Source organism: Falco cherrug, unplaced genomic scaffold (genome assembly GCF_023634085.1).
Source record: "Falco cherrug isolate bFalChe1 unplaced genomic scaffold, bFalChe1.pri scaffold_49, whole genome shotgun sequence".
NCBI lineage: Eukaryota > Metazoa > Chordata > Aves > Falconiformes > Falconidae > Falco > Falco cherrug.
In genome coordinates, this window is record NW_026599488.1 from 40507 (window position 1) to 112595 (window position 72089).

The 72089-nt window shown below is 45.3% G+C and overlaps 1 protein-coding gene and 1 long non-coding RNA gene across 2 annotated transcripts; both read right to left on the minus strand.

Annotated features, from left to right (window-relative positions):
• Positions 1-16332: 16332 nt before the first annotated feature.
• LOC129735185 (uncharacterized) lies at positions 16333-18810 on the minus strand. Its single transcript, XM_055700544.1, has 3 exons — positions 18503-18810; positions 17236-17756; positions 16333-16436 (listed from the first exon to the last, which is right to left on the minus strand). The coding sequence occupies exons 1-3, from the start codon at positions 18808-18810 to the stop codon at positions 16333-16335; spliced, it is 933 nt and encodes a 310-aa protein (XP_055556519.1).
• A 9861-nt stretch (positions 18811-28671) lies between these two features.
• LOC129735189 (uncharacterized) lies at positions 28672-36599 on the minus strand. Its single transcript, XR_008730605.1, has 3 exons — positions 36258-36599; positions 29574-29800; positions 28672-28737 (listed from the first exon to the last, which is right to left on the minus strand). It is a non-coding gene; the product is annotated as an uncharacterized LOC129735189 (long non-coding RNA).
• Positions 36600-72089: the final 35490 nt, after the last annotated feature.

Consider the following 72089-nt stretch of genomic DNA (forward strand, 5'->3'; position numbering starts at 1 on the left):
GCTTCATCAGTTTGGTGGGTTTTGCCCCTGGAACTTCCATAGTTACCTCATTACTCAGTGTTTCCTTCACAGCACTGTCGCCCTCCAGCGAACACGTCTATGGACTTAATCTCAATATTGTGACATCCAGGTTTCTGGCACAACTCCCAGAACTTCAAGTTTTATTTACTTACATAATTTATACCCTTTCCCACATCAGAGTAATTAGCATACATGTCTCTATTGAAGTGTGTTGATAAGTACACTAAGAGGTTGTACAAGTTTAGTATTTTAACTGAAGGAACAATGAGGTATTTACACGGCAGACAACAATTCTTCTACTCTCCCCTTTCTGTAATAGTTAGTTTCAGAGTAGCTGTCACCGTAATCTCTGAGAAAACGTAGAATCTTTCTTACCGAGAGAGTTGCCTGTGTCTGAACTGCGTCTTTTCCAGGAGAAAGATTTTACAGATGAATCTGTCTGTTCTACAGATTCGTTCACAGGCTCAGCTCCTGAAGTGAATTGTCTCTCTTCTGTCTCCGATGTCCTGGATTCACTTTTAACACTAGTATTCTCCTTAAAAAAACACAACACAACACCAAAAGAAATAAAACCAAAGATCACTCAATGTTATCTTATAATAAAACTAATATAAAACCAATAAAACAAAATAAAAGCTATTCTTCTCCACTCCAAAAGGGCATCTAACAGGTGGTGAACACTGCCTAGACAGTTGACATAGTAAGTGTTTTTAACTCAGAATTAAGGTTGCTAAATTGAAACAACCTCTTACAAAACATCGTATTAAGCAAAATATGAGATCAGAAAACTAGAATACACAAAGTTAGGGTACATGTCCCCACAGTCTGAACTTTTCCCTCAGTTATTAAAATAGCTAGAAGAAATAAGCTAGAAGAAATATAGGTGCACTCATTCTTACCAGCACGTGTAATAATAACGACAGATCTAGCTCAACTTGACAGAGCTGTGTGATGCAGAACCACACGTGAACCACACATTTCTGGTTGGGAATCTCACCCCACCCCATCCAGTCGTTAAGACGTTAAGTTACAACGTGTTGCTTGCTTTTTAGAGCCCTCTGCTGCTGCTCTACATGTATTTTGCAGGCAACCATTTGGCAAACTGGTACATTTCCATGATCATGTGGCAAAAACCTGTAGCTTAAAAAAAAAAAAAAAAAAAAAAAAAGACCCGGACAACCAAGTTCTGTTTCATTTTCACTGAGGCAGTACAGGCCCAAAGTTAAGCACCTGGAATCTACCTTTAGACAGAAAAATTTTCACCGTATCACCTGTTCTAGAATAGTCATCTCTTCTGCAAATATCTTATACATCAATAACCTAAAGATGAATGACTGCTCAGAGCCTGCAATGTTTCCTTCTATTAAGGGGAAAAAAAGCTTTTGAAAACCATTATGTGTGAGTTTACAGAAGACAAGAGGTCACACCTGGTAATAAGATAGTCTTTCCAAAAATCATGCTCACCACCTTGAGTCTGTCATTACTCAATGTTGAGTATATAACAGGCTATGTGTATACGTATCAATAGAAACACACATACATTGCTTGACAAAGTTGTATAATAACATTCAAAAAGGCCTGTGCAAATACAGTAATGGAGTACTCCAGGGAGAACTAGTTCCCTCCCACACACCTCCTGCACTTGCTGGATACCCATTTGACTCGGTTTTTCCTCTTTGAAATGTGCTGTCTGGATGTACTGCTTCAGTACTGTTAACAAGGCCACGTGAAAAACACGTGGCTAGCAGTGCCTTTTGTCTGATGTCTGAACCACAACTCCTTCCCAGGCACAAAAACAAAGAAGGCAGGCAGGCTGTAGGTCACTACCTTCACCAGCTAGAATCCAAGTCTCACGAGTGATGATGACTTCTCTATTCCTGGTGACATTTCCATAATAGCAAGTTCTAGAAAAATCAGTGAGCAGCCTTCATCAAGTAGTGAGAGAAGGGAAGATTTCTCAGGTAAGCATTCTAAACCGGATATTCCACCGGACAACTGCTCTAGAAACAATTCTGCAAACTGCATTATTTAAAAAGAAGAGACTAATGAAAAGCAATACCAGGCAGGGGATGTAGATACCAAATTGCAGTGTTTGATAAAGAAAAAACAAGTAACATGCATATTGGGATAACCATTATCAAGAAACTGTTACTAGCATACGTGGTGAAAGTAGTCTAGACACTCTAACTAGCAGTTCTGCAAAGGACCTGGGGATGCTGCAGTGCCCAGTAAGGCTAACGACACCTTGGGCTACACCGGGACGAGCGTGGCCAGCAAACTGAGGAAATTTCATTCCCCCTCACTGGTGAACCTGTACTTCCAATGCTGTGTCCAATTTTAACCCTTACAGCTGCGTGTGTGGAAACTGAAGAGCAGTCATACTGCACAGCACCCCTTTCAGATTTCTTTTTATCACTGTGTTTATAGAATCTTACACACCAACTCTTCAGTAATCTAATGTAATAGGTAATAATACCATTTTCATCCTAACAGCATCAGCCTAGCCCACACAAGTCTGGTTCCCAAGCTATCCCTTTTTTTTATTGTTCGGTCTTTTAAGCGAACATGTTTCTGACCATGGATTCACCGCACCTGTGGACAGACCCTCCACTCAGGTCTAATACTTCTGCAACTTCAGAGTCCAAAACATTGTTTGGCAGAGAATCAAGCAAAGCTACCAAAGCTGACAGACGTGAAAGTTTTGCCTTTTCACTTCAGTTACTGAAAAACGCCAAAACTGCTGCATCTCACTACTTACACGACTTACGAGACACTGACTGGACTATACCTATACCCAGCTGGAACCATGATGGGAAGCTGAGGTACTAAAATTAGCAACTCGCATGAACGGGGTTTGCTGGATTCACCTTCCCCAAAGAAAGCAAGCGTTTCAGCCTTCACATAGGTATGCTGCCAAGGAGACTGAACGAAATCAGAGGCAAATTCCTCTTGATCAAGCATTACAGAAATGTTCTATTTCCACTTTAAGAAGAAAATAAAACATTTCTTAGGAGTAGGAGTGGAATAAGAGGTGCCCATTGAAGGCCAAAGCCTCTAAAAGTCTAGGACAGAAATTCACTGAGGCTGAGAGGACAACGCTGGATCTGAACTGTTGAATGTACTAACTCTTTTCATGTAAAGAGCTGCTCTTTAATTTGCTGTCTTTTAGGAAATCGGGAAAACAGAATAAAGCAGGTTTCTACTAAACTGTTACTTCTACAAGGAAGACAGTTCAAGGCTCAGTGCTGGTCACAAGAGTAATTAAATGCTGGGAAATACTGTGAACGAAACAGAAAACAAAACAGTACCAGCTTGGTCAAAAGGTCCCGTATGCTAAAACCGACAGTTTCAAGGGCTGACTTCAGTCCACAGAGCAGAAACCCAAGATGAAGTACACAGTATCATCGCAAGTCCTCGGGCTGAAAGTAGCTGGAATGTGTAAGCAGGAATGCCCTGCTCTGTTTGCGCTCCTTGTTCTTGCTCTTCCCTACACATCAGGTTACAGTTGTTGTTTTGAGACTTGACGCTGGGCAAGACAAACCTTTGATCTGACCCAGCAGAGCTGTTCTGATGCTCTTGTATGAACAGTGGAGGAATTTGCTCCCCCTCTGCTTGTGTAGAGAGGAATAGAGCGGTCTTCTGTGCACGCCCACTATTCTGTCATAAGCTTGCTCTAAAACACATGGTACCAACAGCCACTGAAAGCCTGAGTGCTTCCAGATTCAGGGATGAGGAAGAAAACTGTGCTGGAGCCTGATGTGAGGAGTACAGGCACAGAAGCCTCCTCTGGAGAGTTCTGCACCTGCCATGACCCCAGGCTCTGGACAAGTAGGGTGTTAAAGTTAACCTTCCCTCTCCCGACTTTGGGAGGAGGAGACTAGTTGAAGAGTAGTTCTAACAGAAAGAGGGAATCTGTCAAACAAAACGCTGAACAGTCCCTGAATTGCTTTTCAATTGCTCAAAAAATGAGGCCAGTTATTTAACCCGTTACAGTCCAGGACCAACATCAGGATTCTCACAAATATACAAAACCTCCCTCCCAAACAACTACGTGGTTCGTGTGCTTAATTCCCCCAGTTCTTGACAAGGAAGTTCGGGTCACGGACTCCAAAGGCCTTCAACAAGGGACAACCTATCATTCTAAAAATGCAGTTCCAAAATTCTAAAACTGACAACATTTAAAGTGCGGTCAACACTTAATATAATGAGTGGGCACCAATTAAGGAGTGCTGCCAACTCTATGCACTAGCACAGGGATGTGCTCTTCCCTACACGGTACTGAGCAGAACGGTCTAGTCTAGGCTTGAGCTATGCAGAGGCTTGATCAGGATACACACCCCTTTCTAGAAAGATACCCAAGAGGAAGATACTAATCTTTATAATGCTGAAAGCAACAACGGGAGGTTTGCGCCAGCTGATGATTTCCGATCTAGAAACTTCAGTGAAGGCGTCAAGCTACCGACAGAACAATAAGACAGTAGCTTCAATGCACACACAAAAATGAGATTGAGTGCCTACATGCAAGGTAGGTCTCATGCAGCAGAAACAGATGCAGTCAATCTCCTGAGCTTACCTTGTTTTCAAAACAAAACAAAACAAAAAGCAGAGCACGCATTTGCTGCCTTAACAGAGTAACATCTAGAATGCCCCTCACCCCTCATGAGACTTACAATTTTACATACCGGGAAGACCAGGTACAGGTAGACCGAAGTACAATTACAACTTGTTGTACACCACAAAGTATAAACCAATGAAGATGCTTTATACCAGTCAAATGTCAATAAACTATACTTTCCACAGAAAACAGAACTTACAACTATTTATCAGAAACAATCTAACCGTTTATCTAAATTTAAGCAAAAATCTGCCTCCAGCAGCAATTCTCAAAATACTCTTCTTTGTTGGAGATTAAAGATGGTATGTTACAACCTAAAAAAGCATCCACTTCATCACCACGAATACACCTGCACTACGCATGTTTCCCATGCAAATGAGCACCCTAACTTGGCCAACAGGCTGACACATGTCATGCTCATTAACATGGGAAACATGGGATACTTTTTCATTCCGTCTTCTTTTTTATATCTTGTTTTACCAAGCAAACCCTTCACTGTACATTAAAAGCTTAATTAAAGAAGCCTTCAGTTCTTAAGCAGGCAAGAATATTGAAAAGCTACCGGTCCAGACCCTAGCATTACTATCAAATATAGTTAGCTCAAGAAAGATGTTGGTTTACCTCCCCTTACCTGCTCTGGACTGAACAATTCTTCCTGAAAAAACATGAGGGAGAACTCAGCTGGGCGGTGATCTGGTTCTTTGCTCCGTTTTTCATCTGCTTCCTGTGTGGTCAGAAGTTCTTGTAGTATTTTAGCAGCAGCAGCAGTTTCTATAGACAGAGTGGGATCGGCAGCACAAAGAATGTCAGAAGGCTGTAATGGAGACAAATTCAGTGCTCCATCTGCTTCCACCAGAAATGATGTGTCTGAAGTTACAGAGTGAGACATTCCAGCTGGCCTTCCTCAGTTGAAGGTGGTGCGTAACTATTAACAGGCGGTGCCTGATTTCCATTAAACTCCAGGATCGAATACTGGCTCTCTACAGGTGCCACTCCCACCTTTTCAGCTTTGCATGATGAATGCACCTCAGCGGCAACCTGAAACGTGGCTTCAAGACTGACTTCTGCCTTCTTGTTTTCTTCAGATATATTACATAGCCAGTCAGACGGCATCAGTTCAGCTTCGTAAGATGACTGCATTGGAGGATTCTGGAAAAAACAAAATACAGTGAACTTGTGTATCAAAAAATTACCATGACAGGATGTGTATTGATTCTGTTTATCCATTTATCCAAAAGCTTGAAAGATTGTCCGTTATTCTCAGTTTAATAGCAAGTTTAACCAGAAGAAAAAAGAAAAAAGCTACTGCTTTGTCTTGGTTTTCATTAACCACCTTACTCTTGGCACGCTTCCTTTCTTCTATTCATGGTCTATCCTGGAGAGAAGGTTACTTACTAGGAGCTGGTGTATGCCTGCAGATGCATTGTCTGCACACCCTTTGCACCGCAGGTGTTAAATATACCCAAGCATTCAAATCAGAGACTTCTGGTCTTAGTAGGACCTGTGGGGGTACACTAGAACCACCCTCTTCACGTGCCACATACGTAATAGAAAATGAGAGAGAAAATCCACCCGCCTTCAGTTCCTTCTAAAACTCAAGCATTCCTGTTGTTGTAGTATAAAAAAATCAGTATAAACCACATCATTTTTAAGCAAAAGAAAAAGGTCCACATGCTGTAAATGTGCATATGGACAACACAACTTGAGGAACTCACCGCTTCTTAACCAATAATACCATTTTCCTCCTCAAGTGATTGTCCATAGGCACATCTACACAAGGGGTGCCCCCCAGGAACGCCCCAGTCCCAGGATGAGTGGGAGTTCAAATACCGGTGAAAGCAAATACTGCAAAACTGCCCTGCCTGTCACAGCCTCACATCTGGACTCTCCGGTCATGACAATGTCCCACAGAGGCACAACCCAAAGTCTGCATCGATCTGCATAAAAACCCGACAGAATTTCAGGTCAGAAACACTTCTTGTAGAACCTACAGAGACTGCCTTTGCCATCACAGATCACGTCTGAACACTACTAAAATTTTTCACTGTAATGACATCACAGGACGACAGGACACAATCAGCAATCCAGTGATGATTTTTTTAGTAGCATTCCTATATATCGAATAACCTTTAAAACAGAATGAAGACAATGAAAGAGTTTTTCCAAAGCAGCAAGTCCTACCCAAGTGAAATGATAGATGACATTTTAACAGCCAGTGTCTGTACTGCTACTTCTTCTGGAGGTGACTCAGTCAAAGGACACTAGAACGGTCATTTCTTCTGACAAATACAAGTCATACAATGATGTTGAACAGAAACTCAGGTCTATTTAAAATACAGCCTTCTTTTGGAAGAGATCCAGTATGAAGGAGTAGTCCTTAGTGCCTGACTATCCTTAGACCTTTTAGCTGAGGTCATGGTTAATGAAAAGCTACTTCCAGAGACGAGTAAATTAGAGAACAGGAAGCTACAGGATCACCTACTAGGAAAGCCGTATCAGATCAAATGCCAGTGAAGGACTTGGTCTCTCCCTGATGGAGATACCACAAAGAGATGAGATCCTGTCTCCTGGGTGTGTGAAGGCAAGTCCTAGTGTGGATTCGTGTAGATGTGCCAGTTTGCAGATAGCCACAAACTGTGGAGGGTGGGGGGAAACGGAGGGGGAAATAAAACCTGGAATTTGAGAAATTTAGGTTTAGTTAAGCAAAATCTTTTCATTAAAGGCTAAGCCACCTTTATGTTTTTATGAGATAGGTTCAAACATTATTCCTCTCATTTGATTTTTTTTTCAGTTCTATTTTTTTAAAATGTTAATAAGGTGTTTCATTTCTGTTGCATTGCTTGTTTAGTGTCATAAGTAGTCAGGATTCTAAGTAAGATCTGGATTACCAAACCATCCAGGAATAAGATCATCCCTGCCAAAAACCAACCAACCAACCCACCCATACTGAAGCTTTTTCTGCCTCTTCTTAGGGGACCTCAGCTTGAAGCTGTTATAGCACATATTGTCCTCTTGGATGCACTACAGGATCTCGTGTGTATTTCCAACAGGAGAAAGGGGCCACACAAAGCTACAATTTAAATCCTTTTAGTTCACCTGGAGAAGGATGGGGGGAGGCAGCAATGAAACAAGGAAAACCGATAAAAGATTGAGAAGTCAGGGCCTGAAAGACTAATAGCTTGCTGGTCATTCAAGCTCAAGAGGAAAAATGGTCTAACTTAGCAGAAGTGGTGAAAGAGAAGACGGGCATTTCACTTACAAGATTAGTGTAGCGTGTGCAGGAATTAAAGCACAACCACACCTTTTCAGGGACCGCTAGGACTACACAAATCTGGCTTGAGTGCTTGGGCAATCGGAATTAGTTCAGACTTGATTTCTTTTTGAAATAACATGGCTGATTATCATTCCTTATTACAAATAAAAGCAAACTACTTAGGACTGCTTTTAAGGTCAGAAAGTTGTTCTTTTTTCTTGCACGTTTATTTCTTCCATTTCCCGTTACCTCTTGCTTCAGTTCCACAAGGAAATACCGACAGCTTAATAACCATGGTAATAGCAATAATCAAACGGCAGGGCTGCTATTAAAAAAAAAACAAAACGAGGTGGGGGCAGGGGGAAAAAAAAAAAAAAAAAAATCGCTGAAATCCCGTATGTAGCCTCAGTTCACATCTATGATAAAGCAGCGGGGAAGTATTGAGCTAATGGTTGTGAGCTGCCAGCACTGCTGTTGCAGAAGATAGCAGGAGGTCTCTCAAAAGACTCATTCCTACCCAAGGATACTGATTCATCACACTAATCCAAACCCCACTTAAGAGAACCCAAATGAAAAAATGGGTAAGAAGTTGTACCCGAGCTCCCTGTTTTGTAACCAACCGTGATGAGAGTGTAATACAAACCTCTGAAACCCCGATTTCAGAAACCTGGTGAGATACACCATCATCAGCCACCATGTCTGGGTATAACCACCTATGTCCCCTTGCCATTTCATGCAGTAATTCTCTGTAGCTTTTCCTGGAGAGCAAACTGCAGCCAACCAACCAGTTAGTTACCGGCCTGGTCTGCCCATGTTCCAGTCAGGGTCACCTAACACTTTCAGCAGCTCAGGTGCGTACTGTACAAGCCCAGCAGCTGGCCCCCAAGACCCAGAAACTCCACCTGTCTTAAATCTCTCCTAAACTTAAAAGTGATGCTCTCTGCAAGACCCAGTAAGAACAGCACAAGGTTAGGCTTCCTTGTCCAAGAGTGCCCGCTTTTCCTTCTGAGACCACAAAGCACCGTCTGGATCCAACAGAAACGGGGCTGGTAACCAGCTTGCTGACTACTAGTGTGCCGATACGGTTCGCTGTCTTCGGGACTGGTCCAGCAGTTTCGTATAGGCTTTGCCACTCCTACCTAGCAGCACACAGCGTGACCAAACAGCCTAAAACGCCCCGCAAACCACACTTCAACAGCATCGCACTGAATTCCTGCAACTGGTAGAAGGTATCGAGTGGAACGATAGGAAATATACCATGCAATAGTTCTATTTTTTGTGAAGAACAATAAAAATGCTTAGTCAGCCAGGGCTGATAAATTTTACCGCTTTTGAGGATTTGTGCAAGTGGTTACTGATGGATGATCAGTACACCAGCCGGGCAGGATGCTCAGTACTGCAGCTTGCCACATCCCCCAGCAGACGTTTGGGGAAGTATATGCCCCAGAACACACAAAAGGCAAACTGATTATTCCCCACAGCTCAGCAAGAACCGCAGGCAAACTGCTGTCTTCTGTACCACCTGCACAGCCTGTCACCACGTTCCAGGAGAAATGACCTAGGCTATGCTAAGACTCGGAAATCTCAAGAAGTCCCGTTGATCCACGCGGTACGATAGCTGTGTTACCCTGCTCAGAGACAGCCGGTTACTGACCTGGTGGAACTGATACAGGGCACTGCTTGCCTTTGGCCTTCTGTCTGCCCAGATGCTCGGCAGCTTTTTGCTGGGGGTTTCCAGGAAACAAAGCAACCACTAGCAAGTGGCCGAAAGCTCTTCTGACTCCACATGCCGCCCATGGACTTGCTTCTCCAAACAACTGATTTTTACTAGACCCTTTGGACACTGTATATTATCCTTCAATCTAGCCACAACACCACCTCTGACAACTCCTTTGGAATGATTTACTATCCCATGGATCTCGGCCTTCCGAGATAAGCTATTTAATTGTGACTGCCCATCGCTCAGATGGATCCTCATGTCCTGGATGAAAAAAGCAGCTCACAATGAAAGTGAGAGGACAAAGATGCACTGTGCGAAAAATAAATACTACAATATCGACGGCATGACTGGCTGTTGGCTATTTATAGCCTTACACTAACGTGTTACCCTGGCCATAACCTGCCCATCTTGGATAAGCTTATTTTTTAAAAGAAGTCACGAATAAAAGAGAAAGGTTGATATTTGCAAGACAGGAAACTGGATGATCAAGCTTGGGTAGGTCAACCCTTTTTCAACACGCATAAGCATAACTTGCTTCGCTTGTCCTCTGTGAGGGGGAAAAAAGTATATGCGTTATGCTGTAATAGAAAAGGAAGCTCTTGCATTTTTACTTCAGATCTTCTGATATCTGATAAGCCAGGCCCTCCAAATAAGGCGCAGTTTCCACTAAAATTACATAAAGCATTTACAAGAAGTACTGGAGTTATCTTTAATAAGAGATCTCCGAGGTGGGGCCCATTCCACAAAGTCACCTTAGTTTTCCTCGTTCATCAAATCAAACTCAGGACTGCAGGAAGCTGTCCGGGACAAAGAAGTGGAGCTGCTTCTCAGTATTTTCATAATATTAAAGAATCTCTTTTTGTCCAGGCAAGAACATTCTTCAAATACAAATGCAGGCTCATTAACTAAAAGCGATTCTGGTGAAGTCAAGCAAAAACACTCCACTGATGAGGACACCCACTATGCTGCTACCCTGAAACCTAACCTGAATTACAAAACTACCCGTTTAACATTCAGTGGTTCTTTGAAATAGGTATTTGTAAACCACATCACTTTCACTTCATCAAGCAGATCAGTTTTCAAATTTATATCCTTAATTTCACAAGTGTATAAACCTGCAGTTCATTCATACAGTCTCCTTCTCTTTCACCTCCTTTCAGTAGGCTACGCTCACCTGGAGAAAGCTGTCGTGGGTGCACGCTGAAGCAGTAGGACCAGCACAGCCAGCCAGAGGATCTGTGTGGGCTGCTGCTGAACAACTCTGCGGTGTGGCTGCAAGAATTCAAACACAGCTATCAGACTGCCGGAACTTGTGTCTGGTGTGCAGTTCTATTGCTTACTTTGATTAAACATTTCAATAATCACACAGTAAACGACATTCCAGAAATTTATTGTTACCTCCCAAGTCATTTTAAGACCAATTTCTTAACCTTAAAAATATTTAAGATATGTATAGATGTATTAAAAATATATATTGTAAAATTGGTAACACACACACATACATGCAGAAACCTCATAATCAGAGTCTTTTGTGTCTTAGTATCACCTCTCTGATTTGGCTGCTTGAGTTTCTTGTCACAATACACCACAGAAAGCGTATTCACATAGCTGAGCCTAGGTGTTCATACACACTTGTGACCATGTGAATTTTAAGACTTACAAAGAAAATGAATTATCTTAACCAAGAGTGTATCACTCCGAAGAATATCATGACTACTCCTAAACTACCACTCACCAGAAAGGTCTTCATAGGTAAATGAACCCTACAGCCACAGATGCATTCAAAAGGCGCGACTGGACTTGCACTGTCAGGTGGCACCAATAACTAATATTTCTCACATGGTCTCCATGACTGATTTTTCATTATTAGACACTCTCGGATAATAAAGCTTCAACGCATTTCTTTGACGCGATTCTACTACTGTCAAAGGTTTTGCAGATAGTTGAAAGTAAACAGAACTAAATCCTTAAACTAATTATGGTCTAAGGCTAGTGGGGAAAAAAAGACTTAGATGAGCGTATTTTATGTTACTGACTTTTCAATAAGAATCATAATGAAAAACCAGGGAAATCTTTTTGTCACGGAAGTTAACAAACAAGTTTGAATACACACAAAAAGAAATCTTTTGACAAAGTTCTACTTTGATTTCATTTAATGGGACTTCAAAAGTGAAATGAAGAGAGTCAAGAATAAGATTGAACATACATTCTTTAGTTCTCTCACTTACTAAATACATATCTTAAGGTTAACTATCACTTTCCAAACAAACTAATCTTGCTGCTGTGCTTTCATGATGAAGGAAACCAGACTTTTTCATGTGGACATTTGAAGAAACACGCTTTCAGCATTCTGTATGTTATAATATATAGAAGAAAGGATAGCGGAGAGATTAAGAGATACACAGGCACAGAAGTAAAACCGCTGAGACAGTCCTAGAGTGACAGTGAAAATTAAAAGATTTATCATACTCCAGTGAAATGTCACTTACACTCTCAGAAACGCTAATTAATTCACTGGAGGTTTCAAACGCCTCAGATTCCCTAAGTTTCTGTATTTTAGTTTTGATTACACCTTGCAAAATTTGGTATGTTTTCACTGCGTTCTCACACCCACCTCCCACCCCAGAAGGTTCTACCTGAGCAACATAGCCAAGTTATCCTTTAAACTTAAAGCAACGAGCGTCATCCAGTGAGAGAGATCTCCATATTCATGTCTAAATCTACGCTGGTCTCCCTCAGCTCCCCTACAGGCAGTACTTCAAAACAGGCACTTCCAGGACACCAGGAATCTTACCCCAAGACAAACTCTAAACCGAGCTACGTGAAATCGCACCCGAGACGCCCCTTTCCTTCCCTTGACTACGGGAGAGGGCTGGGGCCTTAGCTGAGACAGAGACAACTACAATTCATCATGATGAGTTTCAGCCTATGCTCTGTAACCAATAGAAACGCAAAGCGGGGACCACCTCCCACCTCCCACCTTAATTAAGCAAGTATTCTGGATGAGGCTTGGAGCTACCTGGTCTAATAGAAGGTGTCCCTGCCCATGGCAGGGGGGTGGGAACTTGCTGATCTTTAAGGTCCCTTCCAACCCAAACCATTCTATGACTCTCAGGACACCTGCTCCTGGGAGAAGACTTGATAGTTAGCAGCTGGTAAGGCAGGCTCCACACTCTGGCCACCACAGAAATCTTTGCATAAGGAGCACAAGGCAAGGAGCACGTGGCAGAAGTTGCCTGTCTCTTAAACATTTAAGTGTGTCTACAAGAAATGCCCAGCTCCTCAGAACCCTTCCTTGACAAAAATGACGTTACAGAAACTGTTGATTATTGTCCGAAATGTTCTCAGCAGAGGTCTCAGAAGACATGCACAAAAGATGTAATGATTTCACTGTGTAGGATTTCTAAACAGGGATAGATAGCTGTCTTTGTGAAGGTGCGGCTGCCAAAGGAGGAGCAGGCAGAAGGAAAGAATAACAACTGAGCTTTAGTTTGTTCAAGGAAAGAGTCACTGTTCTGAATTTCAGAAGTTTTAGGGAAACTAAAAAAAACCACCACAAACCCACAACAAATACACCACCACTCCCCAGAAAATACCCTATCATGTGATTTTTCCCATTCAAGGTAAGGGCAAGGAAAAGAACAGTAATTTGCTTCAACTCCTCTTCTGAAGAATAAAAACACTTCAGTGAGACTGATTTACTTTGCAATTGAGTGATTAAGTGAGACTGACAATTGTGGCAGAAATAATTTAGAAAAAAGAAAGGAGCCAAGACTTTTGTACTTTCTAGTTTTCAGTGCATAAAAAAATACAACATAAAGAAGCTAAGCAAGAAAAAAAATGTAGATACAAAAATAGTATGAGCAGAATGAAATATTCTACACCAGGAGTCCTCAAACTACGGCCCACGGGCCGGATATGGCCCCCCAGGGTCCTCAATCCAGCCCCCCCTATTTACAGAACACCCACACCACCCCCACCCGCGCCGGGGGTTGGAGGGGGAAACCAAGCAGACGCAGATGACTTCCTGCCATCTAATCCGCGCGCCGGCCCCCTGTTTATAAAGTTTGAGGACCCCTGTTCTGCACAATACTTTTGACTGATCTTTGAGTTTAAAACCTTAACCTGGAAAAACATGAGACCAAGGCCTAGGATACTACTTCTTAACAAGGTCTCAGTGCTTTAATATCATTGTCCAAGTTTTGCTTAATTAAAAAAACAAAAATGAAAGTTAGCCTCACACCGACTAGTATTGGACAAATATTCTTCTCCTCGCCCTTTCACCTCAACAGAAAGGCTATCCAGAAAATCACCAGGGGACACACAAAATCTGGAGGAAGGGCACGAATACCAAACAGAAACTCCTTTTGCTTTAGGTCCATCTTCCTTTTAGACTTGACACTTTCTAATTCTCACTTGAGATATACACATGGCGGAGTATTGTAGAAAAATATTGGAAAGTCTCACTTTAAAATCTATTTTTTGAAAAGCAAATGCAGAAATTTTTTTTCATACCTGTTGGATAGCAGGCTTGTGAGTACGGCACTGAAGATGCAGAGCTGCTGCAATTTGCAATGGATGCGGCAACGCTTTGAGTCCCTTGCTGAAGTGGCGGAAGAGAAGCCACAGGCTGGAGGGTGTACGTGGCTCCTGTTGGAAGTGTCTGGAGTACAGGAAAGGCAGCCCCTTTATCTGGAAAAGCTGGGGAAGCCCCTTGCCCTGGCAGCAACCCAAGTGGTCCCTGCTGGATCCAAGTGGAAGGGACTGGAGTCGGATCTAATCTTTGTGCTGGTAAAGTGCTGGGGGCTTGGCACGAGGTTGCCATGTAGGAGTAAGGAGGGAAAACACTTTGACCGTAAAGTTGATGAAACTGTCCTACAGTCAGCAGTCCTGCAGTGGGTACAAAATAAAGCGAAACAAGTGTTAAGGAAAGGAGTTTTCACAGGCAAAGAAAGGCAATATGAGGAGCCAAGGCTCTACAACATGATTTGGGAAGACTACCTTTGCTCCAGCGTACTTAATCCAGAAAGGAGACTGTACTCTTAGACCCAAGCATGCACTAACTGCTGTGTGGCACACGAGTGAAGCGCCAACCCAGAGGTGTCTGCGTAGCATTCAATCTCCTTAAACTGGCAGTAACGAGTTACCCATATTTAGAAATGTGCTATAAATCAAAATGTGTAGTAACTTACTAAACCAAACAAAAGCAATTTTGAAAGTACGGTGTGTTAAATCAGACAATACATTCTAAAAAAGGGACATCATAAAGCAAGATTTGACCAAACTCCACTACTGACAGCTCACAAACGGCTAAGGGAAGGGCAACGTCAAAATCCTCCAATGGACTTTGCAAGTACTTTATGACAAGTCATTTATTTGGTCAAGAAAAAAATTTCAAAGCCAATTTTTTCTCAGCTCAACTAGTTCAGTGCAGACTAAAATATCCCAGTCTTTGCCATTTTGTTATTTCTTAGACAGTCCTTTTATTCTTCTCTATTATTTTATAGTTTCCTCTCTCAGACAGTTACTGTTTCATGAAATGGTATTTGCTTTTATACCATGACAGCTCAATTTCTGTTTTGGTGACTTTGTGGAAACACTGACAGTAACACCGCAAACGCCTGTGCTCATTGATTTCTGCAAGAACTACTGCATTTGTGACTCCCCTGCAGGATTGCATTTAGCCATGAGAATTACAAGTTTCAGGATGGTTCACGTCAATAGGGTTTATCTAGAAGCCAGGCTTTCTCAGACCTGTAGTTTCCAATTCTCACCCAAAAGGACTTTTTTTAAAAATAGCCTCACATTTACCTCTTGCACTCCTCTGATGAAATCAGTAACATACAGTCATTATTCTGCAAGTTCATATTTAACCATTAAGAATCACTAAATAAATACCAGCTGACCCTGAAGATTTGCTAAGACTTAATGTATAGGACCGTTTATTTCCTGTTCAGTACTTTCACCATTTATAAACAGAGAAGGAACAGGGGTATGAAAATTCTTTTGTTTATATTTTACCTTTGGATAGGGACATGAAGATTATCTAGTTCTAACACGTAAACAAGACACCACGGGATGCCAAGTTACCAACCTCCAGTTGCTGTCCAGGAATTGTTCCTGAATGTTTAACAGAGCGTTACACCCTGCAAGACACTGGGAACAGACGTGCCCCTAAACAGTCAGTACAGAGCGCACAGTGCATTGTCAGCCTGTCAGAACTTGACTGCATAGAAACCCCAATGTTTTCCTTGTTCTGTCTTTCTAGAAAATGAGACTCCTAGAGCAAAAACTCTGAAACTGCAGCCATCAAAACAGAGGACAAAAAATGAAAGTCATCTCTTTCTCATAATTTCCTTTACCAATGGTCTGCATTACATCAGACAAACCACGTCACTGAAGTCTGCAATGACTCATCTTAGCCTTAACAAGGTTAACATCAAATCATTAGTTTAAATGTTTCCTAGCCTCCCTACTGAAATAAGTTCCATCCCTTCTCAGATGCTTCATTTTGTCTTCTTGGTATTGCACGTGCAGTTCCACACACATCACGGAAAACACCACTTGAATTAGATGACAGTTCCTGCCCTGACACAGTAACCAAGAGTATGGGGATACCCTACTCTGCTCTAAAGGCCAGCCGGTGCTGCAGACAGCAGTACCGTCAACTGCTTCTCCCCTTCTCCTGGTCGCACAGTCCTGCCGCTCCTCCTACACCGCGCCTTACAGCTCTGCACCCATGGGGTGCATCACTCGGGTCCAAGAGCCAGCCAGGCTATTAAAGTCTTCTCCGATCACTGCGCTGAACCAACACGTTGCTGTATCAGCTGCAAGGAAGATGACAGTTAACACGCCACCAAGGGAATGGGAAGCCGGAGTGCTCTTCTGGCAGCAGCCCAAGAGCACTGCAAAGCAAGATATTCACATCTTCCTTACACAGCACCAACTACAAAGCTTTAGGGCCGATACAAAATTTGTGGAATAATCCTGAGGGCTCACACTTGTCTTGGGAAAACTCAGATCCTCTCAAAGAGGGTTAGAAAGAAAGAAAACACGTTCTAGGGCTTTTCAGCAGTATTATTTTCTAATTAGCTCTCACCTACTCATTCAATCAGTTTTAAAAACTACGTAGCTTGTGAATTCTTTTTCAGGAGACAACTGACAAAAATCTTACTACCAGGTCTCGTCTCCTTTGCACAAAACTAACAGGATGCTCTAGTTATCACTTCACACGACTCACTGCTTCACACACATGTAATGACAGCATATTAAGCATCCCTACTGATGGGCATCCTTACTGACGGGCAAGAAGCAGTAACGTTCATCTGGTAGAGCTGTGCCAGCTCCACAGAGATCGAGCAAGGGTGTTCTTAGTGTAGCACGCAATGGAGACTGTACTGTAGTCTACAGGCAGCCTGAAATACATGTGAACCATGCTACTCATGCTTACTGGCAGCAGATCTACCTGCATAAACAACAACAGCTTCCCTACACCAGCTGAACTGAGATGCCACCGGCAAGGACAGGTAACCCTTCTCCCTCAGGAGAGCGTTGATTTTCAAATCCCATGCCACCCAGCGCTTCTCAAAAACCCACCAAGGCCCCACATGGCCCACTCTGACTCACCAGGCCTGCTGAGCGTCGAGGGCGGAGACAGCGGCTGCCCGTTCAGTGGCGTGCCAGGCAAGCGCTGGAAGCGGTTGGGTGGGCGGCTGGTCACATCCAGGCCCGCTGCCATCTTCGCCTTGTTGCCCTTCGTCAGGCGCTTCAGGTGGACGAGGAGGTCGGGGCGGTCGCGGCGAAAGTGGGGGCTGCGGAAGCGATGCAGGGGCCCGGTGCAGTTGCCACCGTTGCCTTGTCCACCCTCTGGGCCCGGCCCAGGCCCGGGCCCCACCACACTGCTCCCCGGCAACATCCCCACCTTGCGGAAGCCATAGAGACTGAGCTGCCGGATGAAGCTGCTGAAGTTCTTGGTCTTGAAGAAACCGGCGGCTGCCGCTGCCCCACGGCCACCCGGCTGCGCGGCGACGGCCGGCCCGGCGCCCAGCAGCTCGCACTCACAGCGCGGCTGGTTGATGACCAGCCCCCGGCCGGAGGCACCCCAGCGAACGGAGCGGCAGCGCGGGCTGTTGACCAGCCGCCACAGCCTGGCGGGGAAGGTGTCGGCACTGACGGGGACGGGCTGCTGCGACGCGTCCGTGTCGGTAGGTGGCACCAACCGCCGCGCGCTCAACCGCCGCCCGCGCGGCCTCCGCTTCCGTGCCCCGCCTGCGAGGCGCTGCCCGCCGCGCGCGGCCCCCGGCCCTCAGCCCCGCCGCGGCGCTGGTCCGCGCAGCGCCCCGGTCCCTCGGCACGGCACGGCCGCAGCCCGGCCCCCCCTCAGCCCGGCCCCCCCCTCAGCCACCCCTCAGCCCCGCCATCCCCCTCAGCTCCCCCTCAGCCCCGCCATCCCCCTCAGCTCCCCCTCAGCCCCGCCATCCCCCTCAGCTCCCCCTCAGCCCCGCCATCCCCTCAGCTCCCCCTCAGCCCCGCCATCCCCCTCAGCTCCCCCTCAGCCCCGCCATCCCCCTCAGCTCCCCCTCAGCCCCGCCATCCCCCCCAGCTCCCCCTCAGCCCCGCCATCCCCCTCAGCCCCCCCTCAGCCCCGCCCCCCCCAGCTCCCCCTCAGCCCCGCCATCCCCCTCAGCTCCCCCTCAGCCCCGCCCCCCCCCCAGCTCCCCCTCAGCCCCGCCATCCCCCTCAAGCTCCCCCTCAGCCCCGCCATCCCCCTCAGCTCCCCCCGTCCATTCAGCTCCCCATGTCCCCTCAGCCGGGCCATGTCCCTCAGCCCCGCCATCCCCCTCCGCCCCGCCGGTCCCCTCGGCCACCCCCTCCGCCCCGCCGGTCCCCTCACCCCGCCGGCCCCTCAGCTCCGCTGCCACCAGCATCTGCCGTAGCTTCCGTGAGCGACCGGGCGGCTGAGGCCCGGGGCCGAAAGCTGCCGCTCGGGGCGGCCCCGCTGCCAGCCCACAGCCGTCCCGGGGGCAGCCTGGACGTCCTTGAACCACGGCGCGGGTGGGCGCCGGGCCGTGGAAAGCGGCTGCAGGCGGGGCAGAGCGGGGAACACGCGCTCCGCGACCCCGCACCCCGCCATGGCTGCCCGGCGCCCCGGGACCGCGCGCGGGAAAGGGGGCGGCGCCGCAGGACCACGTGACACAACATCGAATCCCAGGGAGGGGAGGGGCGGGGCGGGGGCGGGTTCTGCTGAGCAGCCGGACCTGCCCGGGCGCCGCGGCTGCCGCGGGGTGCGGGCGGCGGGGACGGAGAGGGGCGCGGGCGGCGGGGGCTCGGGAGCTGCTCCATGTGCCGGGGGCACCCCGGGCTGGTGCGTACCCCTCCGGGAGGAATGCAGCCGGCAGAGCAAAAGTGTCGGCTTAAAAACCACTGGCAGTTCACAAAAGGAAAAGCGAATTTATAAGGAGTGCAGAGGAACACGGAACAAATCGGGAATTGTGTCACATTTGCCCCAAAACCCCCCAGACCTGTGCAGTTCTGATCCCCACGCCAGAACAGATCAAGTGGAGTTAAAATGGGGCAGAGAAAATCAGCAGCGAGGGTAAGAACTAGCTTCAGCGGAAGGAAATACTGAAGAAGGAATCTTCAGAGGGGCAGTTATATAAAAATATAGGTGGTAAAGTTGTAGTTAGTGTAAAGGAGGCAAGCACGACTCATGGAGGATTTCAAACAGGAGAAATCAAATCAGGTACTTAATCACAGGGAAACCGGGGAACTAATTGCCACAGGATGTTTTGGGTACCACAATGTTACTTGGCTAAGGGAGGGTGTGGGGGGGTGCGTGTGTGTGAAGAAAAGAGAGAGGAAAAAAGAACAAGATTAGCTACATTCACAAAGACTAGAACTCTTAAAGCGGCACCTTTGTCACTGCGAGTGCTTGCACTGTGCGCTGGCACAGCTCTGAGGCGGTGCCTGAGCTGCACTGGTGCAGATCTGCCCTCTTCTCAGCCTTGTGCTGTCAGCTGTGACTGCAGGCAGACTGCAGGAACCAGCAGAACCATCCTTACCGCTGCAGAACAGGAATCTGCTATGAACCAACAGGCAAAGAAGAGCAGGGAGCCAGGGAAGGAAGAGTGCGGTGATCTCTCTCTCTGCTTGCATCTTGCCCACAGGTCACCAGCAGTGGCAGAAGAAAACGACATTCCTCTGTCTTGGCTGCCCTCAAAGCAAGACAGTAGTGAGAAGACTGAGCACCTGTGTGTTTTGTGACCTCAAAATACATTATCTTGGAGTTGTCGTAAGATTTCTTAGCAAGAAGGTACAAAACCAAACCTCTTCTTTAACTAAAGTCGTCCTTATTGCTTTGGTTTACAGCACAGCCCCTAACCACCAAGGCAAGTAAAAGCGCAGTAAGTTCCAGAAAGGGAACAAAATTGAATAAACTGATGGGAAACTGTTCCTATTTTTAAACTGAAAGCAAAATCCCTCTGCTCTTCTGCATAGCTGAAGTGAGGAAAATGATGTTTGGGTGGGGTTGCTTAACAGAGTTTCACACTTCAAATTAAACCAGAAGCAGAAATTTTGTCAATGTTGTCATCAAAGCTGAAATCCAGCACCACAGAAGGATGCTGCTTTACCCAAGGAATTAATGGCCTACGATTCTAGTAAGCTCATGCTGTCATCTTCCCAAGACGCTTTGCAATTTTTTTCCCCTCGGTAATAACTTATTAAGAATTATGTTGCTCAGTGTAAACAGCTAAAACTTAAGTAAAGCAAATCTGAAAAATCCAGAAAAATGTCCATTTCACAATAAATTCTTCTTGGCATTCCTGAGGTTGTCTTTTGCATTACTTCAGTGAAATGAATTTGGGTTTCTCTCTCCTTGTGCAGCAAGAGTGCCAGAAGACCATGACTACCTGATGGTGGGACAGGTGAGGTTTTTAGTGTATCATCCGTAACTCAGGGCAGAGCCAGCAATACGTAGTCCATAACTGAAATGCAGAGCATGATTCCCTAAAACTAACACAAAGAAACAGCGGTCCCTTTCGTACCACTGGCCATTCTTGACTTCAGCCACAAGAGTGGATTCATTTGCCACTTCTTGGTCAGTGGGTTAAATTTGGTCCTGAGGACTTTAAATTGTTACTTAAATCGTCAAAGATTGTTATTAGCCAAAGGTGATGGGAGCTGCAAGAACAAATAGCTTATTACTAATTTGTATCATTGACATATGAACTCAGTGCTTTCCTTCTTTTTCACCCATGTGAACTCAAATTGCTGTTAGCCCGCACGCCCCTATTTGCCATGTACCATGGCAGTTACTCTCTGGTGTCTGCCTCTCTCACAGCTGTGCCTTTCTCTGCAGCTAGCTTTCTTTCTCCTTCCCTGCTGCGGGACACCAGAGATCTGTCCATTGTACAGACGAGAAGGTGGGCCTTTGCCAGAAATTCATAATCCTCTTCTGCCAGTACTTAACCTCCATTCCAACCTTTTGTAATAACCTCCTAGTTTTCTACATTTCTCTTGCTTATACATATATATAGTACAAAAAAACCCTACCAACTTAACGATGTAAATTATACATTTTGCAAACTGATTCGGCAGAGCTGAACAAAAATGTTATTGTTAGCTTGTCTGCTGTATGTCAGGGCAAGGACTCTATGTCAGTGGGAAGAAAAATCCTTTGTGACCAAAATGTAAACCAAAGACCTATCTTCCACAAAGTTCAGAACTCTGTGGCTATCCAACTGCACAGCAGTTCTGTCATCAGAGCAGCTTACCTAAACTCACCACCTGTTAAAGGGGGATGATGAACTTCTTGCTTCCTTTAATTGCACCCTCTATAAAACCGGTTTCATTTCACTCCCTGCTGTTCCCTGGTGTGGGGTCAGCAGGATGCAGACAGCACCCTTCTGTGCTGTGAATTGGGGTCTGATGGGTGAGCAGTCTGCGGGGGTGGGGGTGGGGGCAGGAAGGGTACTGAGGTGACACCCCCCAAGCCCAGGGCACACTCGCTCCAAGGACAGGCAGCCCCCCTAATTCAGCATTTGAGAACCAGAAGATGCTGGTGAGGGCTCCCAGCATAGGGCTCTACTCCATTGTCTGTGGAGGAAAGAGGGTTGATGACTTTGATGTTTATCAAGACGAGTGCTCTATAAATTCATGCTCCCAAAAATTCATGCACTACTACCATGATTTTGGGGTGCAGAGCGCAGGAATTTAGTTGGTGGTCCTAATCCACCAAGCTAATGCAGCTTCATAAAGAGACTATCTGTCAGCTGAGCTACGGTAGCAACGGGTGTGCTCTGGTCAGCCTGAGTTGCAAAGCAGTTTGGCTAGATAAGCATCTTCTGATACAAAAAGTTTTAAGGGTAGGACAAGCCTTACATGGCTGTCTCTTGTAATTATCCATTCACACAGATCATCTTTTTTGAAATAATTTGGAAAAATTTTGAAGTGTTCCCAAGATGTAGGACAAGTGGCTGGATCGTAAGAGCATAGATATTTCAGATCCAGGTGGGTAAGTATCTGAACTACCTCAGGCAAGATAAACCCAAAGTTTTGTTCCTCACAAATCAATCACAGAAATGAAAAATTACCGTTATTGTAATATGACTATATGTAAAATGGCAAACAAAATATGACAATAGGGAAGTCAGTGGCTTTGTTACATGCTCATATAATCTGGTCCTTAAAAGCTATCTCCTGGCTACATCATTGTTGCAGTGAAATTCATTGCTCTCTTTACACGTCTTTGAAACTCTCATGTATCAATGGCTATGAGATCAGAGTATGATCATCTTCAAGGAAGAGTTGGTAGCTCACTCTTCGCCAAGGTTGTAGAATGACCAAATCAGGACTTCTACATACATATTGTCAGGAATTTTGTCTGATTTTGTATTTCGGGGGCTGGGGGGTCGTGGTTGGTTTGGTGGTTGGTTTTTTTAAAGAGGTCATCCCTAGAGGATTCTTAGCTCTTCCTAAAGTTAATTTCCTCTGAAATCAATCCAAGTTAAGGCATTCACCATCACGCAGAATGTGTTCTTAATTTCCTGTATTCAGTTAATGCTGTGATCATGCTCAGGAAGGTCCTCCACTGAAGTCAGGGCAGGTACAACAAAATGAGAATTCTGGATTTGGCTTCATTGTCCAAATTCACAGTGTCTGGGAGATGAATAAGCCAGGCTGATACTTACAATGATGCATAGCCATTCTCAGACAGTTTAGCATGATACGTTATTCCAAAAATCTTTTAAACATGCCAGCATTTGGACATTCATAAGGTTTTTAACGAAGAACTCTCCCAATGCATTTAAAACCATTTTAAGCCTTGTATCACTAACAAGACCGGAAGAATTAAGTTGCTGTGACTTTGCATTAGTGGCCATGACAGCATACATTCAGTTCTGACATTTACTGTTATTCCCATGACACCCATAAATATTGCAGACAGCTAGCTGGCTGATCACACATTGCTTGGCTTAGCTGCTTCTATAATTTAGGGGGGATTAAGTTAGCATTTGAAAAATAGAAATTTTTTTACATTTCATATTTATTACTTTGCAATTTTCAAAAGGAAAATCACCCCACACACACCATGTTCTGATCCATCCAGTGAAAAGTTCCTCAAGGACCAATAATTCCTATTGTTGTTAGTCAGTTCTCTAATATTACAGATTAATGTGGAATATCTTTTTCTGACTCCTGTTTGTGGCCTTGCCCATGTGATTTCCTTCACAATATTTTGGGATGTGTCATTTAATCATTCAAGGTCATCACAGATATTTTGCCTCCTGCAGCGGTGAATCCCACAGTTTACTTACACATGTTAAATATATTTCCCAATAACTGTAAAACACGCTGCATCTTTCCTTTTCTTTCTCTCCATTGACACTGCTAAATATTACAGTAAAAGGACCTCTAAAGCTTATTTTTCCTGCTACCATTTCAGCTAGTCCCTTTGTCTTAAAATCTTTGCTTTAGCAAATAATTTCAAATACAACAGTAGCATTGAAGAATATAAAGATGTCATATGTTTGATTTTCCTCTGCTCATTTAAAAAATACGTTATCTGTATTGTTAACTTCTGGTGGAGGCTGGGCAGAAATCGATATTGCTATTTATGTTTGCTCCTATGGAGAGGTTCTGCCTACTTAGAGCACAGTAATTGTGCTCAGTAATTGAAGTATGGGATTATTTTAGGCTAATGTGTGTTTACTTACTCCAAGTTAAATTTCATCACTGCTACTTCTATTTCCCTCTGAAATATTTCTTAATCCTCCGTAATTTTTCACCATCTCTGCTGAAGCACTCTTCTCCAACAGTATTACTGACTGCCCTGTTTCTGTCTTCTTCCTTCCGCACATCAAATGTCTGGGACTTTTTGGTTTTGTATTAGAAATTTAATTTGTATCTAATGCAGATTTGGACCATTATATAGATACTGAGCCAGACTCGTGTGGCTTTTGTGATGAGCAGTCTTGTTTCGCCAACCTGCAGGTTCTAGGAGTTGACAAGCATATTAATAGGGGCTTGACTGCTGGTTTTCCAGAAGGCTTTTGGCAAGGTCCTTCACCAAAGGCTCTTAAGGAAATTCAGACATTATAAGGAGGAAGGCAGTTGCATGGTTAAATAACTGGGTAAAAGACAGGGAACAGAAGATAAGGGTAAACGTTCAGTAAATGGTCAGAAGGCTGTTTTTCGCCTTCACGAGCAACTTAGGAGTAGGTATCAATGACAGATGAGGTATCGATCTTTACAAATAATATGAAGTTATTCAGGATGGAGCAACTGTCAAGGACTGCAGAAGCTGCTAACAAAACTGAGAAACTGTTTAGATGTATTTTGCACCCAGTTATTAAATGTGTTGCTTTATTTGCCTCATCTCATAAAGACAGAGTGGGAAAAAGCTCATAGGAGAACAGCAAAGATCAGGGGTATGGAGTATCTTCCATGTGAAGGAAGACTGTGCAGACCAGGACTCTTCAGCCCAGAAAAGCTCCAATATGTGACAGAGGCATATAAAAGCATAAATAGCCAGAGAAGTTTATTGTTTATTTTCTTTCCCTGTGGGACAATTAGGGTTCAGCCAATGAAGCTCGCAGGAGGCAAGTTCACACTGAACAAAACCGGGTGAATCTTTATACAATATGTAGTTAAACTGGTGGAAAGCCTTGCTGTAGGATGCTATGAATGATGGCCATTTACACGATCTCAAGAGGACACTGTGTAAAAGCCTGGACAGGAAATTCTGTTGAGCTAATAAATGCAAAGATTTTCCTGAATCCCTCTGGAGAGGTCCATAAGCTGCACATTCTTGGCAAGAGTGCATACCAGGAGGTGTCACTGGAGGCTTTGCATCCCCAGGCACCTGCTGGTGGCCACGACTGGCAACAGGACACAGGGTTAGACACCGTGCAGCCATTTCTTATGGTCTGCTCCCCTCAGGACACTTGGAACAGCTTCTCTTCTTAAGCGACAGCAGATGTTGTGCCTAACTGATGATATCCCAGTCAGCAAAGTTACAAAAAGACCCGTCAGCTGTATATTGAGGCCAAGAAAGTTCAGGCTGAGACACAGGTTTTAAACACGTAAGGTCATTTCTGTTTGGAAGCCTTAGTCCAGCCGCAGCACGCTCCTGCTCACTGAAAGCTTTGGAAGCAACTAAGATTTCCCTGTGGCTGCTGAGCTCAGCAGAACGGGAATGGTTTGCTCCTGCGGACTGTCCTTTCTTTTGCTAGCTGCATGCTTCCCAAATCCCTCCCTGCTAATGAGGGCCACAGAGAGGCCACCAGGACCCTTCTAGTTGTGAAGGAGAAGTTGAGTAATTGCTAGCTGCATGTGCCCCTCTCTCCGTACCCTTCCCAGCAGGTGCGCTGGCTCTTCCCTTGCTACGCAGCCCCTCCTCGCTTCCCCAGTTGCTGCATTGCTGCCCCTACCAGATCTTGGGAGCTCTCCTGATGTTGTAAACTGAAGGAGGGTGGCTATCCTCATTTCCCACTCTTACTATTAATCCTACTCCTCTGTCCTTGTCGAGATACTATTTCCACCTTCGCCCTGCTGATCTCCCACCTTCCAGGGCCGATGTCGCCCATGCAGCCGCCCCTGCCAGGCACCACTGCCTGCACCTGCCTGTGGCTCCTGCTGCTCTCCGCAGACCTCACCTTGCCCCCTGCGGAACAGTGGGGCTTGCTGGGCTTCTTTGCCTCTGCTCTGTTTTCTTCTGCCTGAGCTCTAACCGTGGAATTGTTCCTTGCTTTGTGCTTAAGGTTAAGAAGCTGAACTAGTTCCCCAGGTGTTCCTTATTGAAAATGTCCCAAACCCAAAAGTAGTTAAGTATTTATATGCCCCTTGTTACTCCTGAAAGCGAAAGGAAAACACACTTTCCCTACCGTTGTCCCTGTTTGACATTTGCCATAGCAAAATTTACAGAGGAGTTTGGTGTATGGCCCATTTGTGCATCATATTTTTAATTTGGAAACACAAGAAACCCAAAGCCTCATTGCCATGAAAAAGTAATGCTCAAATCTGTAAGAATATAAACTATACTTTATAAAACAAGCTCTGCTTTTCTCTCACAGCTCCCATCTCAGGTTGCTTTCACTTGGTCCTTAGTGATAAAATGGCACCATAAACTTGTTTTATGTCCTGCTCTGTAGTAAAGCACAGTGTAGTAGGTGGCAGACACAAGAAATTTATATTCTTAGTCACTTCACTGTGAAAGGTATTGATCACAAATGAGCGGTAGCCTCAACATGTCAAATTTATAAACAGCAGAGAAAATGGAGACGGACCAAAGTAAAGGTATGAAGAAAAGTTCAGTCTTTACCAGCCCCTGATGACTGATGGTGTGATTTGCCTCTGAGTGGTGGAAGGGAGTCAGAGAGGGTCTTAGACTTTCTCTTGTGCTATCCTCCTGCAGATGGCTGGGCTCAGGGCTGGTGGGTGTGCACGTGTTCTTCGCAGAACTCTGCAAGGGAATGCTGAGATGTGGTGCTAGAAGACATGAAGCTCGGTGCACGGCAAATGCTGTGTCTGCAGCTCACTGCTTGCAAGTCCCGATGCAGACGGAAGTGGAAGGGTGAATGATGCACCTGATACTGCAACTGTGACTAGCTGTGGCTTTGGAAAGAGCAGAAAACTAGTCATGCAGTAAGTGTGCCTGAAGCTTTGATCTCCCTATAAAATTATCACTTTTCTCCACTATTGAAATAGACGTACCACATATGCATTAAGCCAAATGGAAGAGAGCATTAGTTTTTGGACTGTCACTGTCTTTAAGCACCAGCAAGAAAAGAGGAGTTTGTTTTCCTGCTTCAGATACTACAGATTCTGTGGGACGTTGACATTTTCTTACAAGCCGTCTGTGAACTTACTCAAGAGAAGGGCAAGCTAATGAGGCAAACATTGTTTGCCTTAAGTGTCTGTTTCTCCTGTGTGTCCGGGGGCTGTGACACAGTCCTGCAGACTAAAATGCAACCCCCAACAAACACTAACGATAAAAAAGGAAAGCAAACAGAAAAATACCTTACCGTCTCAGAGATTTGCTTTTCCTTGCTCTTTCTTCTTACTTCCTTGGTGTTTTCCACATGAAATCCCGTGGCTTGACTGTCACATCACGGGCAAACAAGCAGGGCCGGTCTTTCACGTTCCTGCACTCAGCATGGTCCCCAAAGCTATTTTGATGGGTGGGCGGGAGGGGTGGGCTGAGCCTGGGTGGCCGCTCTGGCTTCCAGATGAAGCTGGATCTCCCTGGTACAAGAGGCAGTCGGTGGCTGCAGAGCCTGGACAACTGACAGACCACCCTAAGCCCCTAACCAGAGAGCTCCAGCCATGGGAGGGATAATAACAGACTGGGTGTTGCCTCCCTCTGGAAAACTAAAGGAAGAGGAAAGGCTAGCGCAAAGTTTCTGGAGGTCATAATCTGGGGCATCCTGCGGTCAGTGGGAAGAATTAGTGGCTGCAGAAAAAAAGGATCAATGCAGAGGTCAAGAGTAATGTGGAGAGCTACACACACGGAGGGGAGAGGAGGGAGGGCAGACAGCCTGGAACGTGCCTGGGTCATAGATGAGCATGAACCAGGTTTTGGTTCGGCCTTGTGGACATCAAGAAAATGATGTGTCCCTGTTGTATCCTGCACAGCGTGTTGTCGGTTTTGTGCGTTGCCTGTGCTGCACCTCTCTGGCCCTGGCTGAGTTAGTGCACAGGCAGAGACCCCCTCTCCTGTCTGGCACACCACATCCAGCACAGCCCGGACACAGCCTGCCTGCTTCTGGTTCTGCAGAAGCTCGTCTCTTGCCTGTGTTGAGACCCTCTTCGGAAAGCTGGCCACCAGAAAAGGCAGTTCTTCAGTACTGAGAATCCTTCCCCTACAGGTCAAAGAACTGTAATTTTGGATTCTCTGCTGTCCTGGGTCTAGCTGGGATGCAGTTTATTTTCTTCACAGCAGCCCACACAGCACTGTGTATTAGATTTCTGACCAAAACAGTGTTGATAACACACCAGATTTTTACCTAGGGCTGAACAGCGTCAACAACTTCTCTTTCTCACTTTGCCACAACCCACACAAGTAAGTTCAGGGTGGGCAAGAAGTCAGGAGGGTACACAGCTGCAAGAGAAAAGGTGGAGCGAGAAGCAGGGCAAAAAATCCTGAGATACCTGCAGTGCAAAAACCTGAGATACCTCACCCTTTTTAAACACATGAAATACTTCTATGCCTGTGCACACACTCATGTAATTAATCAGAATTTGTGCACGTGACCTTATCGTTAACTTGGCCAGCATGCTCAAGGCACTCTAAACAAAAAAGAAGTGTTTGTCAACACAAAGCGCATCAGGTAGTGTGGTCACACGAAAGAACAAGAATCTTCATATGCATCAGATTTGCCAAAAAACCCAAAATACAACAAAAATCCAAACTTGCTTCCAGCTCTCAGGGCAATTTTTATCAGTAAGTTGTATTTGTAACATTCCTTATATGCATACCTTCCTTCATCCTCAGATGTTTCACTGGAAGTGCTATCATCCGGTACTTGACCATGATTGCCACTGGATGAGCTCATCTGCTGATGAGCCCTCTGCTTTGAAGGCTGTCTTTTACTTTTGTTTGCAACTTTGGCATTCAGGGCAATTTTACTGCATTAAACAGAAAGAAAGAAAAAAATCACCAAGTGAGTAGGTTTGCAAAAAATATTTCTGTGAAACAGACATACTTAAGATGATGTCCAGAAACAACTGAGACGACAAATATCTATGATAAAATCACAGACCTGACTGCAATGATCATGAAAGATACCCAAGTATTTAAAATCCTTGCCCTAGGAGTCAGGGGGACACATGGAATCTGAGCTAGATCCAGGTTAAGCTGGACTATACCCAAATAGCCACAGTACAGAAAGCATCTAGAGCAGAGAGGTTCTTCATCTTTGAAGAACAGACAGGAAAAAACTCCTGCTTAGGTTTACATTAAAATATGTGTGCCTTCTTTAGACTTTTGAGATTGGTTTGATACTATCATCTTTTCCTGACAAAGGGCATATTAACTTAATGAAAACACCAACTGCACAGAGATCACTAAAATCACCTAAAAAAGGGAGTAGTAGCAAAGCGCAAGTTCCTACTTTTCTTTTCTAGGTGGCCATTTCCTACAAAAATAACTGCTTTTTCTAGTCTTCAGTTCTGGTTTTGAAGATGCATTTTGCCTCAGTATTGACAAGGAAATCACAGGAATTTGGGTGGGGGTTTACTTTTTTTTTCCCCTTTTCTTTTTTTAGAGCAGGCAATAAATTTGAACCTCCATCATGCACTTCGTGTTTTCTAAAAAGAAATTTTCTTCATTTTTTGAGAAGCAGTGGACTACTCACTATGGCTTTCACCACTGAGGAAACTACTTCAACTACTACAGTATTAGAAAACCTAAGACACTTACATAGTACTACAAATAAGAATTAGAGATTATTTCCTTAGCTTACCATTTCATTGGCATTTTAATCAATTTTGAGCTCTCCCCAGATGAAAAACTCTTTTTGTCTTTTTCTTCTATCGTGTTTTCATTCTCCATTTTCAAACAGTCATTCTTCCTTACAGTAATCTTTTGTTTCATTTGCCGATTAGTGATGTTATTTAATTTATCCACACATTCCTGTTTTGCCACGGCCTGCACTTTTGAACATCTTTGTTTGCTTTTTTCGTTCTCAACCTATAAAAACAAAGTTAAGCTTCATGTATTTCTAGAAGACAGAAACTCCACATCCAAGATTGATTAATTCAGGGTTTACCCCTGAAATAATCTAAAATGAATTATTTTTTTTAATTCATAGAGAAGCATTTTCACAAAATTACACTACAAAATGTATTACGCCATTGAAAGTACTTTGAATTCACTCATGATGCAAGACATAACAAAAATACAGCCCTTAGAAAGAAAACAGTATCTTAAAACATGAACAACAAAAAAAGTGAAAGCATTACTGATGGACAAAGAGTTAGGAGGACTGCACAATGTTCGTTGTAACACCACCAGAAAAAAATCAAGTGGAACTGTGCTGGGCTACTGCTCCCTGAACAAGGGGAGGAAAGAAAAAAAGATCCCAAACCCACAAACACAACTGGTTTCACAGGAAAGAGGAATTTTAGTGAAAGGCAATGAAGACACACCATGCAGATATCACAGCACATGAATTATTAGTCAAGACCCTGTTCAGAAGCTATTTTCATTCTTTGATTCAGAATCAGAACCGATAGAATTGTATGGATTTCTTTTTAAGGGAATGAAGTGATAACTACTTGCACTGGAACCAAGTGCCACCTGCTGTTAAACTGGAACAATAATGCATTCCGTTTTCCAAAAATGGGGAAAAAGACAACTCTCCACTGCCCTCTTTATTCACCAGTCACCTATTTCCATTAGAACAAAACCCAGTTTGTAGGAAGCATCTTCCCTTCATGAGGAATAGCTCAAGTGAAGAGGAAATATTCTGCCTGGCTCCAGAAGGCTGCGGGTCTCCCTAGGCTCTTTTACACACGCTCCATCATTGCTATTGCTTCAGCAGCGGTTTTACCTCCCAACAGAGACCTCCTTAAAAACATGTTCTGACTTTCCTGAACAGTGGATTGTATCTCACAGTTTCATTGATTTGGACAGCAGAATCCTGCAGTTTCCGTTGAAGCTAACGAAGACTGTGTGCTTTCAAAACCAAGCACATTCAGCACCTCCATCATAACTCTGAATTAGAGCTATTGCCTAAACAACTACATGTTGCACACGCTGCCCGTGCCAACCCTGGCTAGCCCAGCCCTGTTTTACCGATTCATCCAGGCACTTGCATCAGTGCGTCTGACTTGGTGAATTTACACATGAGAAACCAGGCATTTCTGACCAACACCCATGCTCTTTAACTGCACTGGTTATTTTTAAATTAATGACACATTACTAATAGTCAAAATCACATACACCGCAGATTTTCCCTGAATTTCTTCATAGAATCACCTGTGAGTGCTGTTGTCAAATAACATGACTGCTTCTTTCTTTACCTGCAGAAAGCTTGGCACAACACGTACAATACTGCACAACATACAGCTCCATCTGACAGTCAGACCAGAATGACCTTCCTGCAGTGCAGGCGGGCTGCATATCTCCAGTAGCACCCACAGCCCCAGCCTGCACTGCTTTAGAGACAGCAAAGATCCGTGCTGATGAGAAACACTCTCATGCACATGGCATTTCACCTTGTCCACGGATTTGAAACACGGGTTGCTTTGCGAAATTTAATTTTATAGCTTCGTTCCAAGGCAAAACAGACTGTCCAACAACTTGTGACTTACACTAAAAACCATAAATATCCACCTTCCATATGAACGGATACATGCCAGGATATGTACTGCTGATGAATTTTTTTGCATGTTGCTGGGGAGCAATACCTGCACGTGTTCATCTTTTTGTCCATCTCTACTGGGATTCCTTCTAGCTGGGTACGTTGCATCTCAGGGTTGTATGGAGGGGATTACCTCCAAGCAGCGGGACAGATCACCAGCCACCCCTGTCGCTCCTAAACTGCCTCTGCTGAGCATCTCAGTGCGTCCCAGAGTGGTGGCTTGCTCAAGAAGAGGTGGCCTGTGATGGCTCCTCTCCAGTACACATGCCCACAGGACCACTGAGCAAAGGACTATCCCACACCATCCTCCCCCTCTCTGAGAAAGAAAGCACGTACGCATCTATGGCTAATCTCCCTTCTGAAGCAGTACAGCTCAGCTGAGACCTCAGACTGCTTTTCTGCAGCATCTGGGATTCTTACCAACACTGTCTCCATGGACTCTACCCGGACTCAGTTTTGTGCAGAGGAGGTGTTTACTGCCGCATGCGCAACAGCAACGGCAAGGGCAGGCAGCGCAGCGATCTCCTGTTACTGAACGTGCTGCTCTGGGACTCCCAAACAGGCGGTCAGTTAGATCCCTGGCAAAGTTCTCCAGCAAAGCCACCCGTGATTTGTATCCACCTCAGCTGTACAAACACGGTGTAAACAGAAGCAGAGCGGCTCTTTACCTCCAGCACTGTATGTCCCTTTCCTTCCCATGTCACCACCACCTGTAAAAGCGCTCACGGAAACGAGCAAACCCCACCCGCCAGAAAGAGGCAGGGCTTTCAAAGGAAAGGAGGGTATTCAATGGGAAGCTGCAGATGTGCCCTGCCTGAAGAAGGCACCACTGGCAACCCCTCCTCTGTGAGAGCTGGGGAGATGCAGAGGGGGCAGGAAGGCAGGCGTCCGGGAGTAACTAGAAGCCCTGGTTTGCTATTGCTGCAGTATCCCTGGCTGGGGGGACAATAGAGCTCTCCATGAAATGACAATCAACCAAAAAATTTCAGAGGCGCACAGCAGGGAGCACAAGCTGCTGGGCATCAGCAAAGGGCTGTGCTCAGCTTTTCTGCGGCACGTTGTCATAGGCAAGGTGAACATGAAGCACAGGGAGGATCTGCAGTTCTACCTGCCTTGCAGGGGCTTGGCCTGAGCTCCCCCTTTGCAAACCAAGTCACCCTCCCACCACACCGCACAATCTCTGCTTCATGTACGTCCCAGCAACTGGGGTACCCCATGCAGAGAAATCTGAGAGGTCCCCCCTGGTCACAGCTCTAGTCATCAGTGGTTCCAACAACTTCTGATGCTCAGGGTGTCCCCTGTGCCAGTGGTCCTCCCTCCAGGCGCCCCTCCTCCTCTCCATTTGCCCAGGAGTAAGACGAACTCAACATCACACCCATTCTGGGGAGATTTAAGCCCCAAAGAGCTCAGAACTGGCTGAAGCCAGCACAAAAGCCTATCTTCTCTCTGAGAGTTGCAATGTCCTTACACCCTCCCTGTCCTTCCCGTCTAGATCAGAAACCAAACAGGGGAAGCGGTGCATGCAGATACACAGAGAATACTGAATGGGACACACTGGCTCCTCTTCTAACTCCTTTATTGTCTCAAAGGTGTTTTCATTCTGTTTGAGGAAAAAGAGAGAAATATGTATAGTCCCCAGGTTTATCCCTAGTAAGCACTTTCACATGTTCATTTAGTAAAGCAGATTAGATTGATTCCTCAGATATTTTTTTTTTGGGGGGGGGGGGATTATAATGAACTCATTCAGTTTTTAAATCAGGCTTAGGAGCCATGACTCACTGGCTGCGAATACATGTACACACATGCGTGTACAGGACAGCACAGAATACTCTATTTACTCATATGGGTCTGAAAAGACATTTTTTTTTCTATCATTTTTTGTTCTGTGCATCATTTATGGCTGGACTGCATGGACAAGATGGTTTTCTTAATTCTGTGAAAACACTTGCATCTATTGACGCCTGCACCTCTAAACATAGTGATATGGTCATACAGCCAAATTTGCAAAGCCGATAACTGTTCTTACACCATTCTGGGCATAGCAGACACACCCATAGAAACACCCCTAATGGTCATGCCTATTTACACATTTATTTCTGCTATTTCATCATCTGTAAAGAACAAGTGCTCCTTTCCTCGACCTGTCTCAGAAGAAATCTGAATATTTAAGGAATTAAAAACAGATGAGTCGGCCAAAGGAAAATTTAAACATACTTACTTTAACAATGCCAAGGTGTTATTACTAAAATGCAAGCACTTTGACAGCAGGTATCTTATGAGTGCTGTGCAAAGTGACAGAGAAAAGCCTCAAGAAAAATCTACTAGAGTTTGGGTTAATACACTAAATCCCAGCACAATGGTTCAAGGGTAAGGGCACTTTAAAACAGAATGTGTCCTGAATCATGTTAGGAAGAAGACAAAGAACATATCCTGCTGGGAAGATCATTAATGATTAGGAAAACTTGACCAGGCTACTATAAATTTGTCCCAGGTTAGAAAAAGCCAAGAATCTTTTAAAGGACACTACAAAAAAATAACATTTAAGACAAAAGGCAGCGTAGTAACAAATGGAATTAAAAGGAGTCCTAGAAAGTAAATCTTTCAGTAATAAGCAAACAAAGCTAATAACAATCTAGGGCATAGAAAAGATTAGTTCAGCAGCAGGATGCACAGCAGATAGGAGAGAAAATTAGTTCTGTTTTACCAAAACGTAAATGGAGGGGGGGGGGGGGGAAATTCAGAACTTAAGTGTTTCTCTTTATTTTTCCTGCATCTAATTTTTAACTGTTAAGAGAAATAACACAAAAGCTTTATTTTTGCTAATGCCAGGCAACGGGAATCTGGAATTTAAATTAATCCTTCACACACTGCCATTTGGGGATCATTTCTACCAGATCCAACAAGGATACAAGGGATAGGACAAGAGGAAATGGCCCCAAGTTGCCCCAGGGGGGTTTTAGATTGGACATTAGGAAAAAATTCTTCACTGAAAGGGTTGTCAAGGACTGGAACCAGCTGCCCAGGCAAGTTTCAGGGTGGCCTCACCATCCCTGGAGGCATTTCAAAGATATGTAGATGTGGTGCTCAGGGACACAGTTTAGTGGTGGACTTGGCAGTGTTAGGTTAATGCTTGGACTCAATGATCTTAAAGGACTTTTCCAACCTAAATGATTCTATGATTCTACACTGTTCAAAATTACCTACGGTCTTCCGTCAAAAAAAAGGGTTTATACTGCTGTTTCAATTGTACTGGTTATCAGGTAATCCAGCCTCGTAGCACTCTTTAATTTAAAGTTTACAAGCACCAAGATATCCCCCAGTGACTGCACTTTAGCTAGTTTGATATTAAGCTATACATTTTTCTTAACGTGATTAGCAGCATACCTCAAGCTATGTTTGAACATATTCTTAGGTGAATGGGAGATACTATCAGCTTTTCATTAGACAGAACATATGAGTATTTTAAAAAGCCAAACTCCAACAGAATACACAGCACAAGCATGTGTTTCTGCCAAGGTATTTTCTATTAAGCAAATCAAATGCACATGTTCATTCTCTCCCTCTTCTGTCCATACTTAAAATCCAGGCAAATCTGCAGAAGAACAGCGCAAAGAGCAAGGTGTTCGAACTTAGAAGTCCCACAACTTCTCTCGCACATGCTCTTCTGCTACCTGTAGCTACGTGCTTACCTTTGCACACACATTTGTTACACAACACACTTTGGTGCCCGGGAATTTGATTGATTTAGATTCGCCCTGACAGAAGCAAACCTTTTTTTTTAACCGTTTGACCTTGTTTCACTTCTAACTGGAAGATCAGTCCTGCCAGGAAGGAGAGGTGAAACCTCACGACAGCTAGAGGGTGAATAATCTCTCTTCAAACTTTAAAACTCTGTGTATGAAGTTTCCTTTACAATTTGTACTCCACCTGGCTATTAAAAATGTATGAAAAGCACAGCAAGAAATCAAGCCGACCGTTAGTACAGAAGGTGCCAGCAGTTCCTCCTCGTTTCGCGAAAATCCAGCCCTCACACTGAGGCTGCGGGACCAAATCCTGCGCAGCTGGAAGCGGCAGCGAGCCCTGGCCCCGGGGAAGGGCAGCTCAGCACCCTGCAAAGACGAGGCGCATCGCTCCGCTCCCCGCCACCCCGGGATGCCACACAGCCCCGACGCCGGGCAGCGGCGGCAGCACGGGCTCGCTGACGGTAACGGCGACCCTCCTGCCTCCCCCGAACGCGTAACGAGAGGCGAAAGCACCGTCCGGGCCGGCGGCCAAAGCACCTGGAGCCGCATCTCCCACCCCGGCAGGCCCGTCACCCGCCGGGCCGCCACCCCCCGAGCACCCAGACGGGGGGTGAGCCCCGGGAAGGGCCGCTGTCGCACCGGGACGTCGTGCAGCCCCTCCGAGCACCGAGGCCGGCCGGGGCTGGCAGCGACCGTCTCCTCGGGACCTGATGCTGCCGTCGAACGGCCGGATCCCATCGCCCGCCGTGCAACGGATCGAGCACCCGCACGGCCGAGGGACCAGCTACGCGTGTCTGCGGGGATGGGAGCTGGGGGGCAAACCCACAAAGCTAGCACAGCTCTTTGCAACAGGAAAATACTTTATACACCTGGAAAAACCGTTTACGATGACCTTTAGTCACACTTAATCCTCACTGGGTCTTACGAGCCTCGTCCCCATTTAAAGGCACAGCGGTCTTTAGTTTCACTGAAGTGTTCATGCACAGTTCAAGTAATTTCTGTTTGGTCTCATTAACCAATTGGTTCTCCCTGAGCTTACCTTATGCCCCAGCTTGACCCATGGCGTCTGTTCCCTCTCCCGAGGCCGTGTGCTGCCAAGCGCCTGCAACACGCTCTGTCCTCCGGACCCTCTGCTGTGCTTCGCTGCAGGCCCTCACATCTTTTCTCTACGTCGCCACTTAAGGCGCAGAGCTGCCTTCTGCTGACCACCTACGTGCAAGCCGTCGGTCCGCAACGCTTCCCGGGGCGCCGGGGGCTGCCTGCGGCGCGGCGCGGTGCGGGGCCGGGGGCGGCTCTGCGGGGGCTGCCTGCGGCTGAGGCGGAGCCGCGAGTGCGGAGCCGCAGCGCAGCCCCCGGGTTCGCCCCCTGCGGAGGGCTGCCCGCTCCCCGGTGCTCGCCGCCTCGCTCCGGCCTCTCCCGGAAAAGGGGTCCGCTCTCCGGCTGGCCAACGCCTGCCCCGAGCCGGGCACGGCCAGCGCCGCCGTCGCAGGAGCGTGTCGGGCCGAGGGGCGGCGGCGAAACGTCTCGAACCTCGGCAGCGACAGCCCCGACCGCGCGGAGACCCGGCAGCGAGCCCGGGCCCCCCGCGGGAGGCGGCTCCGGCTGACCGGCACCTTCACGCCGCACTCGCGGCCTCTGCCGCGGTCGTGCCCGTCCTCCGCAACCGCTCGGGGGGCGCCCGTCACCCGCAGCTCCCCCGGCTCGCCCGCGCCGCTCCCGCAGCCGCCCCCGGGCAGGGCGGGGGGGGACGGCGGAGCCCTCCCCGGCTGCCGTGCGGGGTCTGCGGCCCGGGCACAGCGGCCCCGCCGGCGCACCCCGCAGCGAGCGCTCCTCGGCGCAGGGGCGGGGGGCGGCGGCCGGGCTCCAGCGCCGGCTGTCCCCGACGGAGGGGCGGGCGGGGTCGCTCCAGCCCGCGGCACCGGTGCCGGACCGCCCGCCGGCCGGGAGGGGTGTCCCCCCGCCCCGGGTGTCCCCCCGCCCCCCGAGCCGCCCCCCTCTCGCAGCCCGGGCTGCTGCCGAGCTCCGCTGCTGAGAGCCCGGGTGAGATCGCTGCCCCCCGGGCCCCGGTGCCCACCCGGCGCTGGAAAAGCGCAGCCCCCTGCGGCGTGCTTACAGGCACCAGGGGCTGGGGGCTGCCTCTGCCTGCCTGTGCGGGTGTGTACACCGCATAACCTAGCGCTGACCCTAACTGCATGCACACGTGTGTGTGGTGGGCATGCCCGCTCGGCACGCGTGTGCCCACTGGAACACACTTCCTTGGCCGGAGCCGGGGGGGGGCTGCAGCAGCCTCCCCTCTCTCCTGGGCTGATACCTCTGGGAGGACAGATTTGCCTCCAACAACGAACATTAAAGGTAATGCTGCGGAGAGGCAAAACAGTTCACTGACTTACACCCAAGCTGGTATTTCTACTGCAAATGCCTACTCTGTTTAAATCATTTCATTACATCATACTGACGTGCGGAATTAGACTCTATAACTCGAAAGTTATAAAGTAGGTATGTTTATTGCGCACAGATGCACGGGGGATCGCTCCTCCACAAGCGTGCATGCCTGAAGTGACGAACCATCTCACAGTTCGTTACCTAAACCCGCTTACTCTCGCTTAGTATGTTAATTAGCTTATCAGTCCGTTGCCTGGAATGGGGTGGTCTTGCAGGTTTGTAGGTGATTCAGTGAACCTTTTTTACCTTCTTGTTTCTGCGCAGACTCTCTTCCTAGATAGACTAATGAGCATGATTCAAATTCCTTGTTTAGGTAGCGTTATATACACAACAGAAACTTAGGACCAGATGGCCCTTATAACAAATCCAAGGACCTTGTGTCTAGTACATCCGTGGTGCTGACACTTAAGGGTCTTGGTGTATTCATCATGTTGACAATAAGGGTCCTTGAACACCTCCCAGCTTTGAATAATTATATATAAGCACATCATTTTCTAAAAAAGTAGTATACCATTCATCACTCATTGTACGTAGCTCATTATTCAATCCCCCCTGTTCTAAAAACTATCATTATGCTCTCTGATCATTATGCTTTCTGATCATTCTTCGGCAGCACCAAACAGAACATTGAAGTAATAAGGAGTATGTAATTGCCAATCTATTCCCAATACTGTACTCACTTGTTGTACTATTTTGGCACAAAAGTGTGAGTCTCTATTGGAAGAGATTGTTGCCGGAACCCCAAAGCGGGGGATAATTTCATTTAACAATCCCTTCGTTACCTCTCTTGCTTTATTTGTTCGACAAGGAAAGGTTTTTGGCCAGCCTGAAAACATATCAGACATAACTAATAAATATTGGTACCCCCCTTTTCTTGGGAGTTCGGAAAATCATCTTGCCACTGTTGTCCTGGATAATTTCCTCTACTAATGTTCCCTAGTTTTATTTTATATGCTGTATTGGGATTATTGTGTAAACACATTTCACATTGTTGAGTCACCTGTTTTATTACAGTATACAAGTTTCCCCCAATCAATTTCTGATTTAGACTTTCATATAAAGTATCAGCTCCCCAATGCGTCTTATTAATAATAGGGCTGTGGTCAATATTGAATTGGATGGTACCACTATACGACCATCCCTTAAATAAGTCCACTTATTTATTTTTATTTTATCATTCATGTCCTGAATTACCTTTAAGTTTTCTTTAGAATAGTTTGGCTCCTGATCTGTACTTACAGTTTGGATTTTATCATCTGGTATTAAGGATAATTCCTCCTTTCCTACCTCCTCTGTTACTTGTCTGGCCTCATGGTTGACCAGGCGGTTTCCAATTTCCAAATCAGTGCCTCAATGGGCCATCTTATGTTCTTCCTTCCTGGATGACCCTCTTATACCAGCGAGGGCCATTCCTCACATCAAGGTCTGGCATGGCACATGTTCCCACCACTCGGCACCTACTGGCTTGCAGCCAACAGCAGAATTCAAGATTCTTCTTGGTGGCAAACACAGAGGCCAACCCAGTCTTGCCCTTGACTACGGTAGGAGGCACTTGACCAACCTTATTCCTTGTACTTTGTTGTCAATGCAGAGTTTCATCTGCGCATCCCATAACAAGTCGCTGCCATGGCAAAACACACAGATTTACATTGGTAGTAGAACCACTACACAGTGCGTTTTATTTCAGTTTTTGTGCCAATATCCCCCACAGCCCTGCTGACCACGGGATATTGTTTTTATCTGAACTGGGCAAGCCTCCCCCTTATCATTTTTACTGTAACAGGTAAAGCATTTTTCACCTTTCCTGGAATTTATTTTCAGATACAGCTGGTTAAAAATTTCTTTTACTTCAGGGAGGTCCTCTTTTCCTCTTTTCTGTTGAATTGAAGATAAACTCAATATTTCAATTACTTGATCATTTTTAACTTTTAGTTTCATTTCTCCTTCTTTAAACGCCTAGATGTTCTAATAAATCTCATCCCAACAAAGATTTTGGTGAATTTGGCATTATTTGTTTTCTTAGTTTGTACTTTAAAGGTTTCAGGATGTTTTCCTGGTGGCCAGCAGCTCCCACAACTGTAACAAATTATTTTTTTTTACTGAAGTTTAACAAATAAGTTGGTTTTGTATTCACTAAAATTCCACCTCATACCCATTCCCTGCCCTAGAGGGGCCGTTACCGGTCCCGTTGTACTGCAAATGCTGCAGCAATTGGGGTGACATTGTCAGGTCCTTCTGCTCAATTGTCAGCAACAGCAACCCCCTCCTCCTCACCACCAGAAGGGTTCGGGGCAGGAGATGCTCTTCCTGCTCTGCAGGTTACACAGGCCTGCCTCTGCAACAGCACTTCTGTTTTAACTCTTTCTTACCCTGAATGCAAATCTGCTACTTGTTGCTCTGTGTTCTTACATATCACGCCTTCGCAGGCAAACAGCAAACACCCTGCCATGCGTCCCAGCATGACTCAGTCGCACCTTCGAGGGGGTACGGGGGTTTGTACAAACTCACCCCAATACTTCAACACTTTCACAAGGTCTTTGATTCTCCACCACCCCCACCCCCCCGCCTCAGGTTTTACATACATTAGTACAAGTTTTTATCTTAACAACGTGTTTCATTCTGGTTGCTCCACAGAAGGAACCACAACCTGGGCTTTTTAATACAAAAATTTCAACAAGAACATCTTTCTAGTTTAGGTCTCAGGTGTTTTTCCTTATCCTTTTCTAGAGCCATAATCAAAGATCAGGTGATGTTAATCCCGCACTCTTTCTAGTGCTAGTACCATAGGATCCCGAGGGGGTACTAATCCACAGTCCTTTTGCCACTCGGGTTTGTCCCGGAGGACGAAGAACATGTCTGCATATGATACTTCGTCCCATTTTCCCTCTCTCCTCAGAAACAACATTAATTGCAGGAGAGTGTTGTAATCTAACGTTCCTCCCTCCTGAGGCCATTTCGCATCACTCTCCAATTTATACAAAGGCCACCACTGATTACAATATTTAATCAACTTCCTTCTATTTTAGGTACAACCCTGTCCTACAATATCCCTCCAATGTTTTAATATACAACCAAAGGGCGATTTTTCACAGGGCTTACTTCTTCCATTTCCCATTTTGCAATTTTAATTACTTTGTTTTTCTCCGGCCGCCTTAGCCACCCAAGGTCAGAAACGTGGATAGAGCTCCTTACTTGTTTTGCACTCAAACACGTGTCTCAACCACTCTTGCACTCACACTCAGTCAAAATAACTAAGCTATACACGGAAAATCAAAATGTGCATCTCAATCACACCATTCACACTCTCCGGGCAGCCCTCAGTCACACAAGCAGTATGTTATACGGTACCGTGCACTTATGTACAACTTTTAGGAACACTGACAGTTCCCAAAGTATGCATTTCAATGAACAATTGCCAAAAAACAAACAACAAGCAAAAAACCAAATTTTTCCTGGTCTTATGCAGAGTTTAAAGTTTTCCGCTATTTGCCTAGAATTACCAGAATATTATTATTTTTCAACATACATTTCATAACTCCAAGTTTTGAACATATACAATCACAATCGATGTCCATTGTCCCCATTTCACACTATTTCTCCATATCAATACCTCAAAGCATTATTTTCCTGAAGCCAAATCACGACCAAACACACGCAAAAACTACGCTGACCTTAACGCCGAGCGGCTCTGCCTCCCGGTAGGCAAGCTGTAGCGCTCAGGGCCGTGCCCCCCCGACCCGAGACAGCGTGGTGCCCCCGAAAGCCGGGCTGCAGGCAGGAGCCGCCCCGGGGCCAGCAGCCGTCGGCAGGCGGGCAGGAGCCTCCCTGCCTGCAGAGAAGGGCTGGGGCTCGGCCCGCTCAGCGCCTCGGGGGGCAGCCAGGGCAGGGGGAGCTGAGCCCCACCGGCGTGGGAATACGGAGCCTGCTGGCAAGGGCCTGCGAGCTGCTGGAAGAAAACAGGCTGCTGAAGGGGTAAGGCTCAAGGACACCAGGGTACAATCACTGTGGTAGGGGGAGATCCCGACCTCCTACTCAAATGGGCCCCCTGAAGAGAGTGAATCTCCCCGCTCGGGGAGCACGGGGAGTAAATTTAAAATGAACTCTACCTTTAAATTGAAGCAAGAACGCAACTAACCAATATTTAGCTCGTAGGTGTAGACTTTGGGCAGAACTAACCAACTTCACTGTGTAGATATGTATCGTGAGTAAAACTACGTGTGCAAGTCAGGAGGAGCGACCCCCCTTGCACCCGGCACCGCAATAAACACCTCCGCTTTATAACTTACCCTGGGTTACGGAGTTTAATTCCGCACGTCAGACGGAATAAGCAGCCTTTTTACTAAGCAGTTAGTTCTTCACCTACCATTTCCCCAGCTATTCCCTCACCTGAATACGCTCAAACATCGACCTGTAATAAAACTTCTGCAGAGCCTCTGTGCCTGCTCTGCAGCCTCAGGATTTCAGGCAGGGAGAGCAGTTTGCTGCCGCTCCTCTCCTGCCCCTCCAGATGCCTTTGCTCCTGTGCTCACTGCCTGCTGCCCGGGGGGGATGGGGGCGGTGGGGGGGTGGTGATGGCTCACTCCCACCCATTGCCCTGCAGGACAGAGAAATCCACCGCATTACAGACAGGGTCGGCCCGGCAAGTCTCTCCCTCCTCTTTCATGAGGTCAAGGGTATCGTATAGGAAGTTTTCACTGTATTAACATTTCTCTTAATACAGGAGATAGGACTTCAGTAAGTTCCATGCTACTGCCAATAGTGTTGCACTGCAATTAATTTGAGAGAAATCTCAAATAATATCCTGCAGTAGGAGAGAAATTATTTTAAAATTTGTTTTGATTATGCTCAACTTACTTGTTCAAGATTTTGTCAGCAAGCAAGCATTGCTGTTTTTCAGTCTTTGACAAAGTGGAGCTCTCCCATTACCATTCCTCTGCCAGAACTCCAAGCAAGGATTACAAAGTTCGGGAGAGAAAAAATCCTTTAATAGACTGAACTGACAGGATTTTTTTGTGTGTATGTTTTCTCTTAAAATATAGATATACAGTGAATGCCTGATGAAAAGGTATATAATAAAAGGATTACCAAAGTTAGCATGACATTCAAAAAACAATCAAACTCTTTTCTCTTTCTCTAAGCATTAGTTCATATAGTAGCAGTACTTTGAATAAAAATGAATCTTGACAATAGTCATACTATAAACAGTGGAAATGTTTATTATTTTTCTTGTGCTCACTGGAATCCGTATATAATACAAAACACTAACAGTCAGACCACAGAGGATGCCATTATGATTTGACATAATGAGTAACTGCTTTATCTGTCTTTGTCCAGGCGTTACTGTACAATACAAAATTTGCATGTGAGTCCAAAGAACAGCAGACGTTGATGTTGGGATGCTGCATATTCAGTTGTTCCACTTCAATAATGAGCTAAGTGGATGCCAGGAAGAATTTCTCCGGATAAAACCTTAAATTTACCAGAGGAGGGACCTAATTTGGCAGACTTTTAGTTACCATGCCTTATCCTTTGGTTTTTCCTGTGTTCCCAAAGCCTTGCTGATGTTACAGATTTTTTGTACTTGAACATGATTGTGAGCAAGAGTTGGCCATCAGGCCACAAATCAATAGGCAGTACTAATCAGAGCAAGAGTCAAGTTGAAGTTGGTTCAGTCAGATTAAGCTTGCTTTTTGCTTAGCATGGTAAATGTTGATCTGCATCGATCATCAAGTTGTGTTCAGCAATCCTCTCAATTCCTCAGGACCGCTACATTCAAACAGACTTTGTGCAGAAATCTTCAAACAAACCCAAAACCCCCAATCCAAACAAAACAAAACTTTCATCAATTCCAACTCCCTAACGTTTGGAGATTGTGTTAAGATATTTTTAGATCTGTGGGTGAAAAATTGGCACAGTGGCGCAGAACATCATCACAGATGAATTATCTTATATGTCTGATTTATTATTTTTTTTTGTCTGCTTGCAATTTCAGATTTTCCGGAAAGGAAATTGGTTCAGTATGTCTTCCAAACATTCTTGCTACTTGACACAGTGCTTTGCAAAGAATGATGAAAACACAGTCTATGCCATAGGAGGCAGATGATTAAAAAGAAAAGAAGCTTTGATCTGTTACTTCTGTGTCATTCAAGAGTAATACCACTGTAAATAGTACTAAGATGTTACAAGAGTGTATATGAAATCAGAATATGTTACAAATATCAGAGGTAGAGACATCAAGGAGCAATGAGAAAAAGGGAAAGAGATAAATGTAAAAAGAACTTTTGAGATAGACTAATGTTAGCACAAAGCAGATTAGTAGTTCTTAAGGTGGTGGGAGAAAAGATTCTGTTTAGTAGTATAGCATGTTCCAAAATAGAAATATTTTTGTGGCTACAATTTAAACTTGGTAAAATAGATTCATTAGAGCTATTTGTTCATCTATGTAAGTGCTTTGTGAGCCATGTAATTTTAAAAAAAGCTTGATATTAAATATATCTTGAACCTATGAGTTAGTAAGATCTATCCGATAAGTCACGTATACCTAATTGCATACCCGTAGTTTAAACCAAGCCTCATCATTGCTGTTGGGGCAATGCACAGGACCTTAACGAGCTGTAGGTGAAACCCCAGGATGAGTTGTGGAGTTTATGTTTGCTTTACAGAGTCCATGCTGACTACCCAAACATCCCAGCTATTTCTGCAAAGCGGTGTTGGGGTATGCTTCCAACAGAAACCAGCCTAATGGGTATTTTCTAGGGTAACAGAGAGAGCGGCGTGTACTAATCAGCTGCCACTTTCTGAAACTCACTATAGTTCAACAGCTACATTGGTAACTGATTCCAAATCTTCAGCTGCTGTTTCTGAAATGCTGAACTGCATTTCAATCTTTTTCATCTTGTTAGCAGCTCCATCTTCATCATGGCACAGGCCAACAAATGCCCAGATACAAAGTTAAATTTCCACTAGTAGATATGGGAAGCATCCTTTCTTTTTCTTTTTTAAATCTGCAGATCCATTTTTCCAGAAAATACAGTTCTTGATTTTTTATTCCTAATCCTATTAATCAAGTGAAATATTTTTCCCACTGCTTATTCCAACAATTTAAGGAAGTGATCATGAATAATTTTTGCTGGCAACACACATTCCTTGAAAACAGAAGTTACTGTCCATATGCCTTTGCAGTAAAATATGTCTACCTTACAGAAAATAGGAAATTAATCTTTTTCATCTTCTCACATTGAGCAAATCTCACATAACAAAATATTTAAAGAGGTACATTGGAACAGGATCTTGTTGAAGTAATCCCTTCCAGGAGGAAGTGATCATTACCTTGAGGCCACCCCCTTTATAGAAATACCTATATAGATTTCCAGATATATATATATGTGGAATATATACATATATATTACACACACACACGCATGCATGCACATTTCCACAAAGAATCTACAGGTACAAATGGCTTATATCACAAGCACATATAGGCACAAAAGTTCAAGGGGACAAGGCACTCCCCCAGATTATAATAGCAATGATGGTAGCGAACCTCATTCTAAATATGTTATACTTCCTGCATACTCTAACTTTTTGTAAAACTCCATCCTCATACACGCTTAGGCAATGTTGGCTGCTCTAAGCGACATAGTTTAACACTAGCAAACGTATGCAGGCAGAGTATGAAATTATTGAAGGGGATTCAAGGAAAGAATGGGCTATACTATACAGAAAATGTGGAGAAGTAGGGGAGACATGCAGAATTATTCACAAGGTGAAAAGGGGAAGCTATTTCAGGCACTCTGTTTCAGAGACAATTCAGAGAAATATTTTAACAGTCTGATTTGATAAATAACATCAAGCATACACACATAAAAAGCACACTAAAAAAACATACTCAAACATACTCCTGGAAGAAGATGTATTTTGGACTTTCATACCTCAAACAGCCACACATACGTTAGTAATTACATATGCATTCTCAAGTTCATATGCGTTCTGCTGTGTTTTGGAGGTTTATCTGATGAGCTCACTGTGAAAAGAAGGTTTCATATAGGCACTGGGATCTGATAACATCACTAACAACAAAAAGCAATTCTTACAAATCAGTTCCAGTTACTTCTGAGCTCCAAACATTAACTAAAGACTGTTTAAAGAGGCTCCTGAGAAGCAGAAATGCTTTCCAGCTGTAAAATCTAATATAGAAGATACAGCTCAATGCCCCAGGCTGTCAGCTGGGAAAGCTCAGGTCAGAATTTAGGGAAGCCTAACCATAACCTTCAGATAATCGGTAAAAGTCACAGCTTCAAGAAATGAACAGGATCATCTCATCAATGCAAACAGGGCAGGCAATGCTTCAACAGCAGCTGAACACTTGTCTCCTAAGGCAAGACAGGGCACGGAAGGAAAGGCCAAGGAAGTCCCTAGACACAGGAGGGAATGCGGTTTGTTGTGATTCTTTTGTTCTATGCGTTGGAACGTACCATCTTCTTCTAATCGCATACATTTAGCTTGATTCTTCATACAGTTGTTTATGACACACACTCATCTCAGGAATGGGAATGGAAAAAGAAACACCGGATATTGGTACTGCAAATTTGCGTAAGAAAAAATACTCAGGTGTAATGCATTTAGGATATGGGTGAAAGAGAAATTCTTGTCAAGATGTGCAGTGACATAACATCTAGATTAATTTTGTCTAAGAAATTAATAAACTAATCTGTTTCGGTTATTCAGCAAGAAAGATGACTTTTCCCCAAGACAACCTGGGTTCATAAAGAATTAATGTCTGTGACTCTTTCTGTGAAAACAATAACCATGAATAGTTTTACACAATTTTTATAAAAGACGATTCAGCACAAACAGTGGAGTAATTATTGCCTTCCTCTATCTGTCTTTTAAAAAATAAATATAGTCAATCTTAACCTGTAATAGGTCGAGCACATTTGCAGAGTGGGACTGAGAAACAGCCAGTTTGGAACATTCTGCTATAACTGCAAAATTAAAACACAAATGCACCGGTTTTTCTTTAAAAAGCACAGGAAAGAAACTAGGGCTTACAGCACTGCAGTTACATTTTCCATACAGGATTTCTAATACCCACACAGCTCTTACCAGCTACTATTATTTCTAACAAACACCAAAGCAACGTGTAGCCTTTTTCACTTAGTGATAATGGATTAAGTCTAATTCCTACACAACAGCAAAGATAATTGGGAAAATCACCACATACAGTTCACCAGCTCAAAGAATGATGAAGATAAGGTGAAACTAAGAGACTCTGATCACAGTATCAAAAAAATCAAACAAATTGCTAAGAGACAAGCAAAGGTGCAGAGTGAAACAAAGACATGATTAAAGGGTGTATTAACAATGGACAAGAAAAAATGGCCTATTAACTAACCATTTACCTACCTAACATTTACCTAGGAGACTGAATACCTATTTCATGAGAAACATTTAACCTATGAATTAATGCCTGCTTCAGTTCTGTGGCAACATGACGACGCCTAAGGAAAAAAAGGTATTTCGAAAAGCTGTCGGTTTCCACTTCTAGGACATGGGGATGTAGATCAGAGCAGAGCAGGTACGTTGTTCCTGCTACCCTTCTGCTTGAAAAATCACTAGAAGTTGAAACCAGCTTTTCTAGAACACTGACAGAGAAGAAAGGTTTGATCAATAAATTTCTTAAGGCTGGACAAGATACATGAAAGCTTATGGGCATGTTTTGTGAAAGAACACTGAGAATAGAAGGCTGAAGCTTGAGCAAGTTTTGGAGCAGCTTCTGTTCATCTGTGTAGGACTGCAGAAAACCCACTCCTCTCTCAGACTCTTTCTGAAAAATTCTTATTAAGTAGGAATTTTAACTGCAACTAACATTCTTGATCTGTTCCTGTATAGCAATGTGAAAGTTTATATATTAAGTTCTGATTTGGATAGCTACTTAGGAAAAATAGCATATTTCCATATTGCAATGTTTAACTTTGTTTTTTCTCCATCTACTCATAAATATTATTTACTACTGGTATTATAATTGCTTTATTGTAACTAAACCAACCAAACAGCAAATAAAGTTTTCTATTTCACTTGTTAAACTCCTGAATTCATGAAGCTGTGGTCTGATTTCCTCCAAAGACAAACAGGCTTGAAACAGTAATTCATGTCCTGTAGTAACTCTGCTTTATGCTTTTCATATGCTGCCTGCAGGCACAGCGAATAGGAATAAAAATGGGAACACAACACCAACAGATCTTGTTCTGTTCTCTGTATCTATGCTTTTAGCTCCCACACTTTGATTATTTGTTACAGCTCCTACAGCTCTGGGAAATGACAGACTCACAAATATGCTGAAAACAGCAGCCCTCCTCCCTTCAGGGTCTCGTTCTCAGGGCGAACGGAAGAATTGCAGAACCAGCGTGCCGTTCCCTTCCCACCTCAGAGACTGAGATCAGTGGCCCATGGAAAATTTCATACCAAGGAGGTCACAGGCAGGAGTTACTAGGAAGTCAAATGACAACGGTGGATGAAGATACATAATTTTGTCAACTAACTTTTGACATTCTATTAGTATATTGTATCACTGTCCTCTATATCACTTTGTTTCTTACAGCAAAGAAGGAAAGATCCTTCCTATAAAAGCAAAGTGATTCTATATCCTGCATTGCCTTTCCCCCTCTTACTAACCAGTGGGCATGAAAGTTCTCCAAGTAAGCTCCTTTCTGCAAATGAGGGAAATGTTCCATCACCTTCCATACCAACTGGAAACTGGATGGGCATCGAGAATGCAGAAAACAGCTAGTGTTCTGCATATACTTAATACTGAACCTATCGTTATCTTCTCAAAATGGAAGTTTCCAAGGAAACAAGAAGAAAAGAGGATATGAGAAATGTAAATGTGAAAGAGCAAAAAAGAAAAAAAGTGGTATTATTTTTTTAATTTACATATACATGTACACTTATTAAATTGCAATTATGATCCATAGGCTTATCATTTCATTCATTTATTGACAGTAATAGCTACTTGGATTACCAAGATCAAGCTTCAGTCGTGCTAACAACTGCATATTCACAAAGGAATTCCTGTTCCACAAGATGTATTCTCTAAATAAATAAATTTAAATAAATCTCCTTCTACGACAAGGTGAGCCACCCAGTGGACAAGGGAAATGCTGTGGGTGGTGTCTACCTGGACACTGACACCGTCTCCCACAGCATCTCCCGGAGAACCTGGCTGCTCCTGGCCGGGCCGGGCGCTCTGCGCGGGGTTAGGAGCTGCCTGGAGCGAGCCCAGAGCGCGGTGGGGAATGGAGCTACATCCCGCTGGCGCCGGGCACAGGGGGTGTCCCCAGGGCTTGGTGGCGGGGCCAGTCCTGTTCAACATCTTCACCGACGGCGCAGACAAGGGGATGGAGCGCACCCTCCGTCAGCTGGCAGAGGACACCAAGCTGGGCAGGAGCGTCGATCTGCCGGGGGGGCAGGGGGCTCTGCAGGGGGCTGGGCAGGCCAGGCCGAGGGGCTGAGGCCACTTGGATGGGGTTCAACAGGGCTCTGTGCCGGGCCCTGCCCTGGGTCACACCAGCCCCAGGCAGCTGCAGGCGGGGGGCAGGGGCTGGGTTGCTGCTGGTGGGAAAGGGCCTGGAGGGGTGGTCAGTGGCCGGCTGGGCACGAGCCCCCAGTGTGCCCAGGTGGCCAAGACGGCCAGCAGCAGCCTGGCCTGTATCAGAAACAGTGTGGCCAGCAGGACCAGGGCAGTGACCGTCCTCCTATACCCGGCACTGGTGGGGCCGCACCTGGAATGCCACGTTCAGCTTGCGGCCCCTCACTGCAAGAAAGACACCGAGGGGCTGGAGCGTGTCCAGAGACGAGTAGGGGGCTGGGGAAGGGGCTGGGGCACAAGGCTGATGGGGAGCATCTGAGGGCACTGGGGGGGTTGAGGCTGGGGGGGTGCTCAGGGGGGACCTTCTCACTCCCTACAGCTGCCTGACAGAGGCTGTAGGCAGGGGGGGTTGTTCTTTTCTCCCAGGTAACAAGCAACAGGACAAGAGCAAATGGCCTCAAGCTGCACTAGGAGAGGTTTAGATTGGATATTAGGAGACATTTCTTCACTGAAAGGGTGCCCAAGCATTGGAACAGGCTGCCCAGGGAGGTGGTAGAATCACCATCCCTGGAGGTGTTTTGAAAACACATAGATGCTGCGCTTAAGCGACATGGTTAGTGGTGGGCTTGGCGTGCTGGGTTAATGGTTGGGCTTGATGATCTCAAAGGTCTTTTCCAACCTACATGATTCCATGATTCTAAACAGACAATATAGACAATAAGAAGCATCAGCCCCATGTTGACCTAACTGAAAAAGATAATGATAATAAAATCAAATAAATTGTTAAAATCATAGACAAAATCTGTATCAGTCAGGAACAGGACACAGATCTCCTTAGACTGTAGTTAACTGGCATAAAGACTGTGAGACAACCGCACGAACTGCAGGGTCCCTGCTTGAAAACGGCTTCCCCAGAAATTTACAGTGTACCTATAGCTTTATTGTTTATTGTGATAACATAGTGTATTTTCACGGAGGTGTCTGGTTTTGCACTTTCTTAAGAAAGTCTCCAAACTATTTCGACTAATTTTGTTTTTCTAATCACCCTTTGTTACGGCCTGTAAACAGATCCCTAGCTCCAAACATAATTTAAATATATTGGGCTGCAAGTTCAAAATAATAATAATAAAAATACCACCAAAACCCCAAAACCGTAAGGAAGGAAAATTGAATTCCAGATAGTCTTTACTTACTACTAGACAAGGACTGTTCATCCAGCTTTGAGCAGAATAGTGGAGTAGATGGCCTACTGCAGTTCCTTCAAACCTGAATTACCCTATAGTCTTACAAGATTCTTGGTTTTGGGTATGTTTTCAGAAGTCCCTTATGATTTAATTTACATGGAATATCTTATTACTGGCTTCCTTCAGACTGAGTGGAAAGTCAATGGCTTTGTGACCTGTAAAATCACTCTCAATGTATTGTTGGAAATGATTTTAATCAGTTCTCTGGGATGTACATCTTATTTTTCTCGGATGAAAGCCCATGATTAGGAAACAAAAAAAAAAAAGACATGGACCTGGAGGAATAAAGACTCAAAGTCTAAAACTCATAACAGAAGAATGAGAATTCTTAGCCTGTACAAACTGCTCTTCATGTGTGGCTCTCAAAGTACACGGCAATGAGAATTCTTTAACCACTGTGCATGAAGCCAAAAAAAACCCACAACAAAACAGGTTTATTAATGTGCAGACTTCCCTCAAACACTGCATTTTGGTGCAGTTTACACTGTATACAAAAAAGTTATTTAAGCTATTATTAGCAGCAGAACATATATTAGTGCAATTGTATATGACTTTACCTTATCAGGAAATGCATAACTAAAAGCAGCAAAAGCTATAGTTCAGATGGCTACTTAATTACTTGCTATGAATAGATCAATAAACAGCTTTGATTCTGATTTGTTTGAATATGTTAATTGAGCAATTTATCCCTGAGCAGGAATGATTTTGCAAAATGCCATGATCCCCAAGAGACAAAAAGGTGCAAACAGTTGAGTTGCTGCACTATTTTCTGAATTTTCTGTTCTCTCTGATGCAATTTTATACAAAAGGGCTAGTCTGTTCTAAGTGGTTGATTGAACATCTGAAAGTTGTAACAGAAATGGTTCAACCTAGAAAAGCACCGGTGGTCAAGGCCACAAATGTTATCCTGACCCCAGGAAATCTATAGAGGTTTTACCATTGGCTTCAATACAACCAGGATTCCGCTTCCTGAGGAATACAAAAATGTAGTTGTTTTTTTTTTTATTTGCTTGTGTGGGCACCATAATGGAAAAATTTATATAGAAAGCTCTGTGGTGGAAGAAGCCATATGAGCACTTGGAGCGGTGCTGTGAGATGAATAAGGTGTCATATTTAGCAAATAAGGCAATCCTCCGGGGTGGGGAAAAAAACAAAACAAAACAAAACAGAAAGGTATGTAAAATTAGTTCCTTAGCTTAGAAGCTACAGACTGAAACCAAGAATACGTAGCTTAGAAAGAAAATGTATTGGCCTCTTCCCTATGAACACACAAGTCATTGCTGTACTATATGTACAAACTATTACAGGTGTTATGCGAACACTGCGGTGCAATTTTTTGTTACTGTCTAGCTTAAAATGCTTTGTTGTTTCTTTCTCTCACTTAAAGAAAAAAAAAAAGAAAAAACAAACAAAACCCCCCCACAAACAACCCATCTCAGAATATCTCCAGAAACCTACTTTCCAGCCCAAAAAGCTGGCTTAGAAGGAGTTTCTAAGACAATTTATCTTTCCATATAAAAGGTGAAAATGTGGAAAGGTATCTGCAAAATACACCCAACCATTTCTAAGAAGCTTAAAAATGCAAATAGCTGGAACTGACTATTCCTTAAAGAAATCTTCAGTAAGTTATTATTTTGTGTGCTGCTTAATTGGTCCTTTAAATCTAGAAGCTAGGGCAAACACCTGCAATTACAGTATATATTTCTTTTATTATAATATAAATACATCCTAACAAGTACAATTTGGTCCTGAAATAATAGTCTTATACATTTAGAGGAGAATCTAGAATCTAACCCTGTACTCCGTGCAAACGACGAGCTTTCTGTGAAAATTATCTCCAACTCTGTCCCCAGGTGAATTCAACTTCTAAACACCTGCCAAAGATACATCCATATACTACTTTTTTGAAACATATGCAAGAGGGGAGCTTGTATCCATCAGCAGAATCTAATCACAATACTTCCAGTTTATTAACATGATTCAGGATCCTATATGTTAAGGCCCAAGGAAGAAGAAATCATTTTCCACTTGCAGAGTCTTTGTGCTACACTAAATTAAGCAAAATAATAGCAACAGAGACAAACCATGCATTAGAAATAGTCCACAAACAGCAGGGAGGAGAGAGAGGAGTAACAAGCATTACAGTATCTATTAACTAACGGAATGCTTATGGAAATAGGGATAACATGCACATGCATGCCAAATGAATCCTTATCTATAGCACCGTAAGAAAATATACCAAAATAAATCCATGAGGGAAAGCAGTTTAAAATGTAAGACTGTAAGCATACAGCCATTAGTTTCATCTGAAATGCATTTTAATCGCTCCCATCACAATGAACTCATTTCACATCCATGAAAATGTGTTCTGTGTTTCCACTTATAACCCAGTCTTTGATCAGTACCATTAAGGATTTATATAACATCAAATGCTATCATACACAATTAGAGCATAGAAGAAGTACTGGGTGCGTATTAAAAGAGCTTCTAAAACTGAATTCCATCTTTGGCATCCCTCTTGGCCTGTGTCCCTGCTGCTCCTCTCTGTGGCTCTGTGCCTTTCCTGTGCCACGCTGCAAGGGATGGCTTTTCCAGCTGAACCGAGGGATGCACCAGCCTGCTCCTGGCTACACACGTGCGTTGTCTTAATGCTTGTGAACATGTGCTTCAAAGCAGCTTCAGAAGAATAAAGTCCTGTTTCTACTTGTAACCTTTCTGATTTGTGTCCTTGAAAGTGTTTACTGAGCCAAGAAACCCCTGGCATTTTAGGGATGATACTATAAAACAATGAAACTATGAAACAGTCTCATTGTTATTGAACTCATGGTGAGAACAAGGAATGGAATGGAATGGGAGTAGACTAGTTGTGTTGCAAGGTACCTACAGCAGCCATCTCATTGAACTGTCTGATGACTTCAGGGATGAGTAAAAGCAAAGCATGGTGTTATATAATGGTATTATATATTAATGGGCATTATCCAAATGCTTCTTAATCACTGAAAGGAATGGGGTAATGTCCACTTGGCCAGGAAGCCTGTTCAAGGGTTTAACCACCCTCTTTGTGTTGTCAACGTAGCTTTGAGCCATTCCCAGGCATCCTGGCACCGGGCACCAGGGGGAACAGCTCAGCACCTCCTTCTCCATGTCCCTTCCTCAGGCAGCCGTAGAGATCACCCGTGTCACCCCACAGCTGCCTTCTCTCCAAACTAGACAAACGCAGAGTCCTCAGCCACGCCACAAAGGACATGGGACATGCCTTCTAGCCCTTCACCAGCTTTGGTGCCCTACTTTGGGCACAATCAAGGACCTTAACAGCCTTCCTAAATGGGGGGGGGGGAGGGGGCTGCACACAATGCTCAAGGTGAGGCCGCCCCAGCACTAAACGCAGCGGGATGATCACCCTTTGGACGGGCCGGTGACGCTGTGCTTGGTGCACCCCAGGGTGGGGTTTGCCCCCGTGGCTGCCCGGGCACACTGCTGACTGCTGCTGAGCCTCCTGTCAGCCAGCACCCCCAGAGCCCTTCCTGCAGGGCTGCTCTCCCGCCACTCCTCTCCCAAGCTGTGCTTGTGGCCGGCTTTACTCCCTCCCAGGTGCGGGATCCGGCATTTGGTCTTGTTATATGTCATGCCACTGACGGTTGCCCATTGCCCCCGTCTATCCAGAGCCCTCTGCAAATCCTGCATCCACGTCACTGACACAACTATTGAAGAGAACTGGCCCTAGAACTGAGCCCCGAGAAACACCGCTGGTGACTGGTCACCAGTCAGGTATTGCCCCGTGCACTACTAACTCTTTGAGCCATTCATCCAGCCTTTCACCCCATGCACTGTGTACCTTGTTGTTGAGGGGTTTTGTGCCTTTTTTTCTCTTTCTTTTTCCTTTTTTCTTTTCCTTCTCCTCTTCCTCCTCCTCTCCTCCCCTCCATTCCCTTTCCCTTTCCTTGTCTTCTCCTGTCTTTTTATTGTGCTTCTTAACTAGTGGACAAGTCTATTGAAGAAGTACAACGAAACTTTGGCCCATTGAATTAATTGGGGAATATTTGTGTGTTCACTGGTTTCTTTCTGCATGTAATTTTAATGTGTGCATGTTTGGAATTGTTCAGATAGTATAGAAGAAATAAATATAAGTTGTCGTGCAATTTTCAGAGCTGCATTTGGAAGTCTGCAAGCAGATGGATTTCTGTAGCTACACAGTATGCAATGAAGTCAGTAGTCTTCATAAAGTTTCAGTGTTTGGTTAATGGATTTCATCTTCTGTAGCGGATATTTGAAGTTAAACAATAAGGATAATTTGTCATAGTGTGGGAAATTCTAAAACTGAATATTGAAGTGTTAAATAAATACATGTCTGTTGGGCAAGAAAAACTTCAGAGACCTCTTGGATGTCATTAGTTCAATTTGATCCATAGATAATTTAATGTTCTTGTGTTTACAGAGAACTCTAGAAATCAGAAGGTTGCCTGATTATAAAAGATGGTATCATTTGTTTCTCTTGCTCAAGGAAGTCAACGTTCTATTTGTTAAATATGGGGAAAGCTAATGAAATAAATAGGAAACTTGTTAATATTTAGATAGCTTCCATTACAGTCAGTACTTCCACTTGAGACTTATATGTTTTATTCCAGATGTCATCTTTTTATATTATGATGGAGAAATCCTTTAAAGCGCTATGTAAAACATAGTCAAACAGCTAAACGTCCAGCAAAGCTGCATGAAATGCAACTGTACTTGCCTAGAGAAAAGATGATGTATGTGTAAAGAGTAGTCATGGAGGGAGGCCGAAGTGCAGGCCCAGACCGAATACGCTGGAGCATTTTGCAGTAATCCACTTGATCACATGTGGGGCCTTGCCTGATCCAGCATAGTATTCTCTATAATCCCTATACGTACATGCATGTAAACACAGACACACAGAGGTATTCACAACTTGAACTGTATTTGTAACCAACCTGAAATACTGCAGCAAAAGTTCATTCTGGTGAACCATTAATATAGTATTTTCCAGCTTTGGGCTCTAATCATAGTTACAATGTTAACACAACAAACTAAAGGTTTTGCTATCTGCTGTCCTAGCTTTTTGCTATCTTTTTTGCTACCCTCATGAACATGTCAGAACCCAGAGCTCCTATAGGGGGACAGTAAGAGGACCCTGCCTAGTGTAAAGCTGTGCAGCTACTGCGCATGCTTGCAGCCGTGAGCCCTGGGTGCCCGTTGATGGTAATGCTTCCTTGGATGGAAACATTTAGCACACTGGCACAAAGGGCAGGGAACCTTCGGCGCCCAGGTGCTGGATCATTGCCGCAAGGTTCTGACTTTTGCTGGAGAGGCATTCCCTGATGAGCAGCAATAAAAAGAAGCGGACGATGTGGATGAGATCTTCACAGGGCTCATGGCATCTCCCTCCTGCAGCTTCCAGCGGAGCTCTCGGTTAGTCCTGCTCAGCTGCTACATCTCCTCCATTTCTTTCTCAATGTATTCTTGAAGATACACATTCTCCTCTGACAATGGCCTGGAGAGAGAAGGACAACATGGTGGCATTAACGCAGCCAGCACTACACAAGAGGCATGTCCAGGCAGGACCCCGAGCACCTCAGTCCCATCCCATCCACCTGCCCTCAGGGCTGCAACTGAGCTGCCCAAGCTGGGGCACAGATGTCCCCGGTTCTCTTCACTGCTGGGCTAAAGAGGGATCTCCACAAGTCACAGCTGCCCCCCATGCCTGACTGCGCCTCTGGCTGTGCCTGTGTCTTTGCTCTACACCCCTCCGAGGCAGCCCAGCTGCCAAAGCTTAGATGGGCTTTTGACCCAGCAAGGGCCTGGGTCAGTGGGCACTTGTGCCCCCTGCACGTGCCGCTCCTTGGCCAGTCCTTCTGTTTCTGCACCAAGAAGACAAGGGGCTTCAGAGATCCAACCAACATGGTCTGCCACAGCAATGGCACCTCTGCAGGTGACCACTAAGCAGCACAAAGTGCAGGTGGGCTCCTTAAATCCTGCTTTCTCCCCAGCTTCAATGCCTGGCTCCAGCCACCTTTGCCCTGTGGCATTTCACAACCCAGAGGTGCTTGCAATGCTGCCTCATTTTTTTCTCCAAAGCAGCACAGCAGCTAGAGCAGTCCCCAGAGGGGGACAGTCCTGAGTTTGAGGCCCTCTTCTGTCTGACTCAGGATGAAAAGCCAAAGTCCCAACTCTGTGGACAGCTGTAACTCTCACCCTTGTTTCTCAACCCTGCCACCAAAGCTGTGCCGTGAGCCGAAGAGCATTTGTGGAGTGGCAGAGCAAGAGCAAAGAGGTGAGAGAGAGCAGCTGCATCCCTGACTTTTCCAACTAGCTGCTCCTGCACAGAAAGGGAAAGGAGTATGTGCTCTCCGTGCGTTTTTAGCTGATGTCCTGATGTGGGATGCAGCTCAGCTTCGAGGCCTTCCCTCTCCTCTGTCATTGAGGCTGTTACAGATTTGCTAATAAGTTAATATTGATTGACTTTATTGGATTGATTCTTTGATTTTATAAAATCATTTTATAAAATAGAAATATAGAAGGATGTAGGACAAGGTTTCAAGGGCAAGAGTCCAAGTACTGATAGCCTGATGAACAGAGACTTGTTAGAACTTGTAGGGCACAAGCCCTGGGAGCAAAGGAACAAGCTAACTGCAGACCCCTGAGCCGCTACAGTTGAGGAGGCAACCAGACGGACAGAGAAACAAGTAGCCAGATAAGGGAACGGATGGCGCCGATATGTAATCAAGAAAGCCGCGTAGAAAGAAACTCCCTAACTTTGGAACAGAAATTATTGCTATGTCAAGATAAACTAATAAGTTCCTATTGTTCTAACGGCGTGCCTTAAATATCAACCAATCAGTGTTTTTTACGCTTAAGATTTAACCAATCAGTGTGTAATATGTAGAAGGTAGAAACGTATATAATTGTAAGAAAATCACTAATACATGGACATTTGCTTGCATCAAGCTGCCTCCCGTCTCTTCATTCGCCGCAGAAGGATAAGAAATATATTTTAATGAAACTTACAGTTATATAGTAAAAGCTGCTATGAGATCCTCTGTACATCCCGTACCAAGGCCAGAAGAAGGGGCTAGAATCATTGTTAAAACTTAGGTAATAACTTTAGGGTTTGAAAGGCTTCTTTGTATTTGACCAGTCTTCTGTATGTAGAAAGTGTATTGAAATGTCAGAATATGAGATTAATGGAAACTGGGGAGAGTCGACTGGCACAGCTTGTGGTTACCTGCCAAGAAATCGTGAACTTTAGTAGCAGGGAATTCCGGCAGGGGGAGATCGCAACCACCGACTCACATACCACCTACCCAAATCGTACCCCAGACCCATTTCTAGACCCATTTCTAAGCTCTACTGCGCAGAATCGGATATAGGAGGAGAATATGTTAATGATTTACGGGAAATATCATGGTTATGCATGAATACTTAATGAATATGTATGAATAAGTTCTATATATGGTGTCCGATTTTGAAACTTGGTGTGCGTTATCGTGAGAAGACTCGCTCACGCACCCGGCCGTTAATAAAGAAGTGTCTGCTTATCTACATCACATTGGTGTCGATAAGTTCTTCATTCCGAGATTTCGGTAACAAGGCTATGGGTCCTTCTGCAGCTCCTCCTTCCTTGGTCCTAACGAACCCTCTGCTCCTGACTGCAGCACCAGAGAAACGTCGCCAGTGAGGACCAGGGAGATGTTTTCCCCAGAATGCCCTAAAACCTGATGGTGTTTTGGGAAGAAGGGCATGGAAATCTCCTATGGGCACCACAACCTCCGTGAGTCTGTCTTATCTAACCAAGTGACTGCTTTAAAAAGAAGTGGGGTGGTGCAGGCAGACTGTGGGGACAGATCGAGATGTGTTTGGGCATGTGCTGGCACCACCACCCGCTGGAGGATGCATGCAGGAACATCTGGCTTCTGCAGCCCCATTACACTTGGGCAGGAGCCAGGTCCTGATGTGATCAGCCTGGGGCAGCTCTGGGCATGTACCTAACCTGTTTTAGAGGAAATGTAGGGTTTTACAGAAATAAAGAGGGAGGCGCCTATCCTCCCCCACTAAGTATTTCCAGGGTTCAGCAGCAGCTGGGTATGGATTTTGGATGCACACATGAAATTCTGGACAATTCCTTTTCTGGCTATAGGCTGACGCCCAAGGAAGATGTCACAGACTGCTGGTCCACTCTCTTTGTGTCATCAAAAGTCTCTGAAATGGTGGGGCTGGGCTGGCATTTCTGATTTTGTTTAAAAATCATTTTATAAGAATGTCTGCTTGTTTAGCCTCAGTTCCTATGGAAATGGAACTCAGGTGATCAAGAGTATGCCTGTTCTGCACTCCCTGAAAGTTTTCAGCCATGAAGCAGTGGCTAGCAGAGTAGAAGGACTGAAAGACACAAGCTGGCAGAAGTTTTCAGAAAGCTGCTTACCTGGTAGAGGATGAATATCCTATTCACAGTCCCATTGGGGAGCCAGCTGTGGCACGAACTCATGGTCTAAGAGGCACGAGAAATTCCACATGGGAGCTCACCCTAAAGAAATAACTCCATAGAAAAAGCCTCGTCACACAGGCAATTACTTCTTCTTCTTCTGCAGTGTCTGACAAGACAGGCCATAAAAGTTATACACAAAGCCCTACTAGATCCTTTTCCAGCTGGCATTCACTGAGGGGAGAACAAAAGACAAAAAAGCACACATGCCTTCCCTGCCTTTGTGTAGCTGTTAGTGTGTGACTGGCTGGTAAAGCTCATCTGGGTATTAGGAACAGGCTTGTCGCAGGGGCACGCAGGTCTGCAAGGGCACACCGACGTGATAAGAAGCAGGGGAAGGTGCTTGAGTCATGCCCTCAACTCACGTTAAAGCCTAAACGGCTCAGGTCACCAGGTGCCTGGGCTATGCTGACAGAGACCAGACACCCTCCTGGTCCTCCTAATTTCTAGGGTGCTGGAAACTACCATTCCTCAAACATCCTTAGGCCAAAGGACTAAAAACACGATGACAGATTTGGAGGGAGAATCTCAGATGCTGGGAAATCAGATGATTTATTCCAGCGCTTGGGGAAGTCCAAGCAGAGGCTCTGTGGAGCTCCTGTGTCCAAAGCTGGTGCATGACCCACCTGCAAGGCTCATCTCCCTTCCCCTGCACCTGCCCTTGGCTGTGATTGCAGATATCTCTGTGGTGCATCCCTCAGCCCCCCGCTGCCTCTGGGACCCCCCTCCTGACCGTGCTGCAAAGGCTCCCTTTGCTCTGGCTCCCAGCCCTGCTGCTGCCCTCCCTCCTCCTGCTGCTGCTCGTCTGCCACAGCCGCCTGGGCACCCAAATTGCAAATCCGAATCAGCAGGAAAAGCCCTAACCTGCACCGTTCCCCAGCAAGGACAGCTCCCTAAGCTTGTTCATGCCTCTTCCCAGGCAGTGCCAGTACAACAGAAATAAGCAGTCGAGGTGGCTACTGCTGCCAGGAAACTGCATGTTGTAACGACTCTGACTTTAAAACCCTGCCTGACACTGTCCCTAGAGCTGTCCCCAAACTGTAACAGTTGAAAATAACTGTCCTCCAAGCTGACTTTCTAGGCTGACACCAAATTCAGAATTTCTCCCAAAAGATGTTCTTTAAAACCAGTGCTTGCATAGTTACAAACAAGAAGCAAAGTGCCGCAGCTGGACGCTGGCAGGACGCAGCCAGGAACAGGTAGCTGTGACGCAGAGATGCCAGGCACTGAACCAGGCACCCTGGCTGCTGTCACAGGTGTGGAGAGAGACTGCCCCTTCCAGGGCACAATTCATCCAGCCCAAAAGCAGGTGTCTCAAACTGGTCTGGTGAACGAGGCCTTACAAATTCCTGGTTTTCCCTCCCCAAGTACAGAAAGGCTGTAGACACCTACCTCAGACAGTGACAAGTGTGTTACAGGCATTTACACTCAGGTGACAGGAAACATAATCCTCACCCCAATCTACATCTTAGTACAAACAATGCTGCCTTTTGAAAATATCTACACGCAGGAGACAATAAGCCATTAATCCCGGAGACACCAGAAAGACAAAAACTAAAATTAAATCAGAGATGAGATGCTGAAGCTTTAAAAAGACAGCTAAACATTAAATTGCATTTTAGGCCAATGGCATAATCCCTGGCAACATCAGCTAGGCAGCGGGTGTGCTGGGACAAGTTCAGCTCCAGCATCTCCCCTGGTACCCCTGCTGCCTGGCTCCAGCTGTGGTCCTTTGCCTGACAGCAGATTATAAACTCTCCGGGGCAGGGACCATCCTACCCTTCTCTACTTATTACCGCCTAACACAAGGAACCTTGTCACCTTTCTCAAGTTGTGACAAGGGCGCTAACAGACAGTGCAGATGAAAAAAAACCCACCAATGAATAACCCCGCCTGGGTGACAGGGGCATCGTTAGGATGTCTCTCCTGAACTTGCCCCATTTCCCATCCTTGTTACCCACTGACTAACGGGTCTCAGGGCACTGACACTGAGATCAGAAGCCACTGGCAACTTGGCCCTCAGCAGCATGCCAAAATCACGGACATACGCAGACAGACATGCGGCCTTCCTTATGATAAAGTAGGCAAATCCCGATATTAAAAGGATTTTTTAACAAAACAAGCAGATCAGGACACCAATACACTTTCAGGAGGAAATAAGCTTTTCCCCTTCTGAAATAAGTGTCAGCCTCGGGCAATTAAGATCTGCAGTCTCCTTTCAAGCTCACATAGGTTGCAAATATCAGCACAAACCTTATGATGACAGTATTTAGCTCAATCCTGGCTCTGAGTTCTTCATTCTGCTGTTGCAGCATGGTGATTTCTTCTACCAGTTTTCTAATTTTTTTGGCCTGCAGCAAAGGAAGGTTGGTTAAGTCTGAAGGAAGCCCAACACTTGATCCAAGACAATTTGTTCTTTATCTCATTTGTCCCTAGACCAACTTCTAAAATTTGAGAATATATGGAGACGGTCATCTTGACTGCAGCTGACGCTTAGAGGTCTGACTCACACCACATCATGCTGGTGAAGTAAGTGGGGTCATCAGCAGAGCCTTGAGTAGGGGCAGAGCTGAACTATCCCTTACTTCTAATGGAGGAGCAGGAGGGTCTTGGTCTTGTCCAGCGCAAATAAAACATCTTCCTCGGTGGTGCCCCCACAACTTTTATCCCCCAGGAGCCAGCAGGACCAGCCGTTGTTCTTGGACAGGGAGCTAGTGGCACTTGGGGACCATGGGGATGCCCAGTATGGAAAGGGCACTGTGGTGTGAGTGGTCAGTCTAGCAACGAAGGAGGAGTGCAAGGCGGTATGATGTGCATCATCCAGCTCAACTAACCTCACCAGACACAAATCCTCTAGGACTGTGATTCCCCAGTTACGGGGAGCAAAGCGTTACCCAACAGGGCGGATTACACCCAGCAGCAGCCTTAGCCTGGGGCTGCACTCACATGAGGTGGTCTGCGCTTTGGAGACACTCCTCTCCACTGCTGACAGTGTTGGCTTAAATGACAGGCTTAAACTAGACATTTAACTATAAGCTACAATTAAGTGAATCCTATCCCAACTGTAGGTAGCTTTTACTCAGGGCAGGTCAAGGACAGAGTTTGAGGATGTCGATAGCAGCGTATTAAAACATCAGTAAGATGTTTATAGGCAGGTACCACAGCCTCAGATGCCCTGTTTTTCCCAATTTTGAATTTGGCATACTTAATCACCTTAGTTCTTAGTTTTCCAGCAGTTTGAATTTTGCTGAATTCAACACCTGGAAGAAAACAAGATACCACAGGGTACCCTTATCTCTGTGTGAGCTTTGGTTTTGAATTTCCCAATCTTCTATAAAGAACCAAAATATTGTGCATTGGAGTTAGCAATAACTCACATCTTACAGCAGAGGCATCAGTTTTATGCAGTGGCTTCCAGTCCATGCATGTAACCATAAGGGATACTCCTGATTCTCAGACATTCTGGCCTAACCCCCTATACTATGCTGGAGCAGGACAAGGACTCTGGCCCTGTTTTGAAATGCTCTGAGAGAGGAATCACTGTCATGGGCACCTGCTTCCCTAATAGTTTTAGCAAGTAGTAGCTATGACAGCAAGAAGCATGGGAGAAGACCTGTGCATCTCCTTCCCTCTCTGCTGCAACCCTCACCCTATACCACTCCTCTCCTGCCACCTGCATTTCCAGCCGCCCTTTCAGCAGACAAGGAGCCAAGCCTGACCCTGTGTTTGAAATGCCCTCCTCCTCCCTCATGAGGCACTCCATCTTTCAGAGCATGTGGAGATGCCCTGTAGATGTTCTGGCACTTATGATGGTAGATCTTTCAACAGAAAGCTGTTGTGCCTTTGGACCACAGTAAATTCAGTGTTTGACTGCCATAAAGGGCAGGAGCAGGACTGTGTGCTCGTATGTGGCTGATTAGCAAAAGCAGCTAAATGACCAGGAACTATTTAGGCTGTTGTTTGGGTGGGGTTTTTTCCAGTCTAACACTACGATGCGCGTTTCCAGAAGCTGGCTTAGCTCCAGGAGCGGCATGCTGGAAGGAGCACAGTTAACAAGCCTCAGTTGTAAACAGGCACTTTTCTCTACTCAAGCATCTGTTCAGCAAAATAATCACCAGAGTTCTCAGATTTCCCCGTAAATGGAAACAAATCTTGCTGAATGCTGTGCTGAACCAGCTGTGGTGTTGCCTCATCCTGCCCCCACACTATGCATGTGCTGTCACTGTAGGTTATGCCTTACAAAATGAATCCCCTTTCCAACAAAAAGTGTAATTGGTGGTGAACTGGGGAGTTCTTTGATATGGACCCCCACACGCAAAGAATGAGAAAACAGCATAGGCTGCAGCAAAGCATTACTTTAGGGTTAGAGAGATCTTTCCTAGCACAAGCCTTGCTAGGGACTGCTTGCTGAACATTACTAACTCATACTTGCAGCCGGGAGCGCCCTAAATGCCTGCACAAGCAGCAGCAAGACACACATGGCTCAGCCTTCCTCCAGTTGCCCTCTCCAGCCCTGAATGGCTACCTGACTCCCGCAGGGACGTACGGTGCAGGCTGGTGTACAAGATGAAGGCCTGGGCTACCACAAAGTTCCCCTTCCTCCATTCTTCCTACACCACTTGCGTCACTGTCTAACATCATAGGCTGAGCAGGTATTGCATGGAGAAGCAACACGGATCAATGGATGTGTGGGAGAAAGCAAGGGTGTCATGGGTGGGTGAAGGGATGGGAAAAGATCCCAATTTCTGAGTGAAAATCTGAGACGTGGTATAGTAGAAGCAACTCTGTAGGCTGACAGTGGAACACCACGCTATGTGGGCATTTATGAACTTCTTTGTGTCTCGCCCCAGCCTCTTGTGTTTTCTCACCTCTTTTAAGTTCACCTGCTGTAACCAAACTTTTACTTTATTACTTCTGTGATGCCTCCTCTGGAGGGAAAATGACAACTCACATTGGTTTCTAGCTCAATGATCATCTTTTCCTGCCAGTCAATCTGCTGGTTCTTCATTTCCAGAACACATTTTAAGTTCTTCAAATCTTTTTCTATGTGCAGATATGGAGCTCGTACAATCGAGCAAATATACCAGCAATTAGGGTATCTGTAAGCCATAAACGCATCTTCAGCCGTAAGGTACATTTTCCTCAATGCACCCAGTGGTTTAGGAGTCCCAGTGATGTGAACACCACCTAGACGTGGGCCTCCACAGCCCATCTGAACCCTGATATTCTCTCCTAGACCACCCCTCTGGCTGGACAGCCTCATGGCTAGAAAGATGGGATGCCAGGTTGTCCAGCAACTTCATTCCTGCTCGTAGCGTGGGAAGAGCATGAGGTTCTTTATGCTTGTGCAGGTATTTTGGCTTGGGACAAGTACCAACATAAAGCTAAGGAAAGCAGACGAGGGGGCCGGAGGTGAAAATGAGTGTTGTGCCTTGCCTGCACCCCTGCACCACAGCGCCTGTTAACAGAGATCAGATCTGCTGGGAAGAAGTTCCTCCTCTGCTCAAGAACTTCAGATGTAGGGGATATTTGGGTTCAACTCACGGGCCAAGGATGCTCTCTGAATTAGACTGATGACATAGTGTTGCTGAGTTAAACTCTTTGGACTCTGCCAGTGTAACTCACTCCAGTGAACTGCCTGGTGGTACTTGCCATTAACATCACCATGGCACAGCAGAATTTGTCCTTTCACATAAATTAAATGCCGTGGCAGAGGGTGAAAGGGACTGTTGCTACTTGTTTCCCATGGCCAGGCCTGTTTCAGAGATTTGCACTCCTTTCCTAAGGAGTTCTCTCACCTAAAAACTCACTGAGCACCTTGCTTACCCCACTGTTCTCATTCTGTCCCCTTGATCATGTTGAGACAACTGCCCATGGGATTGTGCTGTGAACCAGATGAAATGCCCTGAGTTAAAAGAAAACTTTTTGGGGGTCATTTCAGGGCTGTTTCATTTCAGATAGACAACTGCAGCGTGTGTTTACTTACACACTGTAAAAAACAGCACATCCCCAGCAGACAACAATTGAATATATACTTCATACGACAGGACTGTTCCCTGCAAGTTCAGGAAAAAATGAAAGAACGCAGGGATACCAAAGAACTTGGTTCAGAAGGTACAAAAAAAAAAAAAAAAAGACATCTAAATGTGAAAAAAAATTAAGAAAAAAGAGAGGAAGAAAGGAAAGAAGAATAGACAGCAATAAGGTCATACTAGATGGAGTTAACAAAATGTTTTGGAAACAGAGCTACAAATGCTGGATGAAAGAATAAAGAAAAATAAAATCAGAAAATGATGGCCCTAGACTAAGATTTCTGACTCCTCCTCAAAGTTCAAGATCTGGGGCAGGATCCTATTGCTATCCACTGAATCGTGTGATGTGAGTCATACTTAGTGATGGATCTTGGTGACTGTAGAGTTACAGTTGCCATTTACCTGCAGTTGTTCCTTTTTTTTTTTTTCAGAGCCTCTTCAGATCGCTCTGCTTTGGCCTTAGGAGGTTGGTTCTGAAGGGTGAGGGTGTCTGTCTGGTCCTGGAGGGGAGACACACCAATGAACACACCAGCCATGCTATCGCCCCTCTTACACTCATACAAGTCAATCTGTGCTGAGAAACCACCAGGGGAGCTGAACAAGGCTTAGAAATCCCTGCAAGGTGGTGTGTTGTTACAGAAGGCCACTGGAACACCCAGTGTTTTGATAATCCAGTGCCTCAGGGAATCTCAAATCCCTGTAATGCCTGCAGCTGTCCGGCACTGTGTCCTGGTTTCAGCTGGGACAGAGTTAATTTTCTTGGTGGCTGGTGCAGGCTTGTGTTCTGGATGTGGTGTGAGAACCATGTTGACAACACGCTGATGGTTTCAGGTGTTCCTAGGTAATGTTTATACCAAGTCAAGGACCTGTCAGTTTTTCAGGCCCTGTCAGCAAGAAGGCTGGAGGGGCACAAGAAATTGGGAGGGCACACAGCCAGGACAGGTGACCTGAACTGGCCAAAGGAATATTCCATACCATCGAACGTCATGCTGAGTATATAAGCTGGGGGAAGAAGGGGGAGACGTTTGGCATTATGGCATTTGTCCTCCCGAGTAACCATTAGTAACCATTATGCATGACAGAGCCCTGCTTTCGTGGAGATGGCTGAACGCCTGCCTGCCGATGGGAAGTAGCGAACGGATTCCCTGTTTTGCTTTGCTTGCGTGTGCGGCTTCTACTTTACGTATTTAACTGTCTTTATCTCAACCCACCAGTTTTCTCACTTTTACTCTTCCGGCTCTCTCCCCCATCCCACTGGGGGGTACTGAACAAACGGTTGTGTGGGCCTTAGCTGCTGGCTGGGGTTAAACCATGACACGCTGGCTGGCACTAGTTCATGAAATGTCTTTGATGCTAAATCACCCCAGCACCTTCGGCTGGATGAGAAACAACCATGCCCTTCCTTAAGAAGCTGGCATTTGTAACAGAGGCATGAAAGAGATTATTTGCGTGGTCCCTAGAGTCTGAATGAGGTGGCAGATATCCCATCCCTGCCTCCTTCACCTTTCTAGGCTTCTAACATGGTAACAAGCAACAATGAGTTAGCGGTGTGGACTTCAAATGACTGTCGGTTCATCTCGGAGTTACACACAGAAACAACGCATTATTTTAAGCAGTCCTATTTCTGTTACGATCAAAGGCATTCCTGTTAACTCTCTCTATACAACACCTGTAAACACACAGTTGCTGTGGAACTGATATTCTTATCTTTCATGTATGTCATTTCTTGGCTGTAACATTACATCAGTGCTTACTGCAAAACTGCTGACATGCCCTGAGCTGTCACAGCAGCATGAGGAAGGCAGTGACAGTTGCTGCGTGCAACAGTATGTGCTAGTCAGGGCTTTTAAAAACTGTAATTAATGTCTGCCTATGAAATCAAACAAAGCTTGCATTATTTGCTGCAGCACCTTTACTTGTTCACACGAGATTTTCAAACTTGGTGTGAACCCCAGGGGCATGCTTCTGCTCTCCACTTCTTGGGAATTCTTCATCTAGAGAGTGCAAACAGCATGGAGTTATCAGCAGGACTGAAAAAGCCAAGATGAGCTTGGTGTTAAATAGCGGAATGGGGGACACGATGTGGCGGGCTGACCCTGGCTGCCACAGCCTGACTGCACAGCAGGGCCAGCCCTGGGACATCCCTCATCAGTGACTGCATTGCTCTCCAGCGGGAGTGGAGATGTCTCTACAACGTGGGACCAGCTCCCCCACACTCAGGCAGCAGGGAAGAGTTTAAAGCACAGGCACAGGGCCAGGCAGGGAAAGGTCACCATTCCTGAGTCTTGGGGTCCCTGCCGGAAGGTACCGTGCAGACAAGGTGACGCTCACAGCCACCGCAGGTGCCAGAGCCCTCCCCACCACGCAGGGAAGAGCTCAACTGTGCTCCTTGGGCTGGGCCAGCAACCAGCAGGGTCAAAAGGACATTTCCTTGCTTTATCCAGCTGCCTTTTCATCCCTTTAGGTTTGCCCTCTCTTCTCTTTCAGACAGTATCTTGCTGAACCAGCCAAGGGGAAAGGCAAAAGACCGAGGGGGCACCTTTGCTGCTGGATCCCAGTTTGGACAGGCAGAGGACAAGGGGTACTATAGCTGGTAAGAAGCAACAGCCTGGTGTGCTGGCAGCTGGTGAGGGGGCTGGGGCTGCCCCGGCAGCTGCTCCACCACATCGTTACAGGAGTGGGAAACAATGAAACTGCTGACCTGGAGTGACAGCGGCAGTTTTTCAAAATTCTCTTCTAATTGTGCCTTTTCCAGATGGTGAGCAGCATTCAGTTCTGGGGAAGATGCACAGACATGACACTGCTAGGTGAAGCCCAGCAAACCACGGTCCGGGAGTGCAGACACTGTGAGCCAAGCGCAATTCAGATGCAGTTCTAGGGCATGGAGGCCGAGTTGGAAACTGATAGTAACTGATAAGGCTCTGGGAACTTAGGTGAATTCCTTAGAGGATCAGGATTTCCTCATCTTTCACTGGTTGCAGGTATCTCTATATCTATGTGACCAGATTCTGATTTTTCAGAACTGCACAGAATTCCTGGCTCCCAGGGTTCTGATCTGAAAAGGGTCACTTTGACCCAGCTCAGGGTGAGCATCCCCAAATCAAAGATTTTTAAATTTTTGAATTAGATATATTTAAAAGCTTGGGTTGCAAGTTCTTTGGGGAGAGTGAGATGGGGGCCAGCAACTCAGGCTGCAAAAATGTAGATGACAGTGCTTCTCCAGGAGCTGTGGCAGATGACCTGGGAGATTCATTCTGTTAGTGAGACAGACAGAGTCTGAAGGCAGAAAAGTCCTCCATTTATATTACACGATCAAAGGTTTCACTGCTAGGACAACTCACCCTGGACTCAGTAACAACCAAAAGTTTAATAACCAAAGTGGAATAAAGTTTGATCTCCAAACCAGTGACATCAAACTGTCACTCAGCACAGCAGTAGCACCTAGCTTTTTAGGATACAGACACTCTATTTTTGGTGTCTTTACCCTCAGTCCCATGGGGTTCCGCCTTCTGACCATTGCTCACTAGCCACAATAACAGCAGCAATAACACTCATGCACTAGCGCTCTCTTTACAGCGCACTAGCCCGCAGCTGCTGCAGTGCCTTCTCCATGCACAGGAGGGCATTTCATAGCCACGCCTGGACCAGGGAGCACAAACCGGCCACCAGACCCTTGCTAACCCACAGCCAAGTTTTATCATCAGAGAACACCAACACAAATGGAAAGGCAAGGATATCCTCAAGCAGGGAAGAGGAGCCTTTTATTATTTGCAAAACTGTGTATGTTGATTTAGAAATGGTATGCTAGATACCATCTCTGCCTACAGGAGAGGGGAATAAACTGTTCTTAGTTCACGTTATGCTCCGGACTGTGTCTCTAATTAACGCAGTGCAAAGCTAAGCAGTATGGCTCGATTTAGGGAATGTTGTGGGAAAACCTAATAAAGCTATTTAAAAATTAGACCCTTAAACTTATGTGTAAAGCAAAAGAGAGAGACCGTACAGGTAACTGTTAAACGACAGCTAAAGCATGTACAAAGACATGTATTTAGATACTGAACTGGTAGGGAGGAAACAGCTCTGTCTGCAGCGTCAAATCCCACGGAAAAACGTTACACAAAATAAAGACAGCAGTGCTGAGGGGCAGATTTGCGCTAGCTTTGGTCTATCAGCATGGCCAGACTTTAGCTACTGAAAACAATGAGTCTTGGTTTTAGAAGCAGTGTAGTAGGCATTTAAGCACCTAAATTCAGAGACGTTCAGTGAGCTCCAGCCTCCTGAGCACCCAAGGATAAGACTCTTGAGAAAAGTCTGTGTGTGAAATGAGGTGGAGTTTGGACTCCAGGTTTAGTGTTCCATGGAGAAAGCCTTATCTTTGGCCCAAAGATCTCTCAGGTAGTCTCAGTTCCAAGTCAGATGCTGTACATGCTGCACGTACCTCTCCTCCATCCCTAGCATGAACCTGGTGTGAACCTGGTGGTCCACCCCCCATGAAAGCACTAGACCAACACAGATTTTCTGTATCATCTATTCTGGAAGAAGACAATCCAAGCTCACACAATCTAGAGCACGAATTCCTGCTCTGGAACAGCTCTGTAGCCATTGGGTTGTCTTTGGCTTACTTTGAATCTTGCAGGCTCTCTCCTCCAGCAGTTCCTCCATAATGGTTCTGTGGTTAGTTTCCAACCGTAACATTGCAGCTCTACGTGCAGCTATGATCTTCTGCATCTGTTCCAATGACAATGAATGGAGACATGGATGCACAATTAGACATCTTGTGGCACACTGACAGGCCGCTTACTTAAGAGCTCCAGTGAGCTGGAAACAGTAAAGGGATCTACTGAGTGTGACACCGACACTTCCAGCACCTGAACCGTTTCTATTTATTATGGAACAGGCATGCTGAAGCCTTGAGTGGTAGTCTGTAGTCACCGCTGGTAGCGGTTTTGTTCTTTTAACTTAATGGCAATAAAAGAGGCACATAAGAAAGCAAAAAGCCAAAAAGCCCTTAAGCAAAGAAACCATTTATGATATGTTCATAAATATCAACAATTCATTAATCTAAATTATATTAATGACCTGACTCCCTCTGATGGTCAGATAAACAAGCAGAGTTCTGAGCCATCCTTGGTTTTGTTTGCACAGCACTTTGCTGCAATGATCTTTATTGTAAGGTCTTGGATTAACTTCCACGAAAAGTGCCTATGAATTATTCATAGTTGTAAAATATTTATTTCTAGAGAAAAATTGGAATTGTTATCCGTGGGTAGGTAAACCAAGTTGCAATGTATCACACTTTTACTTGAAAAAGAGTATCCTACACAGTCATCAATACCCAAATTCCTGAGTCCTCTGGAATCATGCATTTTTAGTCCACACCCAGTAAGCCGATGAAAGATAGGACAGCACTTTTTTGAGTGTAGACACCAGAGTTTTCAGGTTGGTGTGAAAGTATGAAAGATAATAGTGAAGCCACAAAACCTTTTTCCAATCTCACATTGGAGGCTGAGAGAGGTCCTGCTGCCACAAACTGCCCAACAAACTGAACCACACAGCACACGGCACACGGCACACACCCATCATGGGAGCAGGGGATGCTGTTGGAAGAGGGCTGTGGGCAGCCTGTGTTCCTGTGCCCCTGCTAGGTTTGGGACTCCTTCAGTACATTGTTTGCTACTAGACTTGGCTAAAGGCAAAGCAAGATCCCTCATGATGGTGCTTTGACATGTTTCGTTAAAGAAAATCCAGTCAGAAACGGTTAATCTGGTTAAGTCAGTGGTCCAGAGCAGTTTCCAAGTGCAATTCGTAAGTTTGCTTTTCTGGGTTTTATAATCACAGCGATCTTCTTCCCTACATTCAACACATTATCTGTGATATCTGGCAATGCAGAGGATCAAACTATTTTACTTTTACAAGGAAACAGTTGTTTGTTGCAAATTGACTTGACTTTATCTCACTCTTATGTTAAATAATGGTAGAAAGTTACTGCAGCTGAGCATGTCTCGACTGGAATAAAGGTTATTTCACTGTATTTAACTGTCAAACATATGTGTTAGATGACCCACCAGAACCAAAATTTCCAGCTGTACTGGAGAAAGCGTGCTCTTAGAATGAAAGGCAGGCATTTAACATGAAATGTAAAATTATCCAAACTGTTTTTCATAATGATGCGGGAGACAACCCAGTGGTGAAGAACCCTTTGCAAAACAATGGGGACTCAGCCTGCTGCTGTACTGCATGAAAGAGCAGGGAAAGGAGGGGCTGACTCAACGGGCTACCAATGGGATAGGGACTATCACCTGACTTTTCCCAGAGCATGATCTCCTTGTCCATGATGTCTGTGTGCTGAAACCTCATGAGCATTGCCGTGTTCTTTACCTCACCCTTGCTTAAGTCTTTATTCAGACACTAATTGCTTCTCAGCTGAGCAGCACCCCAAAGGAATGATTATGCTCAACTCCAACACCTTCAGAAGGTGAAGGGGTTTCCTTTTACTGCCACCATCTTTGGCAGGTTATTTAACTATAAAGCCAATTCCATATGTTCCAATTCCATATGGTCTGCAGGGATTTTTCTGTCTTCTGTGTGTTTCATACCCACATCCTAAATGACTCTTTCTAACATTCCAGTGTGACCTCTCGGTCTGCAGTTTTTCACAGGAGATAGTATACTTGGCACTGGGAAGCAGATCGCTTGGGTATTCATTCCAGCTTCACCCCTGACTTACCCTATAGGCTTGTTCAACTCACTTATTCTGTGCCATGGTCATTTCTGGCTGTAAGAAGAACCTCAGGTGGGATTTTGAAGGCTTGACAAAGTAAAATCAAGAGGAGGCTCTAGTGACAGAAGTTCAGTACGCTGGCACGCCAAACAGCTTGAGGTGAGCAGCTCAAGTGAGAAATGCTGGCAAGCCAGGATCACAGCCTTCACTTGGCAATTTTGCCCTTCACTGCAAGGAGATACGAGGGAGATTGGGATGCACTGGCACACGTGACCGCTTTGTAAGGAGTTTGGCTCTCATGCTCTGCTCTGCTGGAAGAGCTGCCTCACCCCCTCGGAGACAGCCGAG

Excerpts from the sequence above, each read along its gene's own strand:
- LOC129735185 (XM_055700544.1), bottom strand. The coding sequence starts at position 18,810 with ATGTTGTGTCACGTGGTCCTGCGGCGCCGCCCCCTTTCCCGCGCGCGG. Across the intron at positions 17,757-18,502 it reads GGAGCTGAGGGGCCGGCGGG|GCTGTGGCGGCTGGTCAACA; the intron begins GTGAGGGGACCG and ends CTTCCCCGCCAG. Across the intron at positions 16,437-17,235 it reads CTCGACGCTCAGCAGGCCTG|CTGATACAGCAACGTGTTGG; the intron begins GTGAGTCAGAGT and ends TCTTCCTTGCAG.